Source organism: Salvelinus alpinus, chromosome 27 (genome assembly GCF_045679555.1).
Source record: "Salvelinus alpinus chromosome 27, SLU_Salpinus.1, whole genome shotgun sequence".
Lineage (NCBI taxonomy): Eukaryota > Metazoa > Chordata > Actinopteri > Salmoniformes > Salmonidae > Salvelinus > Salvelinus alpinus.
The window spans coordinates 45109140-45181228 of record NC_092112.1 but is presented as its reverse complement, the minus strand read 5'-3'; the positions used below and the strand labels follow the sequence as shown (position 1 = coordinate 45181228).

Here is a 72089-nt window from a genome sequence, read left to right as displayed (position 1 = left end):
AGGAAGTGAACCCAAAGCAAATGAACCTCCCACATATTGTTCTCTCTCCCCCTCTTTCCCTTCACCCCCTGGTTCCTTCTCACATGATCACTGTTGCCTACTGGTTCACAGCGGAGTAGTTGACAGTGGGAGCAGGGTGGCCCTGGGGCTTCTCTGTGTCAGGAGAGGGTTCTCTAGTGGCTTCTCTGTGTCAGGAGACGGTTCTCTAGTGGTCCCATTCAACCGATGTCCAACAAACATGCACACTCTAGAAAAGACAGAAATACTCGACTCAGATACATAAATGAAATACTGAGTTATTGAAAATACAGTATATCAATATACAAAATTCTCCAACACATCAATAGAACATAAAAACATCGTCCAATCTTCTCAATTAAAACAGCTTCAGACTTTCACCATTTTCTGAATGAACACGTCAACCCTGAGTTTCACAGTACATCCCCTCTAATGAGGATGCTTACCGGTATAAGTGGATCTTGTAGCGAATAAGGAGAACCAGGATGATGATGATGACGACAGCAGCTGATACTCCAAAGGTAAGCCCAAATGTTATCCCTGATACACACCTAACACCAAAACATATTTTGTGCTCTGTTGAAGAGGAAGGGAGGGCAGATCAGCATCAAAACGCAGACATTTTAGTTCTCTAATCTTATGCATTGTTCTTTTTAACAGTACATTTTGGAATATCAAGTCTTGTAATGTTATTGTATGGAAGGTGTTAAACCAGTTTATAATTAGTGTTACTACAATATAATTTAGTTTATTTAGCACTGGTAGTTAACCAAGTGCTGCCATTGTAATAAAGATCCACTCATTCCAGGCCAATCAAAGTTTATACAACAGGTGTGTCTAATCCTGCTTGGTTAAACAGCATTCCAGCCGGTGTCTATTCTACAAGTTACCACCGGCTAAATCTATGACCTTAAAATAACTATTTACTCTGATCTGACTGTGCATTCCACGGTCATCAGCCCAGCCAAGCAATTTATAAACTTGAACCCCCACTATAAAGTGCATCTAGACATTCTCATTTCTTTCAGAGTAACGTTTAGTTTAACAGCAGAGGTTTGAATAAACCTTGTTGTCGGTCTCTCCGACATTTGCAACATTGTTTCCATATTCAAATTCGATCTCCAGCTGTACCATAGTAATGAACGTGTCGGGACGAGAGACAGGCAAGCAACGTTTCTCAACCAGTCAATCATGAATCAGCTGAAAAATAATTTGATATACTGTATACAAAGAAATGTCAATTGAAAAGGTCAAACGAAACGAAATGCAGCTAGCTTCCAGACTTTCCAGCTACAGTTTGAAGTGATTGTTAGCTGTGTTGTTGGCTAGCTCCTCTGAACAACAGTGTCCTGACGAGTGAGCACATTTTCTATGCCATTAGCTCATTGTTATGGATGTATCCAAATAAATATAACTAGAAAACAGCTTAATTTTATTTTATTTTAAACGGAGCTACTTTGCTGTTATTCTGGCTGTACTTTTTGATGTGACTAAGTTTAACCGTACTGTAGTTGGCTAGCTAGCAAGCAAGGGATAAGAACGTTGCCAGCCAGTATGGCAATGGAACATTTAGAAAGAACGACTGGGTCACATCCATAGAAACAGAACAAAAAGACTAAACAACTTGGTCGCATCTGGCAGCTGAACCGATAGAACGAACAACCACTCGGCTTGGGTAGCAACCCTAGATTTGTGTCAGGACTATCTTGTAGATAAAATAGTATGAAATTATGACTTTGTCTCGGGCCTAACACCCATGCCAATATATCCTTCAAACACTGGCTTCTCTGGCATTATCACTCAATAAGCCTGGAATTACTGCTGCAAAGAGAATCAAAGCCTCTGAATCAAGCAGACATTAGATAGCAAATGAATGTATTCAGTTATAGTATACAGTAGTAAAAGTGTCCGAATACTGGAGCCATAGCAACAATACCAAGATATTTCAAGCTACTGTGAGTCATCACCTGGTTCAATGGATTCCTGGTCAAATGGCTTCACAATACAGTTCCCTAGAAAAGTTCAAAGACACAATGTTCAAGTTGGTGGACAAACCCAGCAAGCCTTGAGAATAGCACATACACACTTGCACATATTCCATGTAATTAAATGCAGTTTCAGGTTATTGGTGCAATTACATAGAACACAGTAAGAACATTAACTAACATGAAATATACACCATGGTTTCAGTTAACCATTCTTAGAAAGACAAACAGTGCATTCAGAAAGTAGTCAGACCCCTTTACTTTCTCCACATTGTTACATTACAGCCTTATTCTGAAATGTTTCTCCCCCCCTAAATCTAAACACAATAAAAAAGCTAAAACAGATGTATACACTTTTGTAAATGTATGAAAATAAACTGTAATATCACATTTACATAAGTATTTACTCAGTACTTTGTTGAAGCACCTTTAGCAGCGATTACAGCCTCAAGTCTTCTTGGGTATGAAGCCAAAAGCTTGGCACACCTGTATTTGGGGAGTTTATCCCATTCTTCTCTGCAGATCCTCTCAAGCTCTGTCAGGTTGGATGGAGAGTGTTGCTGCACAGCTATTTTCAGGTCTCTCCAGAGATGTTAGATTGGGTTCAAGTCCAGGCTTTGGCCGGGCCACTGAAGGACATAGAGACTTGTCTCAAAGCCACTCCTGCGTTGCCTAGGCTGTGCGCTTAGGGTCATTGTCTTGTTGGAAGGTGAACCGTCGCCCCAGTCTGAGGTCCTGAGCACTCTAGAGCAGATTTATCAAGGATCTCTCTGTACAGTCACTCGATCCTGACTAGTCTCCCAGTCCCTGCTACTAAAAAAATATCCCTACAGCTTGATGTTGCCACCACCATGCTTCACCGTAGGGATGGTGCCAGGTTTCCACCAGACATGACGCTTAGCATTCAGGCCAAAGAGTTCAATATTGGTTTCATCCTTTAGGTGCCTTTTGCAAATTCCAAGTGGGCTGTCATGTGCCTTTTACTGAGGAGTGGCTTTCGTCTGGCCACTACCATAAAGGCCTGATTGGTGGAGTGCTGCAGAGATGGTTGTTCTTCTGGAAGGTTCTCCCATCTCCACATAGGAACTCTAGAGCTCTGTCAGAGTGACCATCGGGTTTCTTGGTCACCTTCCCCCGATTGCTTAGTTTGGCCGGGTGGCCAGCTCTAGGAAGTCTTGGTGGTTCCAAATTTCTTCCATTTAAGAATGTAGGCCACTGTTCTTGGGGACCTTCAATGCTGCAGACATTTTTTGGTACCCTTCCACAGATCTGTGCCTCGACACAATCCTGTCTCGGAGCTTTACAGACAACCTTAGACAGGTGTGCGCCTTTGCAAATCATGTCCAATCAATTGAATTTACCACAGGTGGACTCCAATGAAGTTGTAGAAACATCAAGGATGATCAATGGAAACAGGATGCACCCGAGCTCAATTTCAAGTCTCATAGCAAAGGGTCTGAATACTTATGTAAATAAGGTATCTTTATCTTAATACATTTGCAAAAAATTCAAAAAACCTGTTTTCACTTGGGGTATCATTATGGGGTATTGTGTGTAGATCGATGAGGAAAAACATGACTTTAATCAATTTTTAGAATAAGTCTATAGCATAACAAAATGTGGAAAAAGTCAAGGGGTCTGAATACTTCCCGAATGAACTGTAGTTATTCTGCTCAGACATTGCCGACACCTGCCTGATCTTACAAGACCTGGATAGGTACTTTATGTATCAGTTAACCACATATGTTTGGCAGTCTGACTTGGCAAGGAACCATTGGTTGACGCATGCAACGTCTGAGCAGGAGAACGAGACCCTAGGTTGAGTTCCTGCCCGGCTAGATGTGCATCAACCAATGGGTACGCACCACATTATTGACTGTGCTGTCTGGCATTAGATGGCTATATCATGTGGTTAGCTGATAGATATGTTAAATACCTAGGCGTTATAAGTTCTGACATGCGTCAGCAATGTAATCGGGCAGGAACACCACCTAGCTCACTAATCGTTATTTGACAATACAACTGTAATATGAAATCATACTCACTAAGGCACTCTACTTTGCGATTTGAATTCTATAAGAAATTGAAAAAAAAAGGTTAACAGAAGGCAGAGAGAGGAAAGGATCAGTCTACTCTAGACATCCTGAACATGCCTGGGCATGTCTGCACTCACCTTCTCCCCTAAAATTCTCATGAATAAAGAATATCCATCTGCTATGTGCTCGTGACTCTGATAGCCAGTGTGAATTTGTGGTGTATTCTGGCAAAAAATGGCAACTGTGCATTACCCAACTACACAGGTGTTGCATTGTGAGCTTGTCTACATGAAGCACTTTAAGACCTAGTCACAGCACAGCATGTGTACGCAAATTAAATCCATAATCATGATCTTTATTTTCATGTCCCAACACAAACAGTAACCATACAGTAACAGCAGGGTTGTAGTGGATAGTAAACATTCTACGCACCGTTTTATTAAGTGTGCATTCCTCTAAGTACTTCAGCCTGTCCATGCAGCCTATGATGGTAATAGATTGACTGGTCTGAACCAGAACACGATCTTTGTCTATGTCATCATCATTGGTGAGAACAGTGCCCTAAATGAAATAAAAACAGAAAATTGTTGCCACAGCTTAACATAACTCACTGGTCACAGACCCTGGTCCAGGATAGCTACAGAAATGCACCTGATTCAACTAATTATCAAGACCTTAATTAGTTGAATCAGGTGTGATAGTGCTGGGCTGGCACTAAAGCCTGCATATCCTGTAGTTCTCCAGGACTGGGGCTGGTGACCACTGCTGTGAAAGAATACAGTGACACACCTACCAGTTGCCTCATCAGGTCCAAAATGAAAGTAGTACTGCACAGCATGTACTGGCGTGTCATTCAGATAATGTTGATCTCAGCTATACAGATGTAGCCTCGAAATAAGCTATCATATGGTCACTCACATTTCCATCCAACCACTGCCTTACACAGGTTGAGGGCGATCCTGGCATGGGCTTTGAGAGTTGATAGGTCACTGTACCGTTGGCATGTACAGTGTTGTTACAGCCAACGGTCTGGGCGCTGACACAGCTGACCAGCTGAGACACCACTGTGAAAGAAAGGGCACTCAGTCTTGACACATAGCATGGATTGTAGAATCAGAGACAGACATAACATGCATGTTTTAAATATTACAGGAGTGTTTAACATCGGTCCACATCGGTATTGTACTACAAACTGTCAAATTAAGAGGTGGGAAAACTGGTTTGAGCGGTTTCACAAATCTGTGAAACGATTTGACAAGTAGGATATACTGCGCCATTGTTTTTCAAATGACACATGCATACCGCTAATAATACTGTACACGTGTATACACCTGCTGCATTAACTTTCACCCACGCCTCCCTACTTCGAGGGGATTTAGACAAACATTGACAAAATACATCAAGTGAATCATCCAAATCCTCCAAACTGCGATATCAGAACACAGTCCGTATTGATAATAAAGTCCGTATTAATAATACATTTAGACAAATTAACTAAAATACATAACATTTGAACTATGTTTATAACATACTCGCATAAGGCTACTCTTTTCCATAATCCTCAACATTGCAAAACGATGGAAGATGAGTAAAAATTGGCTACATAGGACGATTGGGACGCTGCACTACACATGAAATAACGCAACAACAAAAAAATTTAACCGCACATTCACTGTTGGCTTAAATAACTATTACTTTAGCCTACTTGATATAGGTAAGGTTACTTACAGAACACGCAAATCAATTTCATTGACACCTTCCGTATGACACAGCTGATGCAACAACCAGCGCAGTTCAACATTCCGTGCGATCTGAAGCTGAGAGTGAACAGAGAACACATTCAGTAGTTTTAGTGTTTCAAACAGTAGGCGGGTCATTGTGTGTCATCTGGGATGCCGCTTGGGTCCTAAAGCACGAGGGAAATACGCGATCTTTAATGCTTCGTGTGTAAAGTAAACAGGTCGCAGGCGCCAAATTAACGCCTACATGAGTCAAATAATCGCATCAAATGTGCTTGCAGGCGATTCAAAATATGAACGTCCTCACTGTCATCTGCGTTTATTTTCAGCAAACTTAACATATGTTCATACAAATATTTACATAAGATTCAACAACTGAGACATAAACTGAACAAGTTCCAGAGACCTGTGACTAACATAAATTGAATAATGTGTCCCTGAACAAAATCAAAAGTAACAGTCAGTATCTGTTGTGGCCACCAGCTGCATTAAGAACTGCAGTGCATCTCCTCCTCACGGACTGCACCAGATTTGCCAGTTCTCGCTGTGAGATGTTACCTCACTCTTCCACCAAGGCACCTGCAAGTCCCTGGACATTTCTGGGGGGGAATGACCCTAGCCCTCTTATCCAACAGGTTCCAGGTGTGCGCAATGGGATTGAGATCCGGGCTCTTCGCTGGCCATGGCATAACACTGACATTCCTGTCTTGCAGGAAATCACGCACAGAACGAGCAGTATGGCTGGTGGCATTGTCATGCTGGTGGGTCATGTCAGGATGAGCCTGCAGGAAGGGTACCACATGAGGGAGGAGGATGTCTTCCCTGTAACGCACAGCGTTGAGATTGTCTGCAATGACAACAAGCTCAGTCCGATGATGCTGTAACACACCGCCCCAGACCATGACGGACCCTCCACCTCCAAATCGATCCTGAACCAGAGTACAGGCCTCGGTGTAATGCTCATTCCTTCGACGATAAACGTGAATCCGACCATCACCCCTGGTGAGACAAAACCGCCACTCGTCAGTGAAGAGCACCTTTTGGCAGTCCTGTCTGGTCCAGCGATGGTGGGTTTGTGCCCATAGGCGACGTTGTTGCCGGTGACGTCTGGTGAGGACCTGCCTTACAACAGGCCTACAAGCCCTCAGTCCAGCCTCTCTCAGCCTATTGCGGACAGTCTGAGCACTGATGGAGGGATTGTACGTTCCTGGTGTAACTTCAGCAGTTGTTGTCGCCATCCTGTACCTGTCCCGCAGGTGTGATGTTTGGATGTACCGATCCTGTGCAGGTGTTGTTACACGTGGTCTGCCACTGCGAGGACGATCAGCTGTACAGCCTGTCTCCCTGTAGCTCTGTCTTAGGCATCTCACAGTACGGACATTGCAATTTATTTCCCTGGCCACATCTGCAGTCCTCTTTGCAGCATGCCTAAGGCACGTTCACGCAGATGAGCAGGGACCCTAGGCATCTTTCTTTTGGTGTTTTTCAGAGTCAGTAGAAAGGCCTCTTTATAGTGTCCTACGTCTTCATAACTGACCTTAATTTCCTACCGTCTGTAAGCTGTTAGTGTGTTAACGACCGTTCTACAGGTTCATGTTCATGAATTGTTTATGGTTCATTGAACAAGCATGGGAAACAGTGTTTAAACCATTTACAATGAAGATCTGTGAAGTTATTTGGATTTTTACAAATGATCTTTTAAAGACAGGGTCCTGGAAAAGGGACGTTTCTTTTTTTGCTGAGTTTACTTGCTCGCAAATTTAGCTAACGTCTGTAGCCTCGAAACCTGGCCATATTATCTCATATAGTTAGCATCAAACTGCCCGGTCATACTGCTAGCCGCAGTGAACGGCGCCATCTTGTGTTTTATTAAAAGCCCTGCTGAAAAAAACATGTCAACTATAACAGCAGCGAAAACACATTAGACTATGTAAATTCGATCAAGGTAAATGACATACTAGCAAGATTGTTGCTTGAATGCAGGGCCAGGCATACATAGATTAGACAAAGGAGATGCTCAAAATCCTGGTAGTTTGATTTTTGGACTATTGTCTTTATTTTGCTTTATCTTTGACTAAAGGTAAACTGGACAATAGAACGAGTCCAAATTCACCCAAGGCTGAAAACGGCAATAGAACGTTGGCTAAGCTGGAACACTAGCTCGAGCCCATAGCAAATGAATTGAATAGAACGTTCGCAGAGCCTAGTTTGACTGGAATTATGCTTAGAATTCCATTTAGCCTAAATGGCATAATTTATCCCTTTTCATATTACAACTACAATTTGTTCTTATGACAAAACTGGAATAAAACAACTTGTGTAGAAAGTAAACATGCGCACCTCTATGATGTCAACTGCACTTATGTCTGCATAAGGAGAAAGTAGAAAACAAACTGCAACTAAGGACTATTTTTGGCCTAATGACATTGAGATACACTGCCCAGACTTACATAATTAGAAATAAGTTACATTTGTTAACTGCGAGGGTTGCATGATGTAATTTTTTCACGGGCTGTTGAAGAGGCAGTCTTGTGTTTTCTATTACTGTTATGAGATATTAAGATGATTTCATAATGCATGTATACTAGAGTTGAGGTTAGCGCACCTGACTAGTGATTATTTGTCTGGGGTGCAATACCTGCACATTTTTTTTTCTCTCCCAAAACCAACAGGCCAAACACAATATTTTTATATAAATAACTGTAAAGTAATGAGTGACCATTTTAGAAAATCATGGGACATAGTCTTTTGTTGCATGCTATTTTATGTCAGTCAGGGTTAGGGTTAGAAAAATGGTGACCATTACAGCTATAGCTGCATTGTGTTACAAGTCAGGGTTAGGGCTAAAATAGGTTAAACCTAAGGTTAGGGTTTTTAACAGTATGGGTGTATAGCTTTTGCTCCTCCCTGTGTCCTTCTGTAGGTAATACATAACTCATTTGTGACACATGTTAGGCTCATAATCTGAGGTAGCAACTGCTTCAGATCTACAAATCAATGAGCTAGACCTATCCATTTTGTTTGCAACTCAGTGAACCTGCGCAGCATTCGCTAAATTTGATGCCTACGAACAAATACATATCGAAGCATATCAAATTACCCAGCAGCCATTTAGAAACAACAAGTCGTAAAAAAAAAGGTTATTTCTTAATTCAAAAATGTCTTCTGGCTGTTTAAAATCGGCCACATCTTGAAAATGAGGACAGGAACATATACTATGTTCAGGTTTACACCTTTTCTGAAAACAAAATGGTTAACCATGAACATAAAATGTTTAACATTTGATGGGTATGCGCCAGTCATTGGGACGCATTGGACAACAATATCATGTACCCATGTGACTAATGAGCTTGCCCACAAAGTAGCTGTAACCTTGTTAAAACCTCTCTGGGATATGTGGGATGCTAGCGTCCCGCATGGCCAACATCCAGTGACAATGCAGAGTGGCAAATTCAAATAAATTACCATAAAACTAAACTTTCATGAAATCACACATGCAATACACCATATTAAAGCTGCACTTGTTGTGAATCCAGCCAACGTGTCAGATTTGAAAAAGGCTTTACGACGAAAGCATGCCATGCGATTATGTTAGGTCAGCACCTAGTCACAGAAAAACACAGCCATTTTTCCAGCCAAAGAGAGGAGTCACAAAAAGTAGAAATAGAGATAAAATGAATCACTAACCTTTGATGATCTTCATCAGATGACACTCATAGGACTTCATGTTACACAATACATGTATGTTTTGTTCGATAAAGTTCATATTTATATCCAAAAATCTCAGTTTACATTGGCACGTTACGTTCAGTAATGTTTTGCTTCCCAAACATTCGGTGATTTTGCAGAGCCACATCAATTTACAGAAATACTCATTATAAATGTTGATGAAAATACATGTAACTTTAGATAAACTTCCCCTTAATTCAACCGCTGTGTCAGATTTCGAAAAAGCACACCATGCAATAATCTGAGTACAGCGCTCAGAGCCCAAACAAGCCAAAGAGATATCCGCCATGTTGTGGAGTCAACAAAGTTAGAAATAGCATTATAAATATTCACTTACCTTTGATGATCTTCATCAGAATGCACTCCCAGGAATCCCAGTTCCACAATAAATGTTTGATTTGTTCGATAGTCCATAATTTATGTCCAAATAACTCCTTTTGTTCGCGCGTTTCGTACACAACCCAAACTGACAACGTGCTGGCAGGTCCAGGCGAAAGTTCAGACGAAAAGTCATATTACAGTCCGTAGAAACATGTCAAACTCAGTATAGAATCAATCTTTAGGATGTTTTTATCATAAATCTTCAATACTGTTCCAACCGGAGAATTCCTTTGTCTTCAGAAATGCTATGGAACGCAAGCTACCTCTCATGTGAATGCGCGTGGCCAGCTCGTGGCACTCTGCCAGACCTCTGACTCAATCCCCTCTCATTCCCGCCTCCTTTATAGTAGAAGCATCAAACACGGTTCTAAATACTGTTGACATCTAGTGGAAGCCTTAGGAAGTGCAACATGACCCAATTTCCACTGTATCTTGGATAGGCAAAGAGTTGAACCACTACAAACCTCAGATTTCCCACTTCCTGGTTGGATTTTTTTCTCAGGTTTTTGCCTGCCATATGAGTTCTGGTATACTCACAGACATCATTCAAACAGTTTTAGAAACTTCAGAGTGTTTTCTATTCAAATCTACTAATTATATGCATATTCTAGCTTTTAAGACAGAGTAGCAGGCAGTTTACTCTGGGCACCTTTTTATCCAAGCTACTCAATACTGCCCCCCTGTCCCAAAGAAGTTAAGAATAAATTACCCGAGGTAAGCCTCCGAGTTCAAAGTGGGAAGGTCTCACGATGCTCAGTAGAACTAATAGGAGCTGGCAGGGTGACAAAATACCAAAAATAAGGCCTGTTTTTTCGTGATTACTTCAGAGTTACGGCAAGCAGCTGGGACATATTGTAATACGAAACTGGGCTCCACGGCAGATGCAATGAACACGTTTTTAATCAGAAAAAAGCATTGTTAAAAAAATAAATCTGTCCGTGGAGCCCAGCTACTAGTTTAGCTAGATGCAGCCTGTGATTGAGGCCAAGCTAATTTTGCAGCTAAACTGCTACAAATAGGGTGATAAGCCTAAGTAGCTAAATGACAACCTGATTCATTCTAGAAGTATCGACTCAATTGCTTGGTTCAGAAAGTAGGCTTCACTTCAGAGTTACATCTGTAGGCATTAGCTTGCTAGCTAGCTACCGTGATCTAGCTAACATGAGCTAGCTAGCCAACATTCAATGATTCTAACATGCCACAATCCTGCTTTACATCTGATAGATATTTAGCTACTGTAGGTAGCTAGATAATGGTTTATGATAATTGCAGTTAGTTCATTATCTAGCTAGCTAACTAGTTAATTGTAAAATACAGCTAGCTAGCTAACCAACTTGCCAGTTATCAAAGACACTCACTCGGTATCTTCCAATACTGTTCTGACCAACTAGACATTACTTTAGCCAACATCGGCCGACTCCTTCTTGCCTACTCCCGTCTATAGGTCTTCTCCTAGGTTGAAAACAATATTTATAAACCAGGTCAGAGTCCAAACAGTACCAGGAGGGCTAGGAAAAAACAGACTGTGAAAAATAGGAGCTAGGAGAAACGCTGGTTGACTTGACAAGACAAACTGGCACAGAGAGACAGGAAACAGAGACAATCACAAAGACAGGTGAAACAGATCAGGGCGTGACAGTTAACTGATGTGGAACAGAGTTCCATGTAGTCATGGCTCTATGTAGTTCTGAGACCACTGGTGGTATGTCTTGTGGGGTATGCATGGGTGTCTGAGCTGTGTGCAAGTATTTTAAAAAGACAGCTCAGTACCTTCAGCTTGTCAACACCTCTTACAAAAACAAGTAATGTGGAAGTCAATCTCTCTTCCACTTTGAGCCATGAGAGATTGACATGCCATGAATGTAAGATCTCTGTGTACTTTTAAGGGCCAGCTGTGCTGCCCTGTTCTGAGGCAACTGCAATTTTCCCAAGTCACTCTTTGGCACCTGACCACACGACTGAACCGTAGTCCAAGTGCGACAAAACCAGGGCCGGTAGGACCTGCCTTGTTGATAGGGTTGTTAAGAAGGCAGAGCTTTATTATGGACAGACTTCTCCCCATCTTAGCTACTTTTGTATCAATATGTTTTGACCATGTCAGTTTACAATCCAGGGTTACTCCAACAGTTTGATCACCTCAACATGCTCAAGTTCAACATTATAAGATGTAGTTGAGGTTTAAGGTTTAGTAAACTATTTGTCCCAAATACAATGCTTTTAGTTTTGCGTAAACTATAAGAGTGCACAGAAAGTAGCCACATCCCCTGAGCGAGGTCAGAGAGTGTCACCCTGACGGAACTGCCCCTTTTGAAAAAACTGTATAAAGTGATGGGTTAAGAAAATAACAAGCTAGACCAGAGAGACATAAAGCTGCAGCTACACGCTTAAAGTGGTTTGAACTTTGAATATCAACATGAGGTAGAGACGATAAACTCACCTACCGGAAGATCACTGGTACGGCTGACCTCGCTCAGGGGCGGTGGCTACTTACTGTGCACTCTTATAGTTTCTCAAATCACATCCCTCTCTTAAGAAACACACTTTCAGCGGTTTTCATATTACATGCACAACGCATAGTATGGAAACTTTGTACATGTAGTGGGTACACTTTCCAAGTTACAGTATTTCAAACAAAATTACATTTGTGTTCTATAGATTACCTCTGACCATTCCCCACGTTCTATGTTAGAAATATTGTTCCAGTATTCACTTTTGAACATGTTACAGTTTCGTCAGGAAAAAGTATCTTGAAACAAAGGACATTCCAAAAAGAAAGGAGGACCAAGGCAATCTTCATATAATTAATTAAAATGCCTTTATTAGTATGGCATGTTCAATAGAAACAAAGTTGTTTAAAAACCGACGAGTTTCGGCTGCATGGCCTTCGTCAGGGAGTACAGAAAAAGGAGAATACAATGTCCTCTTTTGAAAGGCTTTTCCAATTAGCCCTAATTAGAAGAGGGAGTGGTTACCAAATTGGACACACCTAGTAAGCAATAATATACACATGAAAAGGTGAAATACTGTAGCTATGTTATCATGAGCATACAACTCCAAGCTAGAAGCATCAGAACACCCAGAGAGGCAGTTCCAACCCTAACCATGACTGGGAGAAGTGTCCAGAACAAGAAAGCAATATATTCCACAGTACTCCAGACCACAGCAAAACATGAACAACAGTCCAAACATAGCTAGAGTGCAATTGAGCAAAATGTCCACTAGATGACAGCAAATGGACCCATCACGACCCTACAGGAAGGGTGAGAAATCCATATCTTCATTTAAACCAGGGTACTTAGTGGCCTGTAGTTTGTAAATCCAAAAACTTTCCCTTTGGTTTAACTGTTTAAGACGGTCCCCTTTTCTAATAGAGGCCGGAACATGATCAATACCCATAGCTTGTAGGGAGGCAGGGTTACCATGGTGTAAGGACTTGTAGTGCCTTGCCATGGGGTAGTCTTCATTGCCTACCCGTATGGCGTACTTGTGTTCCGCCAAGCGATCTTGAAGGCGTCTCTTTGTCCGTCCAATGTAGAACACCTTGCACTGTGGACATTCCAGTCTATAGATGACATGAGTGGTTTTGCAGTTAATAAAATGCTTGAGGTAATACTTCATTTTAGAAGCTGTGTCAACAAAATACTTTTTCTGTGCAATATTACTGCAATGGTTGCACTGGTAACATTTAAAAGAGCCCTTGGGTTTGTGGTCAAGCCAAGTTTTTTGAGAGTCACCCGGAAGATAACTGTGGACTAATTTGTCATTTAGGGTAGGACATCTCTTAAAGCTTATGACTGGTGGTTCAGGAAAGACTTGGCGTAGTAGCGTATCACTTTGGATGATTCCCCAATTATTTTTAATGATTCTTTTAATGTTCTCTGCTTCAGTGCTGTATTTTGTAACAAAATACACTCTCTCTGATGTATCACGAGGCACTCCTCTTCGTAACAAGTTCTCTCTGTCAAGTAATCCAGCCCTTATACCTGCATCTTTCAGGACCTGAACGCTGTAGCCCCGATCCAAAAAGTGATTCTCCAATTCAGCAGATTTGACACTGTAGTCTGTTTCCTGATCGCAAATTCTGCGGACTCTTTGGAATTGGCCATATGGAATATTCTCTTTTAGCCTTTTGGGGTGAAAGCTGTCTGCCCTCAGAATGGTATTCCCATCTGTAGGCTTCCTAAAGATTGATGTGTGCAAACAACCTTTGTCATTTTTACTAATGTCGAGGTCCAAAAAATGAATGTTATCCTTGCTGTATTCCATAGTTAGTTTGATGTTAGGATTAATGCTGTTAAGGTATTGGTGGAAGGAAATAAGTTCATCTTCTGAGCCGGACCAAAACAGGCAAACATCATCAATATAGCGTCCCCACCATATAATCCGGTCAAAGAAATGGTTATTAGAAGGATCCAAAATGAAGTCATTTTCCCATTTACCCAAGTACAAACCAACGTAGGAAGGGCTGTAGCAAGCTCCCATGGCACATCCTTTGACCTGTTTGAAAATACGGTCCTGGAAGATAAAGATGTTATGATTAAGAGTCCATTCAGTCAGTGATACAATGAATTCTGTAGGAGGCATCTCAGTTTCAGGCCGGGTACTCAAGAAATGGTGCATCGCTGCCAAATCTTGTTGATGCTCAATGGTGGTGTATAGAGACTCCACATCCATGGTGACTAAAAAGGAAGCTGTACCTATATTCTTCAATTCCTTAATTTTGTTCAACACATCTGTGGTATCTTGAAGATAGGCTGGAAGTGACAACAGAAAAGGCTTAATAAAGTAATCAATGTACTTAGAGATGGGTTCTGTCAGACTTTCATTACCACTAATGACTGGTCTGCCTGGGGGGTTTTCAAGATTTTTGTAGATTTTTGGAAGAAGGTAAAAAGAAGCCATACGCGGACTGCCATTGAAAAGAAATTTGAACTCATTGTCTGAAATGTAACCATTTTCCTTAGCTTCTGTGAGGATCCCTTTCAATTCAGTTTTTAGGTCCTCTGTAGGGAATTTGGTCAATATTGGAGAGGGAGACCTGAATCTTCCCCCCTTGATTTACGACAGGACTTGAGTTGTTAATCCAGTCAGTTAAGGTGGTTATTGTTTGGGGGGTTTAAAGTGAAACATGGATTTGAAATGAAATTGAAACTGTGGCCATTCTTCATGCGAGCTAACATTAGTTATTGTTCTGGATACTGCAAATGCACTAGAATTAACTAGGAAGTCGGGGCACCACGGAACATTTTTGTTTATAGAGTGTCAATTTCCCGAATATGACTCCAGATATTTTCATATCTTATCAATTAGTTTTTCTCATTCATGTATTATTAATACCTCATCAGTTCTCTTTACTGAACGTCACAAACCCTTGGATATCTGTATGAACCCTAGCCTAAATCATGAATCAACAATATACAAATTGGATTCATTATTTATTTACTAACTAACAGTAGATATTTGGGTTACTACATGATACAAAGAAAAAGTCCCTATCGGACGAAGCCAATATGACGTCTTGGTAGACAAAGGAAAGGGGTTGGGACTGAGAAAAAGTGGGAAAGACAAAATGGATTCACTACACACAGTTGAAAATTGTATTAATTGAAATGCTAATCCTTTGCACATGAATGACCGCTCATTTGCGAATAATTGCAATGTATATATTTACGCCCGTATGTCGTTGTTGTCTCTGTTGGAATCGCCTGTCCGTCTACTGGAGAGTCAGCTCATCAGAGAGTCTCTGGTTAACTTCCCCAGAAGTAACAATGTCCTTTGTGTTTGTAGGTTTCTCCGCAGCTCTGGATAGTGTCCGTTGTAATGGATGCATCAGATCTGAAGATGGTTGTTGCATAAAATAGATCTACTAGACTTGTACTAGACTTACGTAATTTCTAGCTGCAGACTAGTAATTTTACGTCTCAGATTTGCTCTTATTCTGTAGTGATCGAGTTTAACCATTTCCAGCCGTGTAGCCAAAACTACAGCTGTATGGTCTCCGTGGCCTATAGAATTGTAGCCATTCCAACGTGGGGACTCTGTCCCGGCGTTCTCTGACTTAATGTATATTTTGTAGGAAGTTCGTTTTATACTCTGTGGAAGATGGGGCGGTTCTATGACGCCAAATGTGATGTCTGGCCTCACGGGGGTGTGGCCACTGACTAGTTCATCTTTATATGAAAATCCATACTCTCATTTAGGTTAACATCACATTACATCTTTTCACAAATAGTTTCATATTTAATCACACGTTTCACAATATTTAGACATCAACCTAACCTGACAGCTGGGAAATGTACACTTTAAGAGATACAGTTGTGTGTTTCCTGTCCTTCATGAGATCACCAAATGAAACACATTCATCATGACTGTCCATCAAGTGTCCACGGACCATTCCCACATTCTCAAAAGTAGATACATTGTTTAATTATTCAAACTTTTGATGTCCAAGGGTCTCTCTGTGTGCCACAGTTTACATTCTAATCTCGAACAAAACAGAGCATAGGGGCAGCATATTTTATGACCGACCATAAAACCGACCATAAAACACTCCATCACAACTTTTTTCCCTCATTCAACTTTTTCACTCCGGACGCTTTATCTGGACATGGTTCGTCAGCACTTTCAACAGCCGAAGCTAAGTAGTAACATTAACATGATGTCTTCTAATTGCAGTCGCTGTACTCATATTATACAGGAGAACGATCGCCTTACGGCGAGGATAGCTGTGCTGCATGCCCAGCTTCAGACGCAATCGTTAGGCGAGGGTAATTTCAGTGTAGGAAAGGATGAAACAGCGTCTGTGCCACCAGTAAGTACAGATAGTAGTATAAACCCCCCCCCCCCCGCACAGTCCCCACAGCCGGACAACTTTCTCATGGCTTCTGGAGGGAAATGCTGTAGGAATGCTCAACTGGTGTCGCTCATTCAGCCGACAGAAATTTTCAACCGGTTTTCCTCATTAAGTAGCGAGTCGGAGTCTGAGGCCGAGTCTTCTCTTGTCTCTACTCCTCCCGTTACGGGGTCTGAGACGCCGAAGGCTCCCACCATTAGCTCTGACAAATTGAAAACCCTAGTCATTGGCGACTCCATTACCCGCAGTATTAGACTTAAAACGAATCACCCAGCGATTATACACTGTTTACCAGGGGGCAGGGCTACCGACGTTAAGGCTAATCTGAAGATGGTGCTGGCTAAAGCTAAAACTGGCGAGTGTAGAGAGTATAGAGATATTGTTATCCACGTCGGCACCAACGATGTTAGGATGAAACAGTCAGAGGTCACCAAGCACAACATAGCTTCAGCGTGTAAATCAGCTAGAAAGATGTGTCGGCATCGAGTAATTGTCTCTGGCCCCTCCCAGTTAGGGGGAGTGACGAGCTCTACAGCAGAGTCTCACAACTCAATCGCTGGTTGAAAACTTTTTTCTGCCCCTCCCAAAAGATAGAATTTGTAGATAATTGGCCCTCTTTCTGGGACTCACCCACAAACAGGACCAAGCCTGACCTGCTGAGGAGTGACGGACTCCATCCTAGCTGGAGGGGTGCTCTCATCTTATCTACCAACATAGACAGGGCTCTAACTCCTCTAGCTCCACAATGAAATAGGGTGCAGGCCAGGCAGCAGGCTGTTAGCCAACCTGCCAGCTTAGTGGAGTCTGCCACTAGCATAGTCAGTGTAGTCAGCTCAGCCATCCCCATTGAGACTGTGTCTGTGCCTCGACCTAGGTTGGGCAAAACTAAACATGGCGGTGTTCGCCTTAGCAATCTCATTAGGATAAAGACCTCCTCCATTCCTGCCATTATTGAAAGAGATCGTGATACCTCACATCTCAAAATATGGTTACTTAATGTTAGATCCCTCACTTCAAAGGCAGTTATAGTCAATGAACTAATCACTGAATATAATCTTGATGTGATTGGCCTGACTGAAACATGGCTTAAGCCTGATGAATTTACTGTGTTAAATGAGGCCTCACCTCCTGGTTACACTAGTGAGCATATCCCCCGTGCATCCCGCAAAGGCGGAGGTGTTGCTAACATTTACGATAGCAAATTTCAATTTACAAAAAAGAAAATGACGTTTTCGTCTTTTGAGCTTCTAGTCATGAAATCTATGCAGCCTACTCAATCACTTTTTATAGCTACTGTTTACAGGCCTCCTGGGCCATATACAGCGTTCCTCTCTGAGTTCCCTGAATTCCTATCGGACCTTGTAGTCATAGCAGATAATATTCTAATTTTTGATGATTTTAATATTCATATGGAAAAGTCCACAGACCCACTCCAAAAGGCTTTCGGAGCCATCATCGACTCAGTGGGTTTTGTCCAACATGTCTCTGGACCTACTCACTGCCACAGTCATACTCTGGACCTAGTTTTGTCCCATGGAATAAATGTTGTAGATCTTAATGTTTTTCCTCATAATCCTGGACTATCGGACCACCATTTTATTACGTTTGCAATCGCAACAAATAATCTGCTCAGACCCCAACCAAGGAGCATCAAAAGTCGTGCTATAAATTCTCAGACAACACAAAAATTCCTTGATGCCCTTCCAGACTCCTTCTGCCTACCCAAGGACGTCAGAGGACAAAAATCAGTTAATCACCTAACTGAGGAACTCAATATAACCTTGCGCAATACCCTAGATGCAGTTGCACCCCTAAAAACTAAAAACATTTGTCATAAGAAACTAGCTCCCTGGTATACAGAAAATACCCGAGCTCTGAAGCAAGCTTCCAGAAAATTGGAACGGAAATGGCGCCACACCAAACTGGAAGTCTTCCGACTAGCTTGGAAAGACAGTACCGTGCAGTATCGAAGAGCCCTCACTGCTGCTCGATCATCCTACTTTTCCAACTTAATTGAGGAAAATATGAACAATCCAAAATTTATTTTTGATACTGTTGCAAAGCTAACTAAAAAGCAGCATTTCCGAAGAGAGGATGGCTTTCACTTCAGCAGTAATAAATTCATGAACTTCTTTGAGGAAAAGATCATGATCATTAGAAAGCAAATTACGGACTCCTCTTTAAATCTGCGTATTCCTCCAGGGCTTAGCTGTCCTGGATCTGCACAGCTCTGCCAGGGCCTGGGATCGGGAGAGACACTTAAGTGTTTTAGTACTATATCTCTTGACACAATGATGAAAATAATCATGGCCTCTAAACCTTCAAGCTGCATACTGGATCCTATTCCAACTAAACTACTGAAAGAGCTGCTTCATGTGCTTGGCCCTCCTATGTTGAACATAATAAACGGCTCTCTATCCACCGGATGTGTACCAAACTCACTAAAAGTGGCAGTAATAAAGCCTCTCTTGAAAAAGCCAAACTTTGACCCGGAAAATATAAAAAACTATCGGCCTATATCGAATCTTCCATTCCGCTCAATTTTTATTGAAAAAGCTGTTGCGCAGCAACTCACTGCTTTCCTGAAGACAAACAATGTATACGAAATGCTTCAGTCTGGTTTTAGACCCCATCATAGCACTGAGACTGCACTTGTGAAGTTGGTAAATGACCTTTTAATGGCGTCAGACCGAGGCTCTGCATCTGTCCTCGTGCTACTAGACCTTAGTGCTGCCTTTGACACCATCGATCACCACATTCTTTTGGAGAGACTGGAAACCCAAATTGGTCTACACGGACAAGTTCTGGCCTGGTTTAGATCTTATCTGTCGGAAAGATATCAGTTTGTCTCTGTGAATGGTTTATCCTCTGACAAATCAACTGTACATTTCGGTGTTCCTCAAGGTTCCGTTTTAGGACCACTATTGTTTTCACTATATATTTTACCTCTTGGGGATGTTATTCAAAAACATAATGTTAACTTTCACTGCTATGCGGATGACACACAACTGTACATTTCAATGAAACATGGTGAAGCCCCAAAATTGCCCTCGCTAGAAGCCTGTGTTTCAGACATAAGGAAGTGGATGGCTGAAAACTTTCTACTTTTAAACTCGGACAAAACAGAGATGCTTGTTCTAGGTCCCAAGAAACAAAGAGATCTTCTGTTAAATCTGACAATTAATCTTGATGGTTGTAAAGTCATCTCAAATAAAACTGTGAAGGACCTCGGTGTTACTCTTGACCCTGATCTCTCTTTTGACGAACATATCAAGACTGTTTCAAGGACAGCTTTTTTCCATCTACGTAACATTGCAAAAATCAGAAATTTTCTGTCCAAAAATGATGCAGAAGAATTAATCCATGCATTTGTTACTTCTAGGTTAGACTACTGCAATGCTCTACTTTCCGGATAAAGCACTAAATAAACTTCAGTTAGTGCTAAATCCTGACTAGAACCAAGAAATTTGATCATATTACTCCAGTGCTAGCTTCCCTACTCTGGCTTCCTGTTAAGGCAAGGGCTGATTTCAAGGTTTTACTGTTAACCTATAAAGCGTTACATGGGCTTGCTCCTACCTATCTTTCCGAGTTGGACCTGCCGTACATAACTACACGTACGCTACGGTCACAAGACGCAGGCCTCCTAATTGTCCCTAGAATTTCTAAGCAAACAGCTGGAGGCAGGGCTTTCTCCTATAGATCTCCATTTTTATGGAATGGTCTGCCTACCCATGTGAGAGACGCAGACTCGGTCTCAACCTTTAAGTTTTTACTGAAGACTTATCTCTTCAGTAGGTCATATGATTGAGTGTAGTCTGGCCCAGGAGTGTGAAGGTGAACGGAAAGGCTCTGGAGCAACGAATCGCCCTTGCTGTCTCTGCCTGGCCGGTTCCCCTCTCTCCACTGGGATTCTCTGCCTCTAACCCTATTACAGGGGCTGAGTCACTGGCTTACTGGTGCTCTTTCATGCCGTCCCTAGGAGGGGTGCGTCACTTGAGTGGGTTGAGTTACTGACGTGATCTTCCTGTCTGGGTTGGCGCCCCCCCTTGGTTTATGCTGTGGTGGAGATCTTTGTGGGCTATACTCGGCCTTGTCTCAGGATTGTAAGTTGGTGGTTGAAGATATCCCTCTAGTGGTGCGGGGGCTGTGCTTTGGCAAAGTGGGTGAGGTTATATCCTTCCTGCTTGGCCCTGTCCGGGGGTATCATCGGATGGGGCCACAGTGTCTCCTGACCCCTCCTGTCTCAGCCTCCAGTATTTATGCTGCAGTAGTTTGTGTCGGGGGCTAGGGTCAGTTGGTTATATCTGGAGTACTTCTCCTGTCTTATCCAGTGTCCTGTGTGAATTTAAGTATGCTCTCTCTAATTCTCTCCTTCTCTCTTTCTTTCTCTCTCTCGGAGGACCTGAGCCCTAGGACCATACGTCAGGACTACCGGGCATGATGACTCCTTGCTGTCCCCAGTCCACCTGGCCTTGCTGCTGTTCCAGTTTCAACTGTTCTGCCTGCGGTTATGGAACCCCTACCTGTCCCAGACCTGCTGTTTTCAACTCTTAATGATCGGCTATGAAAAGCCAACTGACATTTATTCCTGATTATTATTTGACCATGCTTGTCATTTATGAACATTTTGAACATCTTGGCCATGTTCTGTTATAATCTCCACCCGGCACAGCCAGAAGAGGACTGGCCACCCCTCATAGCCTGGTTCCTCTCTAGGTTTCTTCCTAGGTTTTGGCCTTTCTAGGGAGTTTTTCCTAGCCACCGTGCTTCTACACCTGCATTGCTTGCTGTTTGGGGTTTTAGGCTGGGTTTCTGTACAGCACTTCGAGATATTAGCTGATGTACGAAGGGCTATATAAAATAAACTTGATTTGATTTTGATGATTTGACTTCCCGCTCTCCCCCTCTATGAGAGAGAGCATGGTGTAGAGCGGACCCCCCTGTAACCTTTCCCTCCCACTCCTTCTTCCTTTCCCTGTTCCACGCTCCTCTGCCCTCCCCTTAATTTCCCCCCTCCATCTCTTATTCTTTTCCTAGCCCCCCCTCTATTTCAACCTCCCTGAGTTCCTGCACTTTTTCTCCTCCCTCCCTCCCTCCCTCCCTCCCTCCCACCCATCCTCCTCGGTTCTACTCTGTCATCCTCTATCTTGTGTGATAGGAGGTGCCTCTGGGGTCTGGTTAATGATCCAACACTGGAGCTGCTGAGCAGACACAGATAAGGAGAGACAGGGGGAGTGGAAGAAAGGGAGATAGAGAAGTAAGAGTACGAAGTATGGGGGGAGCCAGGTGAGATCAGAGAGAGGAAAAATACAGGATTAGGTAATAGTAGGTAAACAGAGAGATAGGAGTCAGTGTGTGTACAAGTGAGTGGACTCTGAATAGAGATAGGAGTCAGTGTGTGTACAAGTGAGTGGACTCTGAATAGGATTTCCCTTCAAGCTACAGGTGGAGAAAGCCTGATACAGGACCTACACAACACTTATCCTTAGCTGGATTTACAGAGTGCTGGAGGAAGGTCTTGAACCTCATATGAAGATCCATGTGGTCACCCTAGCAGCTACACAGACTCACCCTCCGTCCTACCCCTCCTCTCTTCACAGACTACAGGTGAGTCTAACTTAAGTCTTTTCCCCTGTAGCATCAATGTATTTGTTCCAAAATGAGACCTGTTGGAGCAACATCAGAACCCAGTTGCAACTATGTGCATCTAGTTTTAATGACCTCGGGTTGTGACTGTAGTGGCTGGCTTGGGGCCAGTGGACTTTTTAAACATGACTGACATACACTTCACACCAATGAATTCATATTTTCCATTTAGAAATGAAATAGTTTTGTCTATAATTACAGAGTGGAAAATGTAGCCTCTTAATCTACTTTATTTCTGTTAGGTGTTTGCTGGGTGACTTTACAATCACTGTAATACCATGTCTAATCTCTGCCCTGTCCAATGTTCAGGGTGAAGTAAAGGTAATTGGGGTCACGTGAAGAGCGGGCGCTAGGCAGTGCGGGATGGCATCGGAGGAGATGGCTGCCGTTTCACTGGCTCTGAACCAATTGTGCTATTGTGTTTGCTTTGTAACTTATTTTGTACATAATGTTTCTGCTACCGTCTCCTTTAACCGAAAAGAGCTTCTGGATATCAGAACAGCGATTACTCACCTCATACTGGACAAAGATTTTTTCTTTAACGAGTCGGACGCAGAGGATTTACTTCAGACACCCGACAAGGCCCAAATCACCGTCATTCGCATGAAGAAGAGACCGATATATTGGGGATGTAGGTCGGGGTGCCTTGTAAGGATCCGACGGCGAGTGGGTAATCCGCCTCCACCATCAGTCCTATTAGCCAATGTGCAACCATTGGATAATAAGTGGATGAGCTCCGATCAAGACTATCCTACCAACGGGACATTAAAAAACTGGAATATCTTATGTTTCACTGAGTCGTGGCTGAACAACGACATGGATAACATACAGCTGGCTGGGTTTTCGGTGCATCGGCAAGATAGACCAGCTGCCTCTGGGAAGACAAGGGGTGGCTGTCTGTCTATTTTTCTAAAACAGCTAGTGCACGAAATGTAATATTAAGGAAGTCTCAAGGTTTTGCTCGCCTGAGGTAGAGAATCTTATGATAAGCTGTAGACCACACTATTTAGCAAGAGAGTTTTCATCTATATTTTCCATAGCTATCTATGTACCACCACAAACCAATGCTGGCACTAAGACCGCACTCAACGAGCTGCATAAGGCCATAAGAAAACAAAAAAATTCTCATCTAGAGGCGGTGCTCCTAGTGGCCAGGGACTTTAATGCAGCGAAACTTAAATCCGTTTGAACTCAATTCTACCAGCACATTACATGCGCAACCAGAGGAAAAATAACTCTAGACCACAATAACTCCACACACAGAGATGCGTACAAAGATCTCCCTCGCCCTCCATTTGGCAAATCTGACAATAACTTTATCCTCCTGATTCCTGCTTACAATCAAAAACTAAATCAAATTGTATTTGTCACACGTGCCGAATACAACAGGTGCAGACCTTAGTGAAATGCTTACTTACAAGCCCTTAACCAACAATTCAGCTAAGAAAATACCTCAAAGTAAGAGATAAGAATAATAAATGATTAAAGAGCAGCACTAAATAACAATAGCAGTGCTATATACAGGGGGTACCAGTACAGAGTCAATGTGCGGGGGCACCGGTGTCGAGGTAATATGTACATGTAGGTAGAGTTATTAAAGTGACTATCCATAGATAATAACAGAGAGTAGCACCAGTGTTCCAGAGGGGGCAGGGGGCTGTCTCATCGTTGTCGGTGATCAGGCCTACCACTGTTGTGTCATCAGCAAACGTAATGATGGTGTTGGAGTTCTGCCTGGCCGTGCAGTCATAAGTGAACAGGGAGTACATGAGGGGACTCAGTACGCACCCCTGAGGGGCTCCCGTGTTGAGGGTCAGCGTGGCAGATGTGTTGTTACCTACTCTTACCACCTGGGGGCGGCCCATCAGGAAGTCCAGGATCCAGTTGCAGAGGGAGGTGTTTAGTCCCAGGGTCCTTAGCTTAGTGATGAGCTTTGTGGGCACTATGGTGTTTGTAAGATGAGCTATAGTCAATGAATAGCATTCTCACATAAGTGTTCCTTTCGTCCAGGTGTGAAAAGGCAGTGTAGAGTGCAATAAAGATTGCATCATCTGTGGATCTGTTGGTGCACTATGCAAATTGGAGTGGGTCTAGGGTTTCTGGGATAATGGTGTTTGATGTGAACCATGTAGAGGAAAAAGAAACGCACACCTATTTAGGCGAGGTGCTTGCTAGCGGAGTGGAAAACTTGAAAATAAAGGAGAGACGTTGGATCTGTTGGGGCGGTATGTGGGTCTAGGGTGTCCACGAGGATGCTGTTGATTTGAGCCATGACCAGCATTTCAAAACATTTCATTGCTACAGACGTGAGTGCTACGGGTCGGTAGTCATTTAGGCAGGTTACCTTAGTGTTCCTGAGCAAAGGGACTATGGTGGTCTGCTTGAAACATGTTGGTATTACAGACTCAGACAGGGAGAGGTTGAAAATGTCAGTAAAGACACTTGCCAGTTGGTCAGCGCATGCTTAGAGTGCACGTCCTAGTAGTCCGTCTGGCCCTGTGGCATTGTGAATGTTGACCTGTTTAAAGGTCTTACTCACATTCGCTGCAGAGAGCGTGATCACACAGTCGTCCTAAACAGCTGATGCTGTCTTGCATGTTTCAGTGATACTTGCCTCGAAGCAAGTGTAGAAGTAATTTAGCTCGTCTGGTAGGCTCGTGTCACTGGGCAGCGTACGGCTGTGCTTCCCTTTGTAGTCTGTTATGGTTTGTAACCCCTGCCGCATCCGACTAGCATCGGAGCCAGTTTAGTAAGATCCGATCTTAGTCCTGTATTGGCACTTTACCTGTTTGATGGTTCGTCGGAGGGCATAGCGGGATTTCTTATAAGTTTCCGGGTCAGATTCCCGCTCCTTGAAAGCCGCAGCTCTACCCTTTAGGTCAGTGTGAATGTTGCCTATAATCCATGGCTTCTGGTTGGGGTATGTACGTACCGTCACTGTGGGGACGACATCCTCGATGCACTTATTGATAAAGCCAGTGACTGATGTGATGACTGATGTGATGTAATCCTCAATGCCATCGGAAGAATCACGGAACATATTCCACTCTGTGCTAGCAAAACAGTCATATAGCATCTGCTTCATCTGACCAATTTTTTATAGTCACTGGTGCTTCCTGCTATAATTTATGCTTGTAAGCAGGAATCAGGAGGATAGAATTATGGTCAGATTTGCCAAATGGTTGGTGAGGCTAGAGCTTTGTGCGGAGTAAAGGTGGTCTAGAATTTCTTTCCCTCTGGTTGTACATTTAACATGCTGAAAGAAATTAGGTAAAACTGATTTAAGTTTACCTGCATTAAAGTCCCCGGCCACTAGGATCGCCGCCTCTGGATGAACGTTTTCCTGTTTGCTTATGGCGGTATACAGCTCATTGAGTGCGGATTTAGTGCCAGCATCGGTCTGTGGTGGTATGTCCACAGTGACGAAAAATACAGATAAACTCTCGAGGAAGATAGAGTATCTCATGATAAGCTGGAGATCACACTAACTCAGGCGAGCAATACCTCAAGACTTAGATACCTTAGATATCGTGCACCAGCTGTTGTTTAAATGCATAGGCCCCCGCCCCGTGTCTTACCAGAGGCTGCTGTTCTGTCCTGCCTTAGAGTGTATTACCCGCCAGCTGCATGTTAGCCACGACTCTGTGAAACACAAGATATTACAGTTTTTAATGTCCCATTGGTAGGATAAATGTGCTTTCAGTTCGTCCCATTTATTTGCAAGCGATTGAACGTTAGCTAGCAGGACGGAAGGCAAGGGCAGATTAGCCACTCTCTTTCGTGAAATCTCCATTTCCTTTTCCAGTGATTAACGGGGATCTGGGCCTGGTCGGATATCTGCATTATTTCCCTCCTGTCCGACTCATTGAAGAAGAACTCTTCGTCCAGTTTGAGGTGAGCAATCGCAGTTCTGATGTCCAGAAGCTCTTTTCGGTCATAAGAGACGGTAGCAGCAACATTATGTATAAAACAAATTACGAACAAATCGAAAAACCCATCAAAGTAGCATGGTTGGTTAAGAGCCGAAAGATGGCAGCCTTCCCCTCCAGCGCCATCATCAAGCAGGAAGTAACCAGTGACTCGCTCAATACGGAAGTGGTCAGTTAACGCAGATGCTAAGCTACAGGTCTATTTTGCTAGCACAGACAGGAAAATGTTCCCGGGAATCTTCTGATGGCATTGACGAGTACACAACATTAGTCACTGGCTTCATCAATAAGTGCATCGATGATGTCGTTCCCACAGTGACCGTGCGTACATACCACAACCAGAAGCCATGGATTACAGGCAACATCCGCACTGAGCTAAAGGGTAGAGCTGCCGCTTTTAAGGAGCGGGACTCCAACCCGGATGCTTATAAGAAATCCCACTATGCTATTCACTATGCCCTCCGACTGCCCTCAAACAGGCAAAGCGCCAATACAGGACTAAGATTGAATCGTACAACACTGGCTCTGACGCTCGTTGGATGTGGTAGGGCTTCCAAACTATTAAGGACTGCAACGGGAAGCACAGTCATAAGCTGCCCGGTTACACGAGCCTACCAGGCGAGCTAAATGACTTCTATGCTCGCTTCAAGGCAAGCAACACTGAAGCATGCATGAGAGCATCAGCTGTTAAGGACGACTGTGTGATCTTGCTTTCCGTAGCCGATGTGAATAAGAGCTTTAAACAGGTCAACATACTCATGGCTCAGCGTTCAACACCATAGTGCCCTCAAAGCTCATCACTAAGCTAAGGACCCTGGGACTAAACACCTCCCTCTGATACTGGATCAGGGGTGTGTGCTCAGTCCCCCCTATACTCTCTGTTCACCCAGGACTGCATGGCCAAGCACGACTTCAACACCATCATTAAGTTTGCCGACGACACAACAGTGGTAGGCCTCATCACAGACAACGATGAGACAGCCTATAGAGAGGAGGTCAGAGACCTGGCCGTGTGGTGCCAAGACAACAACCACTCCTTCAACGTGATCAAGACAAAGAAGATGATTGTGGACTACAGGAAAAGGATGACCGAGCAAGCCCCCATTCTCATCGACGGGGCTGTAGTGGAGCAGGTTGAGAGCTTCAAGTTCCTTGGTGTCCACATCACCAAAAAACTATCATGGTCCAAACACACCAAGACAGCGTGAAGAGGGCATGACAACGCCTAATACCCATCAGGAGACGGAAAAGATTCGGCAAGGGTCCTCAGATCCTGAAAAGGTTCTACAGCTGCACCATTGACAGTATCCTGACTGGTTACATTACCGCCTGGTATGGCAACTGCTCGGCCTCCGACCGCAAAGCACTACAGAGGGTAGTCCGTACGGCCCAGTACATCACTGGGGCCAAGCTTCCTGCCATCCAAGACCTCTACACCAGGCGGTGTCAGAGGAAAGCCCATAAAATTGTCAGAGACTCCAGTTACCTAAGTTATAGACTGTTTTCTCTGCTACCACACATTAAGTGGTACTGGAGCGCCAAGTATAGGACCAAAAGGCTCCTCAACAGCTGCTACCCCCAAGCCATAAGACTCCTGAACAGCTAATCAAATGGCTCCCCGGACTATTTTACGCTGCTCCTTGTCACTGTTTATTATCTATGCATAGTCACTTTACCTCTACCCACATATACATATTACCTCGACTAACCGGTACCCCCGCACATTGACTCTGTACTGGTACCCCCTGTATATAGCCTCGCTACTGTTATTTTATTGTTTCTCTTTAATTACTTGTTATTTTTCTATTTTCTTCTTTATTTTTAACTTACAGTAAATACTTTCCTCACACTTATTTTTCTTAAAACTGCATTGTTGGTTAAGGGCTTGTAAGTAAGCATTTCACTGTAAGGTCTACACTAGCGGAGATGGGTGAATTGAAACATTGAGGAGGATGGGAGACAGCAAAGTGTGTTTCAAAAATCGTCAAAGACCAAGTCTTTTAACACAAAGCATTTAATAGAGACATTTATAGTACAATATTATGGGGAATAGGAATGAGAGGGCTACTTACACAGTGTTGGACAGAGATCACAGCAGGGATGTAATGAGGGTATGATGCAGGAGTTGAGGTGTTCAGAGGCTTGACCAGTACAGGACAGGATTTGACTGGGAAAACAAAAAACAATAATACACTATAGAGTTAGACAAAAGAGCTAAGAATGAGTTTGTCCAAGCAAGGAGTAAAATCATTGATGTGTAATAATGTGATTGTTTTTGTGTATGTGACTGACTACATACAATAATGAGCTAAAATTGATAGGGGTACTCAAAGTGCTTGGAGAGGAAACATTCAATGTGCCAGTGGATGAGCGGGCACGTGAGACATGGCTTAAATTCATGTCATGAGAGAGTTGACAATGGTAGTGGAGTGGAGTGGTCATCGCCTCTTAATCAAGGAACAGGAGGGGACTTAGCTGTAAATAAAATAGCAGATACATTCCTTATAGCTATGCCATCGTAGGTTTGGACAACGAGTTTCTCTATGAAGTCAAACACAGACTGCGCATCTCACCCACTTCAAAGTAGGCCAAAAAACGTTGCTGAATACAGCCCTGATTATCCACATACCTGACGATAACAGACAACTGCAAGCAGACTGGTGGCACCATAGGTCCCAGAGTGGTGGGGCAATTTTTACCCCCTAGGTCCTGGAGTTTTTCCTTATATGTTAACCTAACTAGGAAAACTCTGAACCCTATAAGGTATGACAGTGATTAATCAGTTGTAAAAAGGTTTCATATGGGCTATGATGGGACCATTTTTTCCTAATCAGGTCACATGGTTATAAAAAACTCCTTGCCCTGAGGGGATGAAACCCCTGTCAAACTGCAGCTACCTTATATTTGTTCATATAAATTATATTTAGACCGGATTAGGAGGGGGATTTCCTCTACCCAGACAACAGAACTCACAGGGCTGAGCTTGCTTAATGCATGTTTGCATCATGCAGGCCTATGCAACTGTTGGCCTTACAAAAAATGTACTCACATCTGTCATCACTATTATGTTGACTGATTCATTTTGGATTAAAAACATATAGGCAGCCTAGCCAGCCCAATTTTGAATATAAACTAAATTTGATCACGTTCACATTTTCTCCTGACACATAAATGGACTATAAATACTTAACGTTACCAATTAGTTTACCCTGAACAGATGAACAGGGCAGATAAGATGTAACATTATGCAGCTGCTCTTATTAGCAGCCTACAGTTGATCAGACTGAAAAACAGTCTCATTTTCATCCCATACAGCATGTTAGATTTCTGATGTTTAGGTGTAGAGATTTTGCTTGGGTCTGTCCGGACTGATTATGTGTTGTCATCTTTGCTAAATAAATACTGGAGGAAAGTGGAAAGCCTACTTGAGCAAACGTGAAAAAATGCGCTGCGTCAACCTCTCTCTTTAATCTACATTTTCATGCATGATGCGATGGACGCTATCAAATCATTCGGAAAAGACAGTCACAAGTTCGATACGTGGGCATTCATACGCTCCCTGCTTTTGTTTTGCTGTTTAGCTGAACAAACGATGTTCTTCAGGTCACTGTACACACCTTTCGACCAAGGCTCAGACTTTCCAAAAAGCAGGCAAGGCCAGCAATACAGGTGGCTTGATGAAAAGCTCCCTGTTAACCAGCTATACTATTGATACCAGTTGAAATTGAACGCCCTCACTTTTTCATCCTTCATGAAACTGATCTCAGGCAGAGGTCGACCCTCCAGTGTTGCCAACTAATTTTCAGGGTAAGTTGCTAGAGGCAGGCAGGTTGTTACTCAAAATGACTGGCCATCTCAGCGAAAAATATGATTTGACATTTAATGTACAGACTCCCACTCTTTTCTGTACTTCTGGCTGTACAATTTTGATTGAGACATGTTGATTGATGGTGTAAGTTCTGTTCAAGATCAAACATTCGTGACCAACTATAGTCATTGGGTTTGGCTCGTCGAACCCGTACTACTGCTGCTGCCGTCAGCCAACAATGATCTGCAATTTGCTGAAATTGCTGCTGGCCTGCTGCTGACTTCACTCACAATGCACTTTTGCAGCCAGGCACGTGTGTTGTGACTGAGTGTGTGACAGAGAAAATCGTTTTTGTGTCATTTAGAGGGAAAATACGTGCATTTTAGCGTTTGAGTCACTTTTCAAAAGTTGCTAAAAGTTCAAAATACATTTTTAAAAGTAGCAAAATTTGTTGCTAGGTGCTGTTTGAAAAATAAGTTGCCAGAGTAGTCTGAAAAGTTGCTAAATCTAGCAACAAAATTGCTAAGTTGGCATCACTGCGACCCTCACTTTTAATTCGCACCTTTTCTGTGTACCCCAGAGAATGAAAGGGGTTCTTCAAGCTGTCCTCCGGCTACACCATGGTGCTACCCCAGACAGTGCTGTTGAAATTACTGTAGACTTTCAATGCAAAACTGTGTATTTTACTCAATTATTTGGTGACATATGAATATATTTAGTATAGTTGTACCTAAAAATTATAACTTTTTTAATGTTTCTAATGTTTATCTTTTTTAGGAAATTTCACTGAGGAGGATGGTCCTCCCCTTCCTCCTCTGTGGAGCCTCCACTGGTGTACACCTGTTGTATTCGGCGCATGTGACAGATAAAACTAGATTTGATGGGGATGTGTGTGCTAGGCTAACCCTGTGATTTGTTTGCATGGATGCTCTGTCAGAGACCAAAGCAGTTTTTTATTGACTACTAAATTAGCCCTCGCAATCAGTGCAATTGTAAACTGATCCGTGTATTTGGGTAGGACTTTTTGTTCACAGCTGTGTGTGTGTCCCTGCTAGCGTGTACATGCATACTCATACACATGAATGGCCCAGGGAGATGTACTGTATATGCACAGACACATTCAAGAAAACACAAACAATTAGTGATCGCATGAGAGAGTGGGTTTGTGTTTAAGACATGCACCAGCAAATTATTCCTGCACACACCAAAAGGTAGCTTTGATTTCGGAAACAATTGTCTGATTTATGAGACTGCCAAAAGGTACACAAATATTAGAGTCACGTGTTTAAGTGTTTAAGTGAATATAAACACAACGTGACCATTTAATTAGGACAGGACTTTGCGTTAGTGATAACAGTTTCTATATGCGTCGTCTTCCCAGGGTGTGATGGTATTTACAGTACCTCCTGTTGGTAGCCCATCATTTGTGTGCATTATTCATGATGACAGTGTAGAGACCTCTCGCTGAATGCTGGCTGTGTGCCAGTTTAATGACAGATGAGGCAGTGGTGTGTGCGCGAGTGCGTGCGCATGCGTGGGTGGGTGCATGTTTTATGCAGCTGGTATGAGTGTGAGTACATGTGTGCATAAGCGCTTACATTTTGTGTGTAAGCCTACATGTTCATTTGTTTTCCATCCTGTGACTCCTCACACATCCTCTACCCCTCCCCTCAGCCATGGAGTGCCATGTGGAGGAGCTGAGGCAGCAGCTGGAGAAACAGACCCTGATCAACCAGGAGCTGCAGAACCACAACAAGGACCTGGGTACAACCACAACCACGACCCTGACCATGATTATGATCACAACCAAGACTACAGCCATAAAATAAACCATGATCTAAACCACAACTATCACAACCAATGGTCTCCTTTCACCTGTAGAAAGAAGACTGCAGGAGACGGAGAAGTTACTGCAGGAGCTACAGAGTCATTACCATGACCTGGGTAAAGTGCTAAATGTGACTATGGCAACCCACTGGGTGACGAACGGCAGCCATTTGTGTCAGATCACTAACCAAAGAGCAGCATGTATATTAACCCTATGTCCTGTGTGTGGATTGTATCTATTCCAGAGTTCCCTGATCAGAGGATCAGTGATGAAGGGGGACTTGTGGTCAGGAAGAGCAGAGCGGCTGTCATGGCCCCTGAGCCAATCCCAGAGGATCAGCTGGAGATCATGAAGACTAAAGTCAAGAAGACCGTCAGGTGATTGGCTAAGGCTATGCATGCAGCATCATGATATGTACAGTATCATGTGTTATGTGACGTCAGTAGAGTATGCTGGTGTGAATATATACAGTATGTCTCTTTCCACAGTGAGACGAGTCTGATCGTCAAGGCCATCCAGAAGAATGACTTCCTGAGACGCCTTGACGATGAGCAGATCACCATGATGGTGGAGCTCCTGGTGGCCATCGACTTCAAACCAGGAAATGATGTAATCAAGGAGGGCACTGAGGGAGACAGCATGTACATCGTAGCAGGTATGTGTCAATTTCTCAACCATATACGGAGATACACAACAAACATTTCCCAAATAAGGGTTGCTATGTCTGCTTACTATTCCCAATTAAATGATAACCCTCACCCCTCAATGTCCCCCCTCTATCTCTCTCTTCAGCGGGTGAGCTCCTTGTCAGTCAAGCAGATTGTAACCTTCGAACCCTGACCTGTGGGGATGTTTTTGGAGAGTTGGCTATTCTGTATAACTGCAAACGCACAGCCACAGTCAAAGGTGAGATGGTATTATAAAATGTGGATATTGAGAAGTACACAATATGGTAACTGTGTACCTTCCTACATTCTGTATTATGCATGTGTGCTGTACCGAATATTGCTTGTTGTTATGAATGAATTGTCCCCCTCACTCCCATCGTCGTAGCCAAGACAGTGGTGCGTCTGTGGTTTATGGAGAGACAGATGTATAGAACCATCATGACCAACAAGTCCAAGAAGAAACGTGAACAGCTAATGGGCTTCCTAAAAACGTGAGTTTACACACTTAACCTTCCAACTTGCACTCTCTTGGTCACACGCACATGCACCCACCCACCCGCACACTCTTCTAATTCTGCTCTGATATGCTTACGTATCAGGTCTCGGACTCTGAAGGCCCTAAATGACAGTCAGCTCTCTAAGATAATTGACTCCATGGAGGAGGTTTGTACTCAGCCATTTGACACACCTCCCCATACTAGATACATTTTCCAGAGCATTAACATCCAAATCCATATGATATCTGTTCCTTCTTGTAGGTGAAGTACCAGAACAATGATGTCATTGTACGTGAGGGGGCAGAGGGCAACACGTTCTACATCATTCTCAAAGGAGAGGTACAGGGGACATGTTTGTTGGTTACAGTGATCCAAAACTATTAAAGTTATGACACACAAATGGGCTGCTACACAGTCACTATGGGAGCTCTTTCTAGAGCACCTAGTTAAATTGTGCTGAAGAATTTATTTTAAATCTCTTAATGGTTAAACTAGTGAGAAAAATCTGTGAGTTTACTTCATTTACTGTCATCGTAAATGAAGATATTATATTCATTTATATGCAAATGAGTTAGGTTAAGGGAGGTAAGGCAATAAATAGGCCATGGTGGCGAAGTAATTACAATATAGCAATTAAACACTAGAATGGTAGAATGTGCAGAAGATGAATGTGCAAGTAGAGATACTCGGGTGCAAAGGAGCAAGATAAATAAATAAATACAGTATGGGGATGAGGTAGTTGGATGGGCTATTTACAGATGGCTATGTAGTAAACATGATGACAAAAGTTCAATTGTTTAAAACAGATCAACATCTTCGGTTTTGTGCTGTTGATTTTATCATAAGCGCTGGGGTCGCAGGACTGACATGCTGACCACAACGCTCGCGTCCCGTTGCCAGGCGATAAAATAGAGCGTCTCTGTTGCCAGGCGCTAAAATAGAAGTTGCTTCTAATTGTGGCTCAGAAAGTGCTGCAAGTCCTGCCTCTCCCATCTCCTCATTGATTTATAGAAGCAGATACCCACGTGCCATCTCCTCATTGGTTATACCCAGGTGAGTGATTGAAAGACGAACTGAGGTCAGTCGTTGTCATGGTAACTATGAAAGTTAGATGCCAATCGCCATATAAAGTCCAAAGAAGAAAAAGTCTGGAACGAGGAGAGATGACTAGAAACGATTCGGTTGACTGTTTTATGTGTGGCTTAATTGTCGGAGTAGAGGACCTTGTGCAATTCAGGTAAAATAACAGCTCGATGTTTATATCCCAGGACGAATTAGCTAGCAACAGCAAGCTAGCGAAATAGGACACATTAGCTAGCAACTGCGAGCTAGGTAGCTAAATTGCCATAAATGTTTAATGCTTTTCGAAATTTTTGGCATTTTTCCTATTTTGTTGCCTTATAACTTGGAATTAAAATAGATTTTTGGGGGGTTTGTATCATTTGATTTTCAAAACATGCCTACCACTTTGAAGATGCAAAATATGTTTTATTGTGAAACAAACAATAAATAAGACAAAAAAACTGAAAACTTGAGCATGCATCACTATTCAACCCCCCAAATTCAATACTTTATAGAGCTATATTTTGCAGCAATTACAGCTGCAAGTATCTTGGGGTATGTCTCTATAAGCTTGGCACATCTAGCTACTGTGATTTTTGCCCATTCTTAAAGGCAAAACTGCTCCAGCTCCTTCAAGTTGGATGGGTTCCGCTGGTGTACAGCAATCTTTAAGTCATACCACAGATTCTCAATTGGATTGAGGTCTGGGCTTTGACTAGGCCATTCCAAAACATTTAAATGTTTCCCCTTAAACCACTCAAGTGTTGCTTTAGCAGTATGCTGTTGGAAGATGAACCTCCATCCCAGTCTCAAATCTCTGGAAGATTGAAACAGGTTTCCCTCAAGAATTTCCCTGTATTTAGCACCATCCATCATTCCTTAAATTCTGACCAGTTTCGCAGTCACTGCCGATGAAAAACATCCCCACAGGGGATGGTGTTCTCGGGGTGATGAGAGGTGTTGGGTTTGCGCCAGACAGTGTTTTCCTTGATGGCCAAAAAGTGCACAGTACTACATTTAGCCATGACTACATGGAATTCTATTCCACATCAGGTAACAGATGTAAGCAGTAGAATCAGATTTTGAAAAACAGGTAAAAATACACTTTATGGAACAGCGGGGACTGTGAAGAGACACACACATAGGCACAGACACATGCACACACTTACATGATAATATATGCACTATATACACACATACACATGGATTTTGTGTTATAGATATGTGGTAGTGGAGTAGTGGCCAGAGGGCACCCATTTAAGGTGTTGTGTAATCTGTTATTAATGTATTGTAATGTTTTTAAAATTGTATAACTACCTTAATTTTGCCGAAACACCGAAGAGTAGCTGCTGGGGGATCCATAATCAATACAAATGCATTATTATAATTATCCACTTAAATTTTTTCCTCAACAAAAAATGTTGATGCTAACTGGGCTCGAACCTGAGATAAAAAAACACTATCAATTATAAGTCAATCGCTTTAGCAGTATGTGGCACCTAGAAGTGATAATGATAGCTATAGCCTACATAACTGCTATTTGAAAAATCCATAAGGCTCTTCGTTTTTTCAAACAATGTACAACAAACTTTCTTGTAAGGACCTAATTTATATTTTTTTCTAAAAAGGCACATGGGGGTGTTTGAAACAGATACACAAACATGTGGATTTTGTCATATATGCAAATATTTGTATAGTCAAGGATTCATCAGTGCAATATTTCACATCATATTTTGTTACAGACCAACAGAACAAGTACACCTTGATTTTGTAGATTTAAAATATCCCTCTAGTGGCTAAGGTTGATCTATTTCTTGAAAATCTAAGATCTTTTATGGGCTGGAAGCAGAAGTTGTGCCAGGATGTAATCACTGCCACCTGGTGAAGTTAGCATAGAGCTAACTTGTACCGTATCATGTTATCTGATGGGACCAGCTACAATTTAGTGTTTGGTCACATGCAAGTAAATCAACTATATTAATTGGGTGATACACATTTCCAGCGTGAGTAGCTGTTTAACTTTAAATGCGTGCTAATGTTTGCAAGTAAGACTCCACTGTTTTTGTACACCCTTTGTTTGATGATCATAGTGAACAACAACTTACTACACTGGTGGAGGATTGGAGTCTACAATACAATACTACAATACAATCCTAACTGTGCTTACCAACCCATGGGTTTACTAATGACAAAAATGTGTGTGTGTATGTGTGCGTGCTAATAATGCCTGCGTATGTGTGTGTGCGGATGTGTGTACGTGCACGTGGGCACTTGTGTGTGTCTGCCCTCAGGTCAAGGTGACTAAGAAGTTGAATGGGCAGGAGAAACAGATTCGCAAGATGGGCAAAGGGGAGCATTTCGGGGAATTGGCCCTGATACGGTAACCATGGATACATTAGTAGCTAAGGCTATAAATAGACGTCATGATGTTCATTAAAATGACCCTGGTGTGCAGTAGCTATTAGTTAGTGTGGCTGCTCATAAGTCTGGATCTGTATGTAACCTGCAGTGAAATCCTGAGGACTGCAACATGTACTGCTGTTGGCCCTGTGACCTGCTTCTCCATCGATAAGGAGTGAGTCTGAACAAGTAATATTACATTTCTTAATCGATTGGTTTATGGATTGATTGAATGACTAATGGTCTGTTATGTTACACTTCTAGGGTGTTTGAGGAGACGATCCCCATTGAACACCTGGAGCTCCATGATGAGTGAGTACAAAGACACTCTTGCCCCTTTTAGCAGTACCCTTCTCCTCCTAGTTCTATTTTCACCACTTTAGTCAAGCTGTGTAACTGTTGTCTGTGTTCCAGCATCAGCTCTAAGGTTTTGGAGGAGCCAGATGCTCCAGAGAAGACCAGTCCTAGTTCCTCTCTGAGACTGAAGGACCTGATCCCTGTACTGTACCAGGAGGGGCGTTACCAGGGAGAACCTGTCACTCTCGGAGTGGGAGGGTTTGGTCGCGTTGAACTGGTATGTGTGTGAGTTTGGTGTTGTAGTTGTGTTTGGCAAGTTAGAGGCTGAAACCAACCGATTAAGTATTTAATATTTATTAGGATCCCCAATTTGCTGCTACCGATGCAGTGGCTACTCTTCCTGGGGTCCAAACAGGAAACAACACAACATTAAATACATAATATATGTAAATACATAACACCCCATTTACATTACAATGTAGCCATTCATCAGACGCTCCCATCCAGAGCGACCCACATCGAGTTAACTCATCTTAAGATAGTCAATACATAATACAATACAACATGCATACAAATTTCTGTGTCTCTTCACAGTCCCTGTCGTTTCGTAAGGTGTTATTTTATCTGGTTTTATTGCTAGCATTAGTTACCTGGGGTTGGCAGAGAGTTACATTTAGTCATGGCTCTATTTAATAATGTGTGTTTCCCAGCCTCTATTCTGGACCTGGGGACTGTGAATAGACCTCTGGCTGCATGTCTTGTGTGATATCGATGAGTGTCCGAGCTGTGTGCCAACTCCTTGAACAGACAGTTCGGTATCTTCAACACATGTATAAGCGGTCATACAGTACAATACGTTTTGTAGGTGATTCTTATGTTGATGATGTAAAGAATATTTGGTGGTCTGCACCCATTAAGAAAATGACTGTAAAAACAGGTAAATCCACGTGGATTGATGAGGGGGGAAAAATTGTATGGTTGAGGGGGATGAGACAAAAGGTATGGCAAATATATCTGGCAGCACAACCGATTAGCAAACGTACTGCAAATTGAGAAATCATGTGAATAAAAAGAAGAAGAAAATATAAGATTAAAGCAAAGGTGAATGATAGTAAAAAGCTTTGGAGCACTTTAAATAACATTTTGGTCAAAAAGGCAAACTCAGTTCCATCATTCATGGAATCAGATGGCTTGTTCATCACAAAACCCACTACCTAAGAATAGTAAAGCCCCCTTTACTGGACTGTAGGACCTGTCTGGTTGACTGAGATATCAAGAAATCCGAGCAACGCCTGATCACAGACAGACCTCTTCCCATTTTAGTGGCATTGAGTTTATATGTTTTGACCATGATAGCTTGCTATCTAGGGTGACACCCAGCAGTTTAGTTTCTTCAACTTGCTCAATAGCCACATTATTCAATGATAGATCCAGATGAGATGTAGGCTTATTTCTCCCAAAAAGTATGCATTTAGGTTTGGAGATATTCAAAGCGCCTTCAGAAAGTATTCACACCTTTTTTCCAAATTTTGTAGCCTGAATAAAATTTTTATAAAATTGCGATTTTTGTCACTGGCCTACACACAATACACCATAATGTCCAAGTGGAATTATGTTTTTAGACATTTTTACTAAGTAATAAAAAATGAAAAGCTGAAATGCCATGAGTCAATAAGTATTCATCCTCTTTCTTATGGCAAGACTAACTAAGTTCAGGAGTAAATATTTGCTTAGCAAGTCACATAAGTTGTATAGACTCACTGTGTGCAATAATAGTGTTTAACATGATTTTTGAATGACTACCTCATCTCTGTACCCCACACATACAATTATCTGTAAGATCCTTTAATCGATTAGTGAATTTCAAAAACAGATTCAACCACAAAGACCAGGGAGGTTTTCCAATGCCTCGCAAAGAAGGGCACCTACTGGTAGATGGGTAAAAACAAAAAAGCAGACATTGAATATCCCTTTGAGCATGGTGAAGTTATTAATTACACTTGTATCGTGTATCAATTGTTCCGTATACGCCAGGAAGCAGGTGCAGAAGGTGAGTTCACTAATGATAAATGCAGATAAAGAAAACATGACAAGCGTACAGACCGTGAATCAAAACAAACCAATACTGCCTGAAGACTGAGGCTACTGAGGGCTAAATAAAGGAGAGGTAAATCAAGGTGATGATGAAGTCCAGGTGTGCGTAATGATGGATAGCAGGTGTGCGTTGTAATGGTTGCCAGGGCTGGTGGTTAGTAGATTGGCGATGACGTGCGCTGGAGAGGGGGAGCGGGAGTAGGCGTGACATCAATACACCCAGTCAATACAAATATACAGGAGTCCTTGCTAACTCAATTGCCAGAGAGGAAGGAAAACGCTCAGGGATTTCACCATGAGGCCAGTGATGACTTTAAAACAGTTACAGAGTTGAATGGCTATTACTCCACAATACTAACCTAATTGACACAGTGAAAAGAAGAAAGCCTGTACAGAATAAAAATGTTCAAAGAAATGCACCCTGTTCACAACAAGGCACTAAAGCAAAAGAAAATGTGGCAAAGCAATTAACTTTTTGTCCTGAATACAAAGTCTTACGTTTAGGGCAAATCCAATACAACACATTACTGAGTACCACTCTCTATTTTACAAGCATAGTGATGGCTGCATCATGTTATGGGTATGCTAGTTATCGTTAAGGACTGAGGAGTTTTTGACGATAAAAAATTAACAGAATGGAGCTAAGCACAGGCAAAATCCTAGAGGAAAACCTGGTTCAGTCTGCTTTCCACCAGACACTGGGAGAATAATTAAACTTTCAGCAAGACAATAACCTAAAACACAAGGGTAAATCCATACTGGAATTGCTCAGTTACAGTTCTGACTTAAATCTGCTTGAAAATGTATGGCAAGATTTGGAAATGGTTGTCTAGCAATGATCAGCAACCAATTTGACAGAGCTTGAATAATTTTGAAAATAATAATGGGCAAAGATTGTACAATACAGGTGTGCAAATCTCTTAGAGACGAACCCAGAAAGACTCACAGCTGCTATTGCTGCCAAATGTGATTCTAACATGTACTCACTCAGGGTTGTGAATACTTACAGTACCAGTCAAAAGTTTGGACACAACTACTCATTCCAGGTTTTTTTTTTTTTTTTTTAAACTTTTTTCTACATTGTAGCATAATAGTGAAGACATCAAAACTATGAAAAAGCACATATGGAATCATGTATTAACCAAAAATGTGTTAAATAAATTATTTAAACAGATTCTTCAAAGTAGCCACCCTTTGCCTTGATGACAGCTTTGCACACTCTTGGCATTCTCTCAACCAGCTTCATGAGAAATGCTTTTCCAAAAGTTTTGAAGGAGTTCCCACATATACTGAGCACTTGTTGGCTGCTTTTTCTTCACTCTGCAGTCCAAATCATCGCAAACCATCTCAATTGGGTTGAGGTTAGGGCTGTTGCGGTGACCATATTACCGCCACACCGGCGGTCACGAGTCATGAAGGCAGTCAAATTCCATATGACGGTTTAGTCACAGTAATTAGGCTTCTCCAAGCTGTGAATCTGCTGCCGGTCATTAGTAGCGTACCAAACGTACAAACTGCCTGGTACTCAGCACTCTATTGTCCCTCCAATCATTCTGACATCAATGCAAATTTATTCGAAAATCCAATCAAACACTCCATGAGAGCCCATGAGCTCATGTTGCGCAACATTTCTATAGGCTATGCAGAGTAATGTCCGCTAATAAAAAGAGGAGGATCCCATCAGCTTTCTATAGGCTAGGCCTACTATATTTATTTGTCAACTTTCCTAATTTTAAGCACATAGCCTACCTGGCTGGCATGAAAATAAACCACAGGGAAAAGCGTCCTCCTGTCGCTATTTAATTTCATAGATGACATGTATTCTTTCCCGCTGCACCTGTTTTGATACAGGTGCATGATAATGGTCCATTCTAAATCAAAACAAATGTCACCATATTATTTAGTATATGTAAAGACAAGATTAAGTCAATAATAGTCTGATGGGTGACAATATTAGCCTATCACTTGTGAATTATATATTATCACTTGTGAATGATGCCCAACAATGCCTTTTTTGTGTGACTTTTCAATCATAGTCGCACACCGCATGTAGCCTAGCCCATAGGCCTATATGTTTACATAAGGTTTGTATCACAACAAAAGTGTCCAAATAACTTAAAATTAAGCACATTAATCCACTTTACAAGGGGTGTGGAGCCTAACTAGCATATATTCGTAGCGTGTGAGTTTCAAGTATGGGGAAGATAAATTTTTTTAGTTTATTTCTCGCACTGAATAGTATAGGTAGACTTTTGCACGATGGGGGATCGTAGATTGACATAGGATAGTGCTTTTGCTGTTCGTTAGGCCTACGCTTCTTGTTGGCTGACAAAGTAAATGTGAAAGTTTCTTCCAATATCTTCAATATGCACCTCGTAATGCAGTTGCGTCCCTGATGTGTCTGTCTTAGCTTGTAGCCTGTGAGAAAGACCCGTGACAGAGAGCCGTGTGAGTGAGAGACGCTTCAGATTGCGACGCACACTCAGGGAGAAGGGCACCACGCAGAACTCCGGGCTGTAAAAGGCATGGATTTTTTTTAGGGTGCATTACTGCCACAAAGGGTATGCCGCTGTGAAATTTGAGGCATTATCTATTGCTATCTAGAGACTATTGGAATGTGTAAAGCCTGCGCAAAAAAACAAAGCGGCGATCATGCCGTTCAATCGACTTTTTTCGAATCATCATTAGTCTCATGCAGGACAAAATATTTGTCACACCCTTGATCTGTTTCACTTGTATTCGTGCTTGTCTCCATCCCCCACCAGGTGTCTCCCATCTCCCCTCATTGTCCCCTGTGTATTTATACCTGCATTTTCTGTTTGTCTGTTGCCAGTTCATCTTGTCCCATCAAGTCCCACCAACGTGTTCCCGTGTTTCCTGTGCTCTAGTTTTTGTTTTTCCTAGTCTTCCCAGTTCTGACCTTTCTGCCTGTCCTGACCCTGATCCTGCCTGCCGTCCTGTACCTGCCTGAATCTGATTTGAATTACGACACTTTGCCTGCCTTGACTTACCTTTTGCCTGTCCCTTGGACTATAATAAACTCTGAGACTCAAATGATTTCAAAAACAAATGTACTTGTTAAACTTCGACACAAAGTAGCATGTGACAAATAGCACAATATGTTTCGTCTGAGTATTTGCTATAGTCAAAAACGAGTTGTATGAACTCAGGTCAATGAGACCTCCAGGCCATAAATAGCAAATAGAAGTTCAAAGCTTGTAATTGTCACAAGAACTTAAGTTGATGAAAAGATCTAACACAACGTTAGATGATAATATATGTATTATTATAGATTTGTAATTAGCTATAATGTCATTTTGGACCGGGAACACAGAATTAATTAACATGAAACGAACACAACACAAGGGTTAAGGGTGTCAGTTATCTGTTTTAGTGATGCAGCTGGCATGTATACTGTTGAGTCGTCAGCGTACATGGACACACAGGCTTTGTTCAAGGTCAGTATAAAGTCATTAGTAGACACAGAAAACATAACAATATGTTATGATCCATTGATCATAACATATTGCTGAAAAAACATATGGATCTTTAATGGAAGCAGCAAAGGCTGCACTGAAGTCTAATAAGACAGATCACACAATTTTCGTATTATCAACTGATGAAAGATTACTGTCCCCTTTAACGTGATAGAAAGTTCATTTCAATGTTAAATGGGTCTTCCAAATGGACAATGACCCCAAGCATAGAGTTTATAACTGTTTTTGTTGTTGTTACTGTTGTTTTCCGCAGGTGACCACTTTGCATCATGGAAAGTACTTTGCCATGAAGCGGGTCAGTAAGAAACACATTGTTGCCAAGCGACAGGAGGAGCACGTCCTGTTTGAGAAGAGGATCCTCAAAGCCATCACGAGTGACTTCATTGTCAGGTGATTGTGGGGTGCTAGGTGACCGCTGACCTCTAACCTTTAACATCCAAGCATCATTATTTAAGCTCACACTTAAATCCTCTTTCTTCCCTTGTCAATCGATGGCTTTCCTTGGTCACTTAAGTACCATGAAATATAAAGGTAAATCAGTAGACACTGCTGTAGCCCTCAAAGCTCCAGGAGGACTGAGGATACTGTACCAGCTTTAACCCTGTTTTCTTTCTCTTGATGTTCAGGCTCCATTTTGCCTTCAAAGACACTCGCTACATCTACATGATTATGGAGTTCTGTGTAGGAGGGGAGATCTGGACCAAGCTCAAAGAAGTGTGAGGAAACACGGCTGACTAAGGGCGTTTTCACACATAGTTTTGAGCTATAGAGTCAGAGTTTGACTCTTTGTTACATTGTATTTTTTTTTAAATTTGATTCCATTGGTTTCACATTGCCAAATGTCAAATGAACAAAAATGTCTCAACAAAACCACGTGTCCATGCAAGTCATTTGCTATTGGACAAACATTCTCACGTTTCTCCATTTATGATTATAATCTTCATATTTATCCATTTATGATTACAATCTTCATATTACTTTCGCTTTGGTTTTCCAACAAATTGCGGGAGCATCTGATGCACTCATAAATGCGTTGCTCCTCACAGAATGTTTTCTGAGATCTGAAGCAATGATGCTGTGTGCATTTCATCAAATGCTGGGAGTTCAACAACCGATAATAATGTGCGACTCTGGTTCTTTTCCTGTGTTTGGTCCGGACTGCGTTCTCACCAGCAGCGAACCACACCACAGTAGAATTAAATCGAACCGAGACCACCGTTTTTGAGTGAACCATGATGCACTCTTTTAGTGCGCTCCGAAGTGCCGAACTAAGGGGGTAAATACACCAGAGTTTGGGAAAAAAACAAACCAAACCATTTTGGAGTGAAATCCCCCTAAGTCTTCTCATTGAGATAAACACAACTGAGGTTGTAGATTCTTCAAGACATTTAATTAAGGTCAAAACTGTATTATCTGCATTGTCTCTGTTTTTTACAGTGGACGTTTTGATGAGCCCATTGCTGTATTCTGCACTGCCTGTGTAGTGGAGGCCTACGCCTACCTCCATAAGAAGGGCATCATGTACAGAGACCTCAAGCCTGAGAATCTGATGCTGGATGCCAAGGGCTACGTTAAACTGGTAGGTGCTACCCTACGCTTTCCCTCTTTCACTGCTTTTTATCTCTTGTCACATGTTTCTGTGTACGTGCCTTCTAATCTCAGTATCCAGAAGCAAATCTTGCTTGCATGTGAACTGGCCAGCTATGAACGTTAACGTATGTCACAAGAGACTATGTACTTGCGACCCCAAATAGTTTAGGCATTCATAACTCTGTGTTTGAATGTGTGTGTTTTTACACCTAGGTGGACTTTGGCTTTGCTAAGGAGTTAGTGCACGGTGATAAGACCTACTCATTCTGTGGTACTCCGGAATACATGGCCCCAGAAATCATCCAGAACCAGGGACACGACTTCGCTGCTGACTTCTGGTCCCTGGGTATCCTGGTCTATGAGCTGCTGGTGGGGAGGTACTATACACGTCCGCACAGAAAGATTTAAAGCAGCTTCAATTCTTCATTTTAGTAAAGTATTATCTAAAATACTGTTTTACCTTTCAGCCCTCCATTCTCCAGTTCTGAGCCCGCTAAGATCTACCCTAAAATTTTGGACGGGGTGCTCAAGTTCCCCCCTTACATGGGCGAGGGGGCCAAGTCCCTCATCAGTAAACTGTGCAGGTGAGAGATGGGCCACCCTGTGTTCTGGGGTGTTAGGTGCTGTTCTAACTCTGTCTCAGTTAAGTGTAAGTGTTTTGATTGGTTGTTGATGTTGTGTTATGGCCCATAGGCCTCGGCCGGGTCAGAGGCTGGGAAACACCAAGAATGGGATTAAAGATGTACGCCATCACAGGTAACAATGATAACCCAACCGTCCAGTGTATATGACCCATTATTTGGTCTCTCTCTGAGGACTCTCACCCGCTCCCCATTTCCTGTGTTCCCCTCTAGGTGGTTCAGCAGTATGAACTGGCACAAACTGCGTGTGGGCCAGGTGGAGGCTCCTACAATCAGACTCATACGCAAGGTCAGTCTAGCCACAGCAGGTAACTTTAAAGGTGTCCTTCGAAGGATTTAGAAATGGGTATGAATACTATCATTTATAGGGACATTTGTTTATACAGTATACGGTCTATAACGGCTATTCCCAAACTGGGATACGCAATCCGCCGGGGTAGGCCAAATAAAAATGTGATTGAAATGTTCAAATAGTCTATTTAGATTTTTTTTTTCTCGCCTGAGTAGCCTCGTTTCACTGCCAAAAATAAATAATTTAAACCATCTATGTCAAATATGTAGCCTAGTCAAGTAATTAACATCCAATCACATTAACCGTTACTCGCTCACGGGAATTCCAATAACATTCCGTATGTAGCCAAACGTAGCTGCTGCTCATTCCGGATAAATGATAAAAAAGTAAGGCCCACCTCTATAGAGACACATACCAGCTCTACTGGTAGTACTGCTACTACCAGCAGTACTACACCTGCACCTGTCGAGTTGTTCTGCTTCCACGAGCACATCAAATGTGAGCATCAGTAATTCTACATTTGTTGCTAACCCAGCTAGCATGGACGCTGACAGTTGTGAATCTGATGCACCCAGAGATCTACTGCCCCCATACCCGGGAAAGCACTGAACAACAGACAGGGACGTTTGACCATCGAAGAGGCGCAAATAGGATGAGAACTACATTGATTTGGGGTTCACTTATATTGGGAGTAGTGTCTTTCCTCAGCCACAGTGTGTTATATGTACAAAAGTTTTTGGAGCGAGAATTAAGACGATTTTCGAATAGTAAGACTTATAGAAAAGGAACATATACCATTAATATGAAGGGGCTAGAAGCATCTTATATTTACATTTTTTCAATATTTTAATTTAACCTTTATTTTATTAGGCAAGTCAGTTAAGAACACATTCTTATTTACAATGACGGCCTACACCGTCCAACGCTTGGCCAATTGTGCACCGCCCTATGGGACTCCCAATAACGGCCGGTTGTGATACGGGCTGGATTCGAACCAGGTTTTTTTTCCCCCTATAACATAGCAGTCCACCACCGCAAGAAAGGTTTTGATGCAGCGACGTATTAACACCACAGCGGACTCTTACCCCTACAGTTTCCCAAATGACGCGAGTCAACCCAAATTTATTTTCAACAGCTGTTGTCTTTTTAGTGAACACATTTTTCCTGCAATAGGTTTTCACACTTTATAAAGATCAAGTAACATTCATGTTACAGATTGAGTGGTAACGGACAGTCAGAAATGTACTGGTGGGGGCGGGGATCACAAATACAAATAACTGTGTTTATAAACATGGATATTGACTTTGCCACTTCAGCATGCTTTTGTGGCACAGTCGATACCATGCAGGGCTACGGGCCAGAAGGTTGAGGGTTCGCCGCCCACCACGGACGGGCTCACTGTCCCTGCCTGTTTCATTACACTATGATCATTACACACAAACAGTAGTAAGAGCCATACTAAATGTACGGGACTTGTGTTCTTATGTTTGCTTTTAGCTTTAGGTTACTAATCTCGATTTTTTTGCCATTTAGTTAATGGACTTTTATTGATTTTGATTACTATTGTTAATTGCATCAGTCTTTTCAGGGCTGTAATACCTATTGAGAGCAATAAGGGTATTCTTGCGTAATCCTACTTTATTTGATAGTCGGCTGAAACGCTTCCATTGTATTCCATTGTGTTTGCCTTTAATACCTCCCACTGTATTGCATGCTCTGTATCAGGGTACCATTACAATTCATTGGTTATCACCAACGAGTTCACAAGGTATGGTTTGCGAGTCCAGCCTCGTGTCTCAAGTGTTTTAGCACATGGTTGTTGGCAGTCACGTTCAGGCTTTGGTGACAGGATGAGTGTGGCATTGTGAGAGTGAGTTGGTGACCTTTTATAACATGAGAGTTGTTTTCATGTGAAAGCTGTAGAGGTTTGGTACCAGTAAGGCTTTAGCAGCCTTGATATAGCAACAGAGCTTCTCTCCTCATCCGTGGTCTTTTTTTAAGGCTGAAAACAACATGACTCACACAAATTCATTAATGCTAAGGGGTGTACAGTATGTTCTCTTGGATCTATATGCAGCAGTGTAACAGAACATCTAGGATAGCTAGATGGGTTTGAGTGCTGTTTCTTATCCCAACAAAGTTTTGTTCTCTTATTCTGTTCTTATTCGAGAGGGTGATCCCATTTGAGCTTTTAGATAATATGATGAGGTGCCTCAGGAGAAGGGTCCATTGGGACAATCAGTTTAAACAAATACAATTCAGTTGATCTTGGCATTATATCTCAGTATAGTTTACTTAATTCCCAAGATAAAGCCAGAATTGGGTATGAGGCAAAGTGGGGCGCAGATTGGGGAACAAATATGCCTTGGGGAGTAAATCCTCCGTTCCACAGGGACACAAGCCAGTAGTGACAGTGGGTGTACAACAGACACATCCAATAATCTAGTGACCTGATTCCTTTGGACCCAACAATGGCTGGAACAGATGGATGTAATGACAACATGTTCATTTCTATGTCATCATAGTGTCATGAGACTTCAATGATGGCAGAATGTAGCGGAAGGTTCCATATCTGGGTTCAAATACTATTTGAAATCTTTCAAATACTTTGAGTGTTTGTTCGAGCCTGCATAAAGTGCCAGATGGGGTTTGCATTGTATTGATTATTCTATTGATCCATTAAGCCAGGCAACTTCAATAAAGCACCAGATAAAATATTTGATTTCAAACAGTATTTGAACCCAGGTCTGGAATGTACCAAGAGAGCAAGCTAGTAGTGTCAGAAGATGATGAGAAATGTTAATCAAAGAGAGAGAAAATAATGAGTTTACAGTTCTTAAAAACAGAAAGAAATGTATCAGTGAGAGTAGTACCCTCAGAGCTTAAGTATCTGACCGTTGTTCTGTTATAATCTTCACCCGACACAGCCAGAAGAGGGCTGGCCACCCCTCAGAGCCTGGTTCCTCTCTAGGTTTCTTCCTAGGTTCCTGCCTTTCTAGGGAGTTTTTCCTAGCCACCGTGCTTCTACATCTGCCTTTTGGGGTTTTAGGCTGGGTTTCTGTATAGCACTTTGTGACATCGGCTGATGTAAAAAGGGCTTTATAAATACATTTGATTGATTGATTGATCAGAGCCGACAGCAGACAATGATTTTGATGCCATGTTTATAATTATATAAAATATATGCAATGCATTTTTCACCAACAGATTTCTGTGCCAATGCACAAACAATAAACTAAGCATACCGTCTTCGAGCACTTTAATATTGGTTTGCGATTTCAACACCACAATAAAGTCGAGCAAGGGTTGCCTTCCAGAGAGATATCAGAGATTGTAACATTCTCTGCTTCACGGAAAAATGGCTCTCTCGGGATATGTTGTTCGGAATCGGTTCCGCCACCATGCTTTTCCATCGACCTATACGCTGACTCGGTGGGTGCGTTTATAAGGAAGTGCATTGGAGATGTTGTAACCACTGTGACTATTAACACCTACCCTAACCAGAAACCGTGGATGGACGGCAGCATTCGCTCAAAACTGAAAGCGCGATCCAGCGCTTTTAACCATGGAAAGAGGTCTGGAAATATGACTAAATATAAACAGTGTAGTTATTCCCTATGCAAGGCAATCAAACAAGCGAAATGCCAGTACAGGAACAAGGTGGAGTCGCAATTCAACTGCTCGGACACGAGACATATGAAAACCAGCCACGTCACGGACACCAACGTCACACTTCCAGACAAACTAAACACCTTCTTTGCTCACTTTGAGGATAATACAGTGCCACTGTCGTGGCCCGCTAACAAGGACTGCGCCCCCACCTCTCCTTCTCCATGGCTGATGTGAGTAAAACATTCAAATCAATCGTGGACTTCAGAAAACAGCAGAGGGAGCACCCTTCCTATCCACATCAAAGGGACATCAGTGGAGAAGGTGGAAAGTTTTAAGTTCATAAATGTACACATCACAGACAAACTGAAATGGTCCACCCACACATACAGTGTGGTGAAGAAGGCGCCACTGCACCTCTTCAACCTTCGCTGTCCCCCAAAACCCTGCCAACTTTTACAGATGCACAATCGAGAGCATCCTGTCGGGCTGTAATACAGCCTGGTATGGCAACTGCACCGCCCTCAACCGCAAAGCTCTCCAGAGGGTGGTGCAGTCTGCACAACGCATCACCGGGGGCAAACTACCTGCCCTCCATGACACCTACAGCACCCGATGTCACAGGAAGGCCAAAAAGATCATCAAGGACATCAACCACCTGAGCCACTGCCTGTTCACACCGCTATCATCCAGAAGGCTAGGTCAGTTCAGGTGCATCAAAGCTGGGACCGAGAGACTGAATAACAGCTTCTATCTCAAGGCCATCAGACTGCTAAACAGCATTCACTTACTCAGAGAGGCTGCTTCCTACATTGTGACCCAAACACTGACCACTTTAATAAATGGATCGCTAGTCACTTTATACAATGCCACTCTAAATAATGGCACTTTAATAATGTTTACATATCTTACATTACTCATATCACATGTATATACCGTATTTTATACCATCTATTGCACCTTGTCTATGCCAATCGGCCATCGCTTATCCATATATGTTCATATTCTCATTCACCCCTTTAGATGTGTGTATTAGGTTGTTGTTGGGGAATAGTTAGATTACTTGTTAGATATTACTGCACTGTCGGAGCTAGAAGCACAAGCATTTTGCGACACTCACATTAACATCTGCTAACCATGTGTATGTGACAAATAAAATCTGATTTGATTTGAAATAGACTATGTAAATCTCGACAAACAGAAAATACTTCCCTCCTTACCTTGTAGGCCTACCTAGTATCCAAGACTTGGCTTGACAATCTCTGAATGTCATTAAACTTTTTGCTATTTTGTAACAGATGTCTCTTTCCATTCATCAAATGGCCGTTGAACAGTTTGGATTGATAGATTATATTTGTCCTAAAAACAATACATATACACACATTACAAAGATGTTTAGAAGGGACTGGGATTGCACAATAAATTCAGGGACTTATGTCCATTGTGGTCCATATTTTTTACATAAATATACAATGACATACAGACACATTACAGATATACAGACAAAAATGTGCCCAACTTCCTTATGACTTGTTTTGGCTGGTCTGTATTTTATTCTTTAGATGTTTGGTGCTGTTGGTGAATCAATCAATGCATTTTTAAATCCCTTTTTACATCAGCAGCAGTTGTGCTTATACAGAAACCCAGACTGAAACCACAAAGAGCAAGCAATGCAGATGTAGGAGAACGGTGGCTAGAAAACATTTACTAGAAAGGCAGCAACCTAGGAAGGAACCTAGAGAGAAACAGGTCAGGGTTCCATAGCCACTGGCAGAAGTGCAGAAACTGGATCAGCAGCACGACCAGGTGGACCAGTTAGACTGAGGACGGGGACAGCCAGGAGTCATCAGGCCATGGTGCTAGGGCTCAGGTCCCCTGGGAGAGAGAGAGAGAGAGAGAGATGGGAGAATTAGAATAATGTAAATGTAATGAAATATTCGAATCACATGGCTTTTGCATCGTTATTCAAATGGCATTTTTACTGCAACCAAGAGTAGAATTTTGTACTCACTTGAAAACAATAATGCAATTATTCATTGAATTTTGGTGTGGAAGGCTAGTCTAGGCAGGATAATTGTACTGGCCCTAAACAAGATCAATAGGGGAGCTTTTTGAGCCGCATGTCTCATGTCTTCACTGTTCTTTTATGCACAATGATGCACCTGGCCTCTCAGGTGCATATCAGCTATTCCTATTTGTTCTTGTGGATTCATAATGATAATTGATGCAGCTTTGAATGCTTTTATGCGTGGTATGATCGCTAGTTAGCCTACCGCAGATATGGACAGATGATCCACCTACCACTATTGTCACTATGTGTCACGTTCCAGGAGAAGACCCAGATGCAGACAGTGTCGAAGTAACAAAAGTTTATTAATAGGACAGGGGGCTGTCAAAATGACAGGTCAAGGGCAGACAGAGGTCAGTAATTCAGATCAGAGTCCAAAAGGTACAGAACGACAGGCAGTCTCGGGGTCAGGGCAGGCAGAGGTCAATAATCCAGGGTGGTGTGACAAGGTACAGAATGGCAGGCAGCCTCAGGGTCAGGGCAGGCAGAATGGTCAAAACCGTGAAAACTAGAAAAAGACAGGAGCAAGGGTAAAACTGCTGGTAGGCTTGGGGAAGTAATGGGGAAGATAGGTGACACCTGGAGGGGTTGGAGACAAGGGTGTGACACTATGAATGGTGGATAGAGGGCAGGATAGACAGTTAGACTGGTTGACAATATTATGGTATAGTAAAAGTTAACGCGTGGAAAAGCATAGTGCATGTTAATATATGCAAGCAGATGAGGAAATTTGGCTAGGATGGAAGAAATTATATAAGAAATCCGCAAAAGAGCTAATGTAAACCAGGGAAAACACACACTACCCTCCCCTGTGCCCAATAAAAACAATAAAAAAAAACTCCCCAAAGCAAAAAAAATATGTTTGATAACCTTCCCCTATTTTGGACCTCAGTAAATGTGTTTTGTCCTTAAGTATTAACTGTCATATCCAGTGTGACCGTCATTCCCAGGCAACCAATGATATGAGCTCCCCTTCCCCCCCTCTTTTCCTTCAGGGTCCGTGCTACATCAACTTTGATCGCTTCCCGTTCGACCAGGCTCTGGCTGATGAGGAGTTCTCCGGCTGGGACAGAAACCTCTGACTTGAACCAGAGTCAGAGGTCACGGGTTCACTGATAGATTTATCCAGATCAGACTACTTCTTGGTGACCTTGGTTTATCCCTTACCTTTAAGACTCTGAAAGCAATGTAGGGGTAGGGATGAGACTATGCCCAAAGCCATTAATACACATGGTCAGATTCTGACTACTTTTTACTAAGGCTCTGATTTCTCCATGCTGGCTTCACAGAATCCTCTGTTGGCTGCTCTGGCACTTTAATAAAGTAAGAGATACTGTACAACACAGAGAGGCATGAAGGAAACGTGTGAATATAAACAGACTCTCCTACACACACACACCTGTGTAACTTGACACGTGTGCTCATTGAAAGCTGTATGTGTGTGTTGTGCCCAAAATAATGATTTAATTAATAAAAAATGTTGGATGCAATGTCCCATGCTGGACAAAGATATGGTTTTACCATTGACCCTCATTGTACTTTGTAATTTAGGATGGCATTATTGCTAGTCTCTATTCCTTGTAACATATACTGTCTGTATAGAATACTCAATGTATGTGTTTCACTTTAAAATAAATGTATACGTCAATGACCCTTAAATGTATACATAGAGGAGAAAAGGTGCTTTAGTACATGTCAACACTGGGGGGGTGGAGGCTGAACAGGAATGCAGAGTCTGTTCTAAATGGAATCCTATACTGTAGTTTGGTACTGAGCACAGGTTTTGTATGAAGTCAAGTACTATGTAGTATTTGAACATCATTACACACTTCCTCAGTGTCTGTTAGCTTGACTTAAGCTATTTTACTTGACTGTGATGAATCGATCAAGTCATCAGACCTCTAAGGACAAACAACTCTTATCAGGAGGGAATAACAAAACAACAAATCAATATGCCTAATCTGTGATGGTGGTCTGAAGTACATCTGATTTATATTGGATTAAAAAGGAACTGGATGATTGATCAACATGTTGATCCAAGGGGCGTACAAATTGCCATTGACAATACTATTATGATGAATAATATTTTTTATATGCTGCCAAGGACAGCTTCCAGTGTTTGTTACTACTGTTTTTCATTTGTGTATATCTGCCAGGCCATCTTTGTAAACTGAACAAAAATATAAACGAAACAGTGTTGGTTTCATGTTTCATGAACTGAAATAAAAGATCCCAGAAATGTTCCATACACACAAATTTGTTTACATCCCTATTAGTGAGTATTTCTCCTTTGCCAAGAAAATCCATCCACCTGACAAGTGTGGCACATCAAGAAGCTAATTAAACAGCATGATCATTACAAAGGTGCACCTTGTGCTGGGGACAATAAAATTCTAAAATGTGCAGTGTTGTCACAGAACACAATGCTACAGATGTCTCAAGTTTTGAGGGAGAGTGTAATTGGCATGCTGACTGCAGGAATTCTACCAGAGCTGTTGCCAGAGAATTGAATGTTAATTTGTCTACCTTAAGCTGCCTCCAATGTTGTTTTAGAGAATATGGCAGTATGTCCAACCGGCCTCACAACCACAGACCACGTGTATGGCGTCGTGTGGGCGAGCGGTTTGTTGATGGCAATTTGAATGCACAGAGATAAATCAAGTTTATTTTATATAGCCCTTCGTACATCAGCTAATATCTCGAAGTGCTGTACAGAAACCCAGCCTAAAACCCCAAACAGCAAGCAATGCAGGTTTAGAAGCACGGAAAAACTCCCTAGAAAGGCCAAAACCTAGGAAGAAACTGGCTAGGAAAAACTCCCTAGAAAGGCCAAAACCTAGGAAGAAACCTAGAGAGGAACCAGGCTATGAGGGGTGGCCAGTCCTCTTCTGGCTGTGCCGGGTGGAGATTATAACAGAACTATGCCAAGATGTTCAAAATATTCATAAGTGACAAGCATGGTCAAATAATAATCATGAATAATTTTCAGTTGGCTTTTCATAGCCGATCATTAAGAGTTGAAAATAGCAGGTCTGGGACAGGTGGCGGTTCCATAACCGCAGGCAGAACAGCTGAAACTGGAATAGCAGCAAGGCCAGGCGGACTGGGGACAGCAAGGAGTCATCATGCCCGGTAGTCCTGACGTATGGTCCTAGGGCTCAGGTCCTCCGAGAGATAGAAAGAAAGAGAGAATTAGAGAGAGCCAAGATTTTCAAAATGTTCATAAATGACAAGCATGGTCAAATAATAATCAGGAATAAATATCAGTTGGCTTTTCATAGCCGATCATTAAGAGTTGAAAACAGCAGGTCTGGGACAGGTAGGGGTTCCATAACCGCAGGCAGAACAGCTGAAACTGGAATAGCAGCAAGGCCAGGCGGACTGGGGACAGCAAGGAGTCATCATGCCCGGTTTGCCGTGACGTATGGTCCTAGGGCTCAGGTCCTCCGAGAGAGAGAAAGAAAGAGAGAAGGAGAGAATTAGAGAGAGCCAAGATTTTCAAAATGTTCATAAATGACAAGCATGGTCAAATAATAATCAGGAATAAATATCAGTTGGCTTTTCATAGCCGATCATTAAGAGTTGAAAACAGCAGGTCTGGGACAGGTAGGGGTTCCATAACCGCAGGCAGAACAGCTGAAACTGGAATAGCAGCAAGGCCAGGCGGACTGGGGACAGCAAGGAGTCATCATGCCCGGTTTGCCGTGACGTATGGTCCTAGGGCTCAGGTTCTCCGAGAGAGAGAAAGAAAGAGAGAATGAGAGAATTAGAGAGAGCATACTTAAATTCACACAGGACAGCCTGGTTCCTCTCTAGGTTTCTTCCTAGGTTTTGGCCTTTCTAGGGAGTTTTTCCTAGCCACCGTGCTTCTACACCTGCATTGCTTGCTGTTTGGGGTTTTAGGCTCGGTGTCTGTACAGCACTTCGAGATATTACCTGATGTACGAAGGGCTATATAAAATAAACTTGATTTGATTTGATTTGATTTGACACTGGATAAGATAGGAGAAGTACTCCAGGTATAACCAACTGACCCTAGCCCCCCGACACATAAACTACTGCAGCATAAATACTGGAGGCTGAGACAGGAGGGGTCAGGAGACACTGTGGCCCCATCAGAAGAAACCCCCGGACAGGGCCAAACAGGAAGGATATAACCCCACCCACTTTGCCAAAGCACAGCCCCCACACCACTAGAGGGATATCTTCAACCACCAACTTACAATCCTGAGACAAGGCCGAGTATAGCCCACAAAGATCTGGGCTATACTAGATACCGTGATGAGATCCTGAGGCCCATTGTCTAGCCATTCATTCGCCTCAATCATCTCATATTTCAGCATGATAATACACAGTCCCATGTCGCAAGGATCTTTACACAATTCCTGAAAGCTGAAAGTGTCCCAGTTCTTCCATGGCCTGCATACTCACCAGACATGTCAGCCATTGAGCATGTTTGGGATGCTCTGGATCGACGTGTATGGCAGCGTGTTCCAGTTCCCACCAATATCCAGCAACTTTGCATAGCCATTGAAGAAGAGTGGGACAACATTCCACAGGCCACAATCAATAGCCTGATCAACTCTATGCAAAGGAGATGTGTCGCACTGCCTGAGGCAAATGTTGGTCACACCAGATACTGACGGGTTTTCTGATCCACGCCACTACCCTTTTTTTAAGGTATCTGTGACCAACAGATGCATATCTGTATTCACAGTCACGTGAAATCCATAGATTAGGGCCTAATGAATTCATTTCAATTGACTGATTTCCTTATATGAACTGTAACTCAGTAAAACCTTTGAAATTGTTGCATGTTGCGTTTATTTTTTTATTTAGTACAAATAACAATTTGTTCTTAAGACTCACCTGGTTAAATCAAATCAAAGTGTATTTGTCACGTGCGCCGAATACAACAGGTGTAGACCCTACAGTGAAATGCTTACTTACAAGCCCTAACCAACAGTGCAAAAAAGGTGTTAGGTGAACAATAGGTAAGTAAAGAAATAAAACAACAGTAAAAAGACAGGCTATATACAGTAGCGAGGCTATAAAATTAGCGAGGCTACATACAGACACCGGTTAGTCAGGCTGATTGAGGTAGTATGTACATGTAGATATGGTTAAAGTGACGATGCATATATGATGAAAAGAGAGTAGCAGTAGCGTAGAGGGTTTGGCGGGTGGTGGGTGGCGGAACACAATGCAGATAGCCCGGTTAGCCAATGTGCGGGAGCACCGGTTGGTCGGCCCAATTGAGGTAGTATGTACATGAATGTATAGTTAAAGTGACTATGCATATATAAATAAAGGTTAAATAAATAAATAAATACAGCGCATTCAGAATGTATTCATACCACTTGACTTAATTCCACATTTTGTTGTGTTACAGCCTGCATTCAAAATGGATTAAATAGATTTTTGTCTCTCACCCGTCAACACACAATACCCTATAATGACAAAGTGAAACATGTTTGCACATTTTTGGAAAATGAAATACAGAAATCTTTTATTTACATAATTGTTTACACCCCTTTGTCAATACTTTTAGAAGCACCTTTGGAGCTGATTACAGCTTTGAGTCATTTTAGGTATGTCTGTATGAGCTTTGCACATCTGGATTTGGGGATTTTCTCCAATTACTCCTTGCAGTTTTTTTCTTTTGTGGAAAGACTTGAAGATTGCTGTTCACCACCACTCCCGATCTACCTTAACGTTAAATCGGGAGCGGTGGTGAACAGCAATCTTCAAGTCTTTCCACAGATTTTCCAAAGGGATTCAAATCTGGGCTTTTGCTGGGCGACTCAAGGACTTTAACATTCTTGTTCTTAAGACATTCCAGGCTCTCCAGAGGGTGGTGCGGTCTGCACAACGCATCACCGGGGGCAAACTAGCTGCCTTCCAGGACACCTACAGCACCCGATGTCACAGGATTGCCAAAAAGATCATAAAGGACAACAACGACCTGAGCCACTGCCTGTTCACCCTGCTATCATCCAGAAGGCGAGGTCAGTACAGGTGCATCAAAGCTGGGACCGAGAGACTGAAAAACAGCTTCTAACTCAAGGGCATCAGACTGTTAAACAGCCATCGCTAACACAGAGGCTGCTGCCAACATACTGACTCAACTCCAGCCACTTTAATAATGGGAATTGATGGAAATTATTTAAAAATGTACCACTAGCCACTTTAAACAATGCCACTTAATATAATGTTTACATACCCTACATTACTCATCTCATATGTATATGTATATACTGTACTCTATATCATCTACTGCATCTTGCCATCTTTATGTAATACATGTATCACTAGCCACTTTAAACTATGCCACTTTATGTTTACATACCCTACATTACTCATCTCATATGTATATACTGTACTCTATACCATCTACTGCATCTTGCCTATGCCGTTCTGTACCATCACTCATTCATATATCTTTATGTACATATTCTTTATCCCTTTACACTTGTGTGTATAAGGTAGTAGTTGTCACGACTTCAACCGAGGCAGGCTCTCCTTCCCGTTCGGGTGGTGCTCGGCGGTCGTCGTCACCGGCCTACTAGCTGCCACTGACTCTTTTTCCTCCCCCTCCTTATGTGTTTATTTGTATCACCTGTGTTCAGTTAATTGTTAATTAGTGTGGCTTTATTAGTCAGCCAGCCCGGACGCTTCTTTGTGCGGGATTGTTTCATTGTGGCTTTTGGATTTCGGGAGTGGATGTTATTATTGTGGACTGGGTTTGTTTATCGTGTCGTTGGACCGTTGTGTGTGACACCCAGTACGTCCGTGTTGGACATTGTGTTTGCAAGTTGAGTATTAAAAGACTCAACATATTGAAGCTCTGCTGTTCCTGCGTCTGACTTCGCACCTCCCGACACTCAGATCGTTACAGAATCCCGCACCAGAAAATGGAGTCAGCAGGAGCAGCAGCCAACCCTCTCCCATCGATGGAGGAACGGGTTCTCCACCACACCACCGTCCTCCATCGGATCGGATCAGCCATGGACCAGATGATGGAGAGAATGGAGCGATGGGAGAGGAGTGGGCTCCTCTCTCCACCTTCGGCTCCCCTTCCTCAGGACTCTCCATCCCCCGGCTCCAGCGCGCTCCGTCTTACGCTCCCGAGGGATTATGATGGAGCGGCGGCAGGGTGCCAGGGGTTCTTACTCCAGCTGGAGCTATACCTGGCCACTGTTCGCCCCACTCCCTCGGGAGCGGAGAGGGTGAGTGTCCTCGTCTCCTGCCTAACGGGTCATGCTCTGGAGTGGGCCAACGCAGTCTGGAATGGCCCGGACTCAGCGAAGGCGCACTACCCGGAGTTTACCCGTCGTTTTCGTGCCGTGTTTGACCACCCCCCAGAGGGCCGAGCGGCGGGTGAGAGACTATTTCATCTCAGGCAGGAGAGGAGGAGCGCACAGGATTTCGCGCTGGAGTTCCGGACCTTGGCCGCGGGATCAGGGTGGAACGACAGGGCCCTTATTGACCACTACCGGTGTAGTCTCCGGGAGGACGTCCGCAGGGAGCTAGCGTGTCGGGACATTGCTCTGTCTTTGGATGAGCTTATCGACATGTCCATCCGACTGGACAATCTGCTGGCTGCCCGCGGGCGTTCGGAGAGGGTCCTGTGCGTTCCACCACCCAGCGCCCCGGCTCCCATCCCGATGGAGTTGGGAGGGGCCGCGCCTAGGGGTATCGGAGGAGGAGGCCTCCCCTGCACCAGCTGTGGTCGGAGAGGACACACGGCCGATCGGTGCTGGGGGTGTCTGTCTGGGAGTCGAGATGTCAGGCGGAACGCTTCTCGATCACCCCAGGTGAGTCAGCACCAAACTCACTCAGAACCCCCTGTCGGTCACATGTTTGTCTCAATTTTTTTCCTTGATTTTTCCCCCTCTTCCCAGCATAGGGCACTAGTCGATTCAGGTGCAGCTGGGAACTTTATGGATCGCGGACTCGCCCGAGAGTTGGGCGTTCCGCTCGTGCCGATAGATTCTCCCTTTCCCGTGCACTCCCTAGATAGCCGGCCATTAGGGTCAGGGGTGGTCAGGGAGGCCACAGTTCCCCTGGACATGGTGACGCAGGGGAATCATAGGGAACGTATCAGTCTCTTTATTATTGATTCGCCTGCGTTTCCAGTGGTGCTGGGTATTCCCTGGTTGGCCCGGCACAATCCCAGTATTTCGTGGAGACAGGGGGTTCTCCAGGGGTGGTCAGAGGAGTGTTCTGGAAGGTGTTTGGGAGTTTCCATTGGTGCCACGTCGGTGGAGAGTCCAGACCAGGGTTCCACGGTGCGCATTCCCCCCGAGTATGCCGATTTGGCAATCGCTTTCTGTAAAAAGAAAGCGACGAAATTACCACCACATCGACCGGGTAGGGATTGTGCGATAGATCTCCAGGTTAACGCTGCGCTTCCCAAGAGTCACGTGTACCCTTTGTCCCAAGAGGAGACGTTGGCTATGGAGACATATGTCGCGGAGTCTCTGGGACAGGGGTACATTCGGCCCTCCATCTCACCCGTCTCCTCGAGTTTCTTTTTTGTGAAGAAGAAGGAGGGAGGTTTGCGTCCGTGTATTGATTATAGAGGTCTAAATGCCATCACAGTGGGGTTTAGTTACCCACTACCTCTAATCGCTTCGGCGGTGGAATCATTTCACGGAGCGCAGTTCTTTACAAAACTGGACCTCAGGAGCGCGTACAGTCTGGTGCGTATTCGGAAAGGAGACGAGTGGAAAACCGCATTTAGTACCACATCGGGCCACTATGAGTACTGCGTCATGCCGTATGGGTTAAAGAATGCTCCAGCTGTTTTCCAATCCTTTGTAGACGACATTCTCAGGGACCTGCACGTGCAGGGGGTAGTTGTGTATATCGATGACATTCTGATCTACTCAACTACTCAAGCCGCGCATGTATCTCTGGTGCGCAAAGTGCTTGGCAGACTGCTGGAGCATGACCTATACGTCAAGGCTGAGAAGTGTGTGTTCTCCAAATAAGCCGTCTCCTTCCTGGGTTATCGCATTTCCACCTCGGGGGTGGTGGTGGAGAGTGACCGCATAAAGGCCGTGCGTAATTGGCCGACTCCAACCACGGTGAAAGAGGTGCAGCGGTTTTTGGGTTTTGCCAACTACTACCGGAGATTTATCCGGGGTTTTGGTCAGGTAGCGGCTCCCATTACCTCACTGCTAAAGGGGGGCCCGGTGCGGTTGCGGTGGTCAGCGGCGGCGGACGGAGCTTTCAACAGGTTGAAGGCTCTGTTCACGGATGCTCCCGTGTTGGCGCACCCGGATCCCTCTTTAGCATTCATAGTGGAGGTGGACGCGTCCGAGGCTGGGGTGGGTGCCGTGCTATCACAGCGCTCGGGTACGCCACCAAAACTCCGCCCCTGCGCTTTCTTCTCTAGTAAGCTCAGTGCAGCGGAGCGTAACTATGATGTGGGGGATCGGGAGTTGTTAGCGGTGGTCAGGGCTCTGAAGGTGTGGAGACACTGGCTTGAGGGGGCTAAGCACCCTTTTCTCATCTGGACCGACCACCAGAATCTGGAGTATATTCGGGCAGCTCGGAGACTGAACCCGCGTCAGGCAAGGTGGGCCATGTTTTTCACCCGGTTTAGGTTCACGTTGTCCTACAGACCCGGTTCCCAAAACGTAAAGGCTGACGCACTGTCTCGCCTTTACGACACGGAGGATAGGACCACCGAGCCCACTCCCATCATCCCCGCCTCGAGGCTGATAGCGCCAGTGGTATGGGAGGTGGACTCGGACATCGAGCGGGCGTTACGGGCGGAACCCGCGCCTCCTCAGTGCCCGGCGGGCCGTAAGTACGTACCGCTTGGTGTTCGGGACCGACTGATTCGGTGGGCTCATGTCCTACCCTCCTCGGGTCACCCTGGGGTGACGAGGACAGTGGGGAGCCTTCGGGGAAGGTATTGGTGGCCTACCTTAGCTCGGGACGTTAGGGTTTATGTCTCCTCCTGTTCGGTATGCGCTCAGAGTAAGGCTCCTAGGCACCTTCCTAGAGGGAAGTTGCAACCCCTCCCCGTTCCACAACGGCCATGGTCTCATCTGTCCGTGGACTTCCTGACCGATCTTCCCCCTTCTCAGGGAAACACTACGGTTCTGGTAATTGTGGATCGGTTTTCTAAGTCCTGCCGTCTCCTCCCGTTGCCCGGTATCCCTACTGCCCTACAGACTGCGGAAGCCTTATTCACTCACGTCTTCCGGCACTACGGGGTGCCGGAGGACATCGTTTCTGATCGGGGCCCCCAGTTCACGTCCCGAGTATGGAGGGCGTTCATGGAGCGTCTGGGGGTCACGGTCAGCTTGACTTCCGGTTTTCACCCCGAGAGTAATGGGCAGGTGGAGAGAGTGAACCAGGAGGTGGGTAGGTTTCTGCGGTCCTATTGCCAGGACCGGCCAGGGGAGTGGGCGAGATACATTCCCTGGGCCGAGATGGCCCAGAACTCACTACGCCACTCCTCTACTAATGTGTACCCCTTTCAGTGTGTGTTGGGGTACCAGCCGGTCCTGGCACCATGGCATCCGAGCCAGACTGATGCTCCTGCGGTGGAGGAGTGGGTACAGCGCTCCAAGGAGACCTGGAGGGCCGTCCAGGAGTCCCTTCAACAAGCCACTAGGAGGCAGAAGAGGAGCGCTGACCGCCACCGCAGTGAGGCTCCCGTGTTTGTACCGGGGGAAAGGGTCTGGCTCTCGACCCGAAACCTACCCCTCCGCTTGCCCTGCCGGAAGCTGAGGCCGCAGTGTGTAGGGCCCTTCAAAGTCCTGAGGAGAATAAACGAGGTGTGTTATCGATTAAAACTCCCTTCCTATTATCGTATTAACCCCTCGTTTCATGTGTCTCTCCTCAGGCCGGTGGTAGCTGGTCCCCTGCAGGACGGTGAGGTGCCGGAGGTCCCTCCCCCCCCTCTGGACATCGAGGGGTCCCCGGCGTACACGATACGGGCCATTCTGGACTCGAGACGCCGGGTGAGGGGCCTGCAGTACCTCGTGGACTGGGAGGGGTACGGTCCGGAGGAGAGGTGCTGGGTACCGGTGGAGGACATTTTGGATCCATCTATGTTAAGGGATTTCCATCGCCTCCATCCGGATCGCCCCGCGCCTCGTCCTCCGGGTCGACCTCGAGGCCGGTGTCGGCGCGCTGCGGGAGCCGCGCGTCAGAGGGGGGGTACTGTCACGACTTCAACCGAGGCAGGCTCTCCTTCCCGTTCGGGTGGTGCTCGGCGGTCGTCGTCACCGGCCTACTAGCTGCCACTGACTCTTTTTCCTCCCCCTCCTTATGTGTTTATTTGTATCACCTGTGTTCAGTTAATTGTTAATTAGTGTGGCTTTATTAGTCAGCCAGCCCGGACGCTTCTTTGTGCGGGATTGTTTCATTGTGGCTTTTGGATTTCGGGAGTGGATGTTATTATTGTGGACTGGGTTTGTTTATCGTGTCGTTGGACCGTTGTGTGTGACACCCAGTACGTCCGTGTTGGACATTGTGTTTGCAAGTTGAGTATTAAAAGACTCAACATATTGAAGCTCTGCTGTTCCTGCGTCTGACTTCGCACCTCCCGACACTCAGATCGTTACAGTAGTTGTGGAATTGTTAGGTTAGAGTACTTGTTGGTTATTACTGCATTGTCGGAACTAGAAGCACAAGCATTTCGCTACACTCGCATTAACATCTGCTAACCATGTGTATGTGACAAATAAAATTTGATTTGATTTGAACATGAGCTGGTCAGTATATCTAGGTAATCCTTTCTAACGCAGCTTTATTTTAAAGATATCATGAAGTAGAACTGAAAAAGTGTTGTTCTCCACTTTCTGGAGGACTGAGTTTTGAAATCAGGAGGAGATGGAGAAAATTCTAGCATTTGATTGCAGAGACCACTTGCTGGACAGAGAACAGGTGTTTATGGTTAAGGGTCACATTAATAAATATAATGTCAAATTACTACGCTGCAAATTGGTCCTCCGATCCTTCTCGCCTCTCCTCGTCTGATGAGGAGGACGAAGTAGAAGAGCGTTACAGAACCACCCACCAAATACGGACCAAGCAGCGTGAGTACGAGCAGTGGCCCACTACACAGGAATCCTGGACATGGGAGGAAATAATGGAGGGAAAAGGACACTGGGCTCACATTGGGGAATATCGCCGCGCTCGTGAGGAGATGGAGGCAGCGAGAGCCCAAGATCGGTGGTATGAGGAGGCAGCACGGAGACGTGGCTGGAAGCCCGTGAAGAAACCCCAAACATTTCTTGGGGGGGGGGGGGGGTCTAAAGGGAAGTGTGGCGAGGGCAGGTAGGAGACCTGCGCCCACTTCCCAGGCTTACCGTGGAGAGCGGGAGTACGGGCAGACACCGTGTTACGCAGTGGAGCGCACGGTGTCTCCTGTACGCCTACATAGCCCGGTGCGGGTTATTCCACCTCCCCGCACTGGGCGGGCGACGGGGAGCATTCAACCAGGTAAGGTTGGGCAGGCTCGGTGCTCAAGGGAGCCAGTACGCCTGCACGGTCCGGTATATCCGGCGCCACCTTCCCGCCCCAGCCCAGTACCACCAGTGCCTACTCCACGCACCAGGCTTCCAGTGCGTCTCCAGAGCCATGTTCCTCCTCCACGCACTAGCCCTATGGTGCGTGTCTCCAGCCCGGTACCACCAGTTCCGGCACCACGCACCAAGCCTCCTGTGCGTCTCCAGAGCCCTGTACGCACTGTTCCTTCTCCCCGCACTCGCCCTGAGGTGCGTGTCTCCAGTCCGGTACCACCAGTTCCGGCACCACGCACCAGGCCTATAGTGCGCTTCGAGAAGTCAGTGTGCCCTGTTCCTGCTCCCCGCACTAGCTTGAAGGTGCGTGTCCTTAGCCCGGTACCGTGGCCAGAGCTGCCCGTCTGCAAAGCGCCATCTGAGCCATCCGTCTGCCCAGTGCCATCTGAGCCATCCGTCTGCCCAGTGCCATCTGAGCCATCCGTCTGCCAAGCGCCATCTGAGCCATCCGTCTGCCAAGCGCCATCTGAGCCATCCGTCTGCCCAGTGCCATCTGAGCCATCCGTCTGCCCAGTGCCATCTGAGCCATCCGTCTACCCAGTGCCATCTGAGCCATCCGTCTGCCCAGCACCGTCTGAGCCATCCGTCTGTCCCGAGCCATTAGAGCCGCCCGTCTGTCCCGAGCCGTCAGAGCCGTTCGTCAGTCAGGAGCCGCTAGAGCCATTCGTCAGTCAGGATCTGCCAGAGCCGCCAACCAGACAGGATCTGCCAGAGCCGCCAACCAGACAGGATCTGCCAGAGCCGCCAACCAGACAGGATCTGCCAGAGCCGCCAACCAGACAGGATCTGCCAGAGCCGCCAACCAGACAGGATCTGCCAGAGCCGCCAACCAGACAGGATCTGCCAGAGCCGCCAGTCAGCCATGAGCAGCCAGAGCCGTCAGCGAGCCATGAGCAGCCAGAGCCGTCAGCGAGCCATGAGCAACCAGAGCCGTCAGCGAGCCATGAGCAGCCAGAGCCGTCAGCGAGCCATGAGCAGCCAGAGCCGTCAGCGAGCCATGAGCAGCCAGAGCCGTCAGCGAGCCATGAGCAGCCAGAGCCGTCAGCGAGCCATGAGCAGCCAGAGCCGTCAGCGAGCCATGAGCAGCCAGAGCCGTCAGCGAGCCATGAGCAGCCAGAGCCATCAGCCAGTCCGGAGCTGCCGTCCTTCAGTCCGGAGCTGCCCCTCAGTCCGGAGCTGCCGTCCTTCAGTCCGGAGCTGCCCCTCAGTCCGGAGCTGCCGTCCCTCAGTCCGGAGCTGCCCCTTATCCCGGTGCTGCCCCTTATCCCGGTGCTGCCCCTTGTCCCGGTGCTGCCCCTCAGTCCGGAGCTGCCGTCCTTCAGTCCGGAGCTGCAGTCCTTCAGTCCGGAGCTGCGCCTTATCCCGGTTCTGCCCCTTATCTCGGTGTTGCCCCTTATCTCGGTGTTGCCCCTTAATTTAGGTGGGTTGAATAGGAGGGTGGTCATTCGGAGGGGGATACGGAAGCTGGGATTGACTATGGTGGGGCGGGGACCTCGCCCAGAGCCTGAGCCACCACCGTGGTCAGATGCCCACCCAGACCCTCCCCTAGACTTTTGGTGGTGCGTCCGGAGTACGCACCTTGAGGGGGGGGTTATGTCACGTTCCTGACCTGTTTTCTGTTGTTTTTGTATGTGTTAGTCGGTCAGGGCGTGAGTGTGGGTGGGCATTCTATGTTATGTGTTTCTATGTTGGTTAATGGGTGACCTGATATGGTTCTCAATTAGAGGCAGGTGGTTTTCATCTCCTCTGATTGAGAACCATATTAAGGTAGGTGGTTTCACATTGTTTGTTGTGGGTGGTTGTCTTCCGTGTCTGTGTCTGTTTGCACCACACGGGACTGTTTCGTTTTGTTCGTTCGGTTTTTGTGTAGTCTATTTTCCTGTTCGTGCGTTCTTCGTGTTATGTAAGTTCGTTTGTTCAGGTCTGTTGACTCCGTTTATTATTTTGTAAATTCTCAAGTGTTTGTTCGTATTTGTCTTTATTCTTTAATAAATACCATGTTAAATTACTACGCTGCAAATTGGTCCTCCGATCCTTCTCGCCTCTCCTCGTCTGATGAGGAGGACGAAGTAGAAGAGCGTTACACATTTGGCAGCAAACTTCCTGATCAGGAAGTGGAAAATCTGAAAACGATGCTCTGTTCTAGGGCCTGCCTATAAATGGGCTTGATACGTATAAGTATACATGCACGTCATACACCTTCCACTAGATGTCAATAGGCAGTGAGAGAAGAAATGGAGTGTTTATCTTGGTCTGAGGTGGAATAAAAGCTCTTGGCATGACGTGTCACCCATTTCCTGTTTTCTGGAAAGCGCGAGAAGGAGCCTGGGATTGCCTTCTGGAAAGCTGTCGTTATAGACCACTAATATCTCCGGCTTTGATTTTATTTGATAAATGTGACAATATCATCGTAAAGTATGTTTTTTCAATATAGTTTTATTAGAATATTGAAATTTTTTCGGGACGTTAGGCGTGTTGCGTTGTGTGCCTTTGTTCAGGAAGGAGAGCTTCACGCTACTTTGCTAGCTTTCTGTGCTAATTGACTGGAGAAGAGGACGTTCTAAAACCAAACAACGATTGTTCACGACAAAGGACCCCTTGTACAACATTCTGATGGAAGATCGTCAAAAGTAGGACCCATTTTATGATGCTATTTCATATATCTGTCGAACATGTTGTACTAGTAGTTTGCGCCCAGATTTTGGGCACTCTCGCTATAACATAAGCTGGATGTCGTAATGAAGTTATTTTTAGAATTCTAACACGGCGATTGCATTAAGAACTAGTGTATCTATCATTTCCTATACAACATGTATTTTTTAGTCATGTTTATGAATAGTTATTTGGTCAGAATAGGTGAGTTTTAGAAAAATATCCGCACATTCTGGGAAAAGGATGCTACGTTAGCACAATGTATAACCACTGATTTCAGCTCTAAATATGCACATTTTTGAACAAAACATAAGTGTATGTATAACCTGATGTTATAGGACTGTCATCTGATGAAGGTTTATGAAGGTTAGTGAAAATTAATATATTTTGCTGGTTTATTCACTATCGCTAACGTGCCTATTGCTATCGCTAACGTGCCTTGATGAATGAATGCGGTAGTGTGGTAGGCTATTGTAGTAAGCTAATATAATGCTATATTGTGTTTTCGCTGTAAAACACTTAAAAAATCGGAAATATTGGCTGGATTCACAAGATGTTTGTCTTTAATTTGCTGTACACCATCGATTTTTCAGAAATGTTTTATGACGAGTATTTAGGTATTTCACGTTGGTCTCTATAATTACTCTGGCTGCTTCGGTGCTATTTTTGACGGTAGCTGTGATGGTAGCTGCAATGTAAAACTGATTTATACCTCAAATATGCACATTTTTCGAACAAAACATAGATTTATTGTGTAACATGTTATAGGACTGTTATCTGATGAAGTTGTTTCTTGGTTAGTTTGGTTGGATCTTGGTTAGTTATGTTGGTTTTGTGCATGCTACCTGTGCTGTGAAAAATGTCTGTCCTTTTTTGTATTTGGTGGGGGGCTAACATAAATATACGTGGTGTTTTCGCTGTAAAACATTTTAAAAATAGGACATGTTGGCTGGATTCACAAGATGTGTATCTTTCATTTGCTGTATTGGACTTGTTAATGTGTGAAAGTAAAATATTTCAAAAAAATATTTTTTGAATTTCGCGCTCTGCCTTTTCAGTGGAATGTGGGAGGAGTTCCGCTAGCGGAACCCAGGAGCCAGACAGGTTAAATTACTATACAAAATTCTTGCAACCAATAGAACGTTATATATATGGGGGATACAATCTTCCCAGCTCTGCAGATTCTGCTGTGAGGAGGCAGAGTCATTAGATCATTTATTTTGGTATTGTCCGTATGTAGCTCGTTTTTGGTCACAGGTCCAGGAATGGCTGAAGAATTGCAACATTTGCCTTGAACTCACGCTGCAGATAGCAATACTGGGTGATTTGAAAAGCCATTGTCAATCAATCAATAATATAATAATTATTTTAGCAAAAATGTTTATTTTTAATTTACAATCTGTAGAAGCTATGAGAATAGGAAGGTTCAATTATTTTGTGAAGCATCACAGCACAGTTGTAAAAAAAATATGTCAAATAGAAATCCAAAATGGATGGTGTTGAGAGATAGATGGGAGGGGTTGAATGGAGCTGCAAGGTGGGACTAATAACAAGATAACCAATGTAAAACATACGGGGTCTGTAAAATGTATATAGGTTCAGAAATGTTGTAAAATAGCAGTTACAAATAGAAATCAAACTGGATGGACATCAGAGATAGAGGAAGGACTAAACACAAACAAAATATAACTATTGTAAAATAGATTGTGTCTGTAAAATGTGTATAAGATGTATAAACTGAAGGTAGAAGCCTAAGTGTTATTCTTTATTATTTTACTCCAATTGGGGGAAGGGTGGTAGGGTTTGCGGGGAATAATAAAGGTATATTCTAAAAAAGTATTTATGTCTATATAGGAATGTGTATGTATATATGTGTATATGTATACATATGTGTATGTATATGGATATATATATTTATCCCAAAAAGTATATATGGGGGATTGGAAATGATGCAGACAAGGAAAAGGAAAATGCTATGTCTGGTGCAAACCCAACACCTCTCATCACCCCGAGAACCCCGTCTCCACAGTGAAGTATGGTGGTGGCAGCATCATGCTGTGGGGATGTTTGTCATCGGCAGGAACTGGGAAACTGGTCAGAATTGAAGGAATGATGGTTGGCGCTAAATACAGAGAAATTCTAGAGGGAAACCTGTTTCAGTCTTCCAGAGATTTGAGACTGGGACGGAAGTTCACCTTCCAACAGGACAATAACCCTAAGCAAACCCTAAGAAACACTTGAGTGGTTTAAGGGGAAACATTTAAACGTTTTGGAATGGCCTTGTCAAAGTCCAATCCAATTGAGAATCTGTGGTATGACTTGAAGATTGCTGTACACCAGCGGAACCCATCCAACTTGATGGAGCTGGAGCAGTTTGGCCTTGAAGAATGGGCAAAAATCCCAGTGGCTAGATGTGCCAAGCTAATAGAGACATACCCCAAGAGACTTGCAGTTGTAATTGCTGCAAAATCTGGTTCTACAAAGTATTGACTTGGGGGGTTGAATAGTTATGCATGGTAAAGTTTTCAGTTTTTTGCCTTATTTCTTGTTTGTTCCACACCAATTATTTTTTTGCATCTTCAAAGTGGTAGGCATGTTGTTTAAATCAAATGATACAACCCCCCCCCCCCCCCCCCCAAATCTATTTTAATTCCAGGAAAAATGCCATGGGGGTGAATACTTTCACAAACCACTGTATTCCTACAGTGAGGTTGTGTGCATTTCTGTACATGTACTTTTGATGAGCTCAACATTTAAACATGTTATGTATAGGGTTCTATTGTAGAATGTTTTTTCTAAAGCAAAGTGACTGTGATTGTAAGTGCTTATGTTTACTGGCTATGTTCCTTCATTATTAAGGCATAATTCAATTTTGTCTGAAAGAGATGTATTTTGAAGTGTTGCCTACTTGAGACTCCACATTCTTTTTTTCATACCTGAGATCTTCTTGCATCCGTAAGACTGTTACCTTTCAGAAAAGCTCAAACGAAGTTAAAGGTCTGGCTGTTTTGCTTTTTGGATTTGCGACTCTTACGTTTCATACTTTTCCTTCTGATACTTAAGTACATCTACCACTGCTTAATATAAAGAATTTGATGTGTAACATTTAATTTGACTTTGTACTTTTACTCAAGTATGATGATTGAGTACTTTTTACACCACTTAAGTACATTTAAAACCAGATACTTTTAGACTTTTACTCAAGAAGTATTTTACTGGGTGACTTTCACTTTTACTTGAGTAATTTTCTATTAAGGTATATTTACTTTTACTCAAGTATGACAATTGAGTACCTTTTCCACCACTGACTTTAATAATGTTTACATACTGCTTTACTCATCTCATGTATATACTGTATTCTATTCTACTGTATTTTAGTCAATGCCACTCTGACATTGCTCTAATATCGTTATATTTCTTATTTCCATTCTTTCACTGTTCGATGTGTGTATTGTTGTGAATTGTTAGATATTACTGCACTGTTGGAGCTAGGAACACAAGCATTTCACTACACACACAATAACATCTGCTAAATATGTGTATGTGACAAATAACACTTGATTTGGTGTGTCAGTGTAAGTACGTGGGAGTGTGTGGGTACAGAATCAGAGTAGTAGAGTTAGTGCACAAAAAGTGTATATGTTTGTTGGGGTGTCAGTTTAAGTATGTGTGAGTGTGTGGGTAGAGTCCAGTGTGTGTGCATAGAGTCAGTACAAGAGAGTTAGTGCAAAAAAGGGTGAATGCAGGCAGTCCGTGTAGCCAGTTGATTAGCTATTTAGCAGTCCTGTTTAACAGACTTATGGCTTGTGGGTAGAAGAGGTTCAGGGTCCCAACCTGGTCTCTTTTGTGTTATTCTGTACGTAAATCCGAGACTCCATTTAGTATGTTAAGCTAGCTTTGTATGGTATGTATTCATTTGTAGATGCCCATCACCCATAATATGTTACAAATTACAATTAATATTGTTACGGATATAGATATCCTGTGTGTATTTGTTTTCTCTCCTTCTGCCCTAGTCACAGGTGTCACTCATCAGTCGCCAATCAGTCGCCACTGAAGACACACCTGCTCCTTTTCCCTTACCCAATCATATCCCCTTTCCCTTGGTTTAAAAAAACCCAGTCAGTTGTTTTCCCAAACTCTCTCTGTCTCTCGCTCTCTCTCTCGCTCTCTCTCTATGTCTCGCTCTCTCTCTCTCTCTCTCTCTCTCTCTCTCTCTCTCTCTCTCTCTCTCTCTCTCTCTCTCTCTCTCTCTCTCTCGCTCACTCTCTCTGTCTCACTCTCTCTCTGTCTCTCTGTCTCTCGCTCTCTCTCTCTGTCTCTCGCTCTCTCTCTCTGTCTCTCTCTCTGTCTCTCGCTCTCTCTGTCTCGCTCTCTCTGTCTCGCTCTCTCTGTCTCTCTCTCTCCCTCTCTCTTTGGATTGAGCTCTTTTTTCTCTCTTTTGTTTTTGCTCCTACATGTCACATTTGTCCGTAATAATGTGAGTATGTATTGTTGTGGTTCATGACTATTTGTTTGTTGGTGGGAAAAGGGGATACCAAGACAAGTCGCCCATGGGCATACACTACCCGTAGAACTGGGCGGACCACCCACTGTATTTTATTGGTTAGTTAGCTAGCGGCTATTGAAGCAAGTAAGACTAGCTTAGGGGTTTTTGGATATTATTATTTCTTTCCTTGGGTCCAGCTCAGCCCCCCCCCCCTTTACTGTGTGTTGAACAAATAAACCATAAGTGTTTGACGGTAGATTTAGGTTGTCTGTTGTTATTGTTCCTTTTCACTATTATGATTTGCATGAGATATGTTACGGGTCTCGTTTCCATCCCCCCTAGACGGCAGGGCCAAAGGGATCCGTAACACATATGTTAGGAATTTGCATAAGGTATGATATGTTATGAATATGAATCCTAGCTGGGTGGCTAACATTAGCTAGCTGGCTAATGTTAGCTAGGCTAGGGGTTAGGGTTAAGTTTAGGAGTTAGGTTAAATGGTTAAGGTTATGGTTAGGGAAAGGGTTAAGGTTAGGGTTAGAAGAAGGGTTAGCTAAAATGCTAAAGTTGTCTGTGATGAGAACAGTTTGTGGCTTGGCTGGCTGGAGTCTTTGACAATTTTTTGGGCCTTCCCCTGACACCGCCTGGTAAAATGTCTTGGATGGTAGACATCTCAGCCCCAGTGATGTACTGGGCCATACTCACCACCCTCTGTAGCGCCTTGAGGTCGGGTGCCTTGCAGTTGTCGCATCAAGCAGTGATGCAGCCAGTTAAGATACTCTCAATAGTGCAGCTGTATAACTTTTTGGAGGATCTAAGGGCCCATGCCGAAACTTTTCAGGCTCCAGAGGAGGAAGAGGCGCTGTCGTACCCTCTTCACAACTGTGTGGGTGTGTGTGGACCATGTTAATTGTCCCCTACCATGAAATCCAGGCCCGGCGGCAGGATTAACTCAGCAAGGGGGCATCAGAAATTAGGGGGCACAACTATTTTCGCTTGCTGATAACACAGGATGGATAATCATCGATTGTACAATCACACACAATGTATACGCAGCCACGCTTGGATGTCTTGTCGCAAGAATACAGGCTACCTCACCGCTTTACAAACATGGACAATTCACAACTGTCTTGAGAAATGTAATGTTATAAAAACGCTACACAGCTTCATGCACAATACCCATCAATGCAATGCAAAACAGTTGCTAATTACCATAATAACACTTCCCCATGCCAATACAATGCATTTCCGATCTAACTAAAGTACAATGCACTAGCACAACTTATCGGTGCAATGCAGCTTGGATGCAGCTACCGAGCTGTCTTCCCACAAGAGTGCCGTACTACACTGCGTATGATAACAGAGAACTTAGTATTTCATAGCAACGAATTGTTTATGGCAACGCTATAGCTACATCGTTACTCAACCATTGGTCAAGGTCTGCCCACCCTCAAAGCACCTCAACATTAAAAACAATCCAATTATATTATAAACCAAACATTTCAAATCACATCACAGAAATCAAGCAGTAGACTTGGCAGCAACGGCAAAAAAGAAAATGACGTCTACGCCTATTTCTGACATTTACCACGCATTTCTAAAAGCCAGAAAATAACAAAATAATACAAGCCCAGCCAGGCCTGTTCGTACCCAGATTCAAAAGATTTGCAGCCGCCTTGATGCTGTGATGAACCTCCTCAGCAGTCTCTCTTTCCACTCCCCACCGA

General features: G+C 43.7%; 2 protein-coding genes across 4 annotated transcripts in view; one reads left to right on the top strand and one right to left on the bottom strand.

Annotated features, from left to right (window-relative positions):
* The window catches only part of LOC139556646 (uncharacterized), a 7064-nt gene extending 1172 nt beyond the window's left edge, over positions 1 to 5892 (bottom strand). Inside the window, exons 1-7 of one of the 3 annotated variants that reach the window (XM_071370850.1) lie at positions 5768 to 5892; positions 4958 to 5103; positions 4472 to 4600; positions 4049 to 4076; positions 1986 to 2030; positions 465 to 594; positions 1 to 247 (exon numbers count right to left, since the gene is read on the bottom strand). The exon at positions 1 to 247 is cut by the window's left edge and continues 1172 nt beyond it. In XM_071370850.1, coding sequence (XP_071226951.1) covers positions 106 to 247; positions 465 to 594; positions 1986 to 2030; positions 4049 to 4076; positions 4472 to 4600; positions 4958 to 5103; positions 5768 to 5879 — 732 coding nt within the window. In that variant the 5' untranslated portion in view covers positions 5880 to 5892 and the 3' untranslated portion in view covers positions 1 to 105. Of the gene's footprint in view, positions 248 to 464; positions 595 to 1985; positions 2031 to 4048; positions 4077 to 4471; positions 4601 to 4832; positions 5104 to 5767 lie in introns of those variants that run through there. The other 2 variants (XM_071370851.1, XM_071370852.1) reach the window with 2 other exon arrangements.
* Positions 5893 to 22080: 16188 nt separating this feature from the next.
* On the top strand, positions 22081 to 52926 carry LOC139556644 (cGMP-dependent protein kinase 1-like). The gene is made up of 21 exons (XM_071370848.1): positions 22081 to 22351; positions 31802 to 31891; positions 32009 to 32071; positions 32200 to 32332; positions 32444 to 32610; positions 32748 to 32861; positions 33009 to 33114; positions 33223 to 33286; positions 33382 to 33459; positions 36474 to 36562; positions 36692 to 36757; positions 36847 to 36894; positions 36997 to 37156; positions 42724 to 42860; positions 43097 to 43186; positions 43908 to 44049; positions 44274 to 44437; positions 44528 to 44644; positions 44754 to 44816; positions 44915 to 44990; positions 51666 to 52926. Exons 2-21 carry the CDS (start codon positions 31804 to 31806, stop codon positions 51750 to 51752), a joined length of 2052 nt encoding a protein of 683 aa, XP_071226949.1. The 5' UTR covers positions 22081 to 22351; positions 31802 to 31803; the 3' UTR covers positions 51753 to 52926.
* Positions 52927 to 72089: the final 19163 nt, after the last annotated feature.

Excerpts from the sequence above, each read along its gene's own strand:
- LOC139556644 (XM_071370848.1), top strand. The coding sequence starts at position 31,804 with ATGGAGTGCCATGTGGAGGAGCTGAGGCAGCAGCTGGAGAAACAGACC. Across the intron at positions 33,115-33,222 it reads CTAATGGGCTTCCTAAAAAC|GTCTCGGACTCTGAAGGCCC; the intron begins GTGAGTTTACAC and ends CTTACGTATCAG. Across the intron at positions 44,050-44,273 it reads CCAAGGGCTACGTTAAACTG|GTGGACTTTGGCTTTGCTAA; the intron begins GTAGGTGCTACC and ends TTTTACACCTAG.